Source organism: Danio aesculapii, chromosome 21 (assembly GCF_903798145.1).
Source record: "Danio aesculapii chromosome 21, fDanAes4.1, whole genome shotgun sequence".
NCBI classification, from domain to species: Eukaryota; Metazoa; Chordata; class Actinopteri; order Cypriniformes; family Danionidae; genus Danio; species Danio aesculapii.
In genome coordinates, this window is record NC_079455.1 from 10,477,882 (window position 1) to 10,549,970 (window position 72,089).

The following is a 72,089-nucleotide window of genomic DNA, read 5'->3' on the forward strand; positions in this document are numbered from 1 at the left end:
AAGCACATGTGGTCAGAACACAAACGAGTCGCAGGTAATAAAGTATCAAGCGTTTCTCCCAAAGTAAAGTGTGTCTGCCAGGTCTAAGCAAAGTGCCAGCAGGTGTCTGTAGCTCCGCTCACTCTCCGCCTTTTTGCCCTTGTTTGGTATCCCGCCGTGGGTGCGATGACGCGCGAACAAAATGGCGACGGTTGGCCGGGCCTACTTGTAGCTTATTTTGCACTATTCAGAAATCTATGGGTGACGTCACGGATGCTACGTCCATATATTTTACAGTCTATGGTTTACACTGAATAACAACAGAAAAGTGTTCTGTCAGCATCAATATGGTAAGTTTAAACACAGGAGCTTATGAGTAGTTAAGGATGAGTTAATGGTAATGTGCCCTTATACATTAACATATCATATCATGACTTTACTTGGAGGGGCACATCATCATTAACCCATTCTTAACTACTCACAAACTCCTTATGCATGTCTGTCTAGTGCGTTTACACTGAATAACAACAGAAAAGTGTTCTCTCAACTTCAATATGGTAAGTTTAAACACAGGAGCTTATGAGTAGTTAAGGATGAGTTAATGGTGATGTGCCCCTCCAAGTAAAGTCATGACAGAATTATACATTAACAGCTCATGAGTTCATGTTGGTTACATTTAGCTTAAACTTAAATGTTAATTGATACATTAATTAACAACATGTACTAACAACTAATTAAGGTAGTCGTTATTCACACATTAACTTTTGTGGATCATGTTATAGTAAAGTTAGTTCATGATTAGTGCATACCTTAACTTATTAATTCATTATAAAGTAATGTTTAGCTTACATATTAATACATCATTACTCATGTACGGTTATTGTAAAGTGTTACCATAAATATATTTTAGATAAAATGAGAGCTTCCTCGTCTTTAATGCACAACAGTGGTCATGAAAATTTCAAAGTCCAAAAAAGACAACAAAAACGTTATCAAAGCATTCCATGTGAGTACAGTGGTTCTACTGTAATCATAAGAAGCTCCAAGAAAATCTTTGTGCACCAATAAAATAGTTAAAATTACCTCACTTACTTATGTCTTCTGAATCAGTTCAGGATTTACTAGAAGCAGTAGCACACAAGTGTCACATTGCCTGTACTGTATCCTGACCTGACACACGTAACATAGATGAACAGAGTTATTTTTACAATTTTATTGGAGCATAAGGGTTCTTGGAGTTTCATATGATTACAGTTGACTAAAGTCACATGGAATGTTTTGACTATATTTTGGTTCCTTTTCTGGACTTTAAATATCTCTGGACTGTTGTGGTAAAATATTTTAAAGGTGCAGTATGTAAGTCTGACATCCAGTGGTTGAACTAGGTATTGCTCTTCTAGTTCAAAACACGTGCAGATTGCCAGATTGATGACACCAACATGTGCGTGCCTGACTATCGAGCCTAAAGACTGTTTTAAACTGTGTTAAATAAAAGCAGTGGCACATGAGAGAAGGAATATTTTCAATATTAAAAATATTCAAATTTATATTATATAAACGGTTTTTATTTTTTTGCAGCTGCAACAGGATAAACAAACAATGGTCAACTCAGGTACACCTCGTGCTTTATTCATTGTTAAATGTAACAATTTGAGTTTGAATGCCATTTTATGTGGCATTTATTGCCATACTACTGAAAGCAGCAGCAGATAGTTCATTACAATGTTAAAAAGGTTTAATATGTGTCAATTAGATTATAAACCTTACCATTTCATTGGAGTACAGTGAGTGATCTATTCTGTGCTTCTGAATGACTGTATATAAATTTTCGGTAATGTTTTGTCCGGTGCAAACAGCCAAATTGCTTATCACTGCAAATCTCACAAAGCGTGTTGTTAGGACACAGGGTTACAATGTAACCTGTTCACCTAATGTTTACATTTATAATATTTATATTGCTTGCTGTTTAATAACCACCTCATGTTGAACTCTGAATCTGCGACTCATTTCAGAGTCTACTACTGTCCTCCGGAGGTCGCATTTTGATCACTGATGCATACTTTGAGCGCCTTTCTTACTGAATGAATGAATTACCTGTTTTCCACAAAGGCAACCCGGGGCAGGTTAAAGGTATCAAACCAAAGAAGTTCCTGCACATAATGCGCATTTTCAAAGCAAAATATCTGATTTTACCATTATTTTTCAGATAAACAAGAGTTTCCTTAGCATGGTTCTTAAACATCCGCAAACATATTATGGTATTTTTATGCTTTAGAATAGCCAAAAACTTACATACAGCACCTTTAATTTGTCTTCTGATGAATGAAATGACATGAGGTTAAGTAATTAATAACAGAATTTTTTTATTTTTGGGTGAACTAACTGTTTAAGCGGAGACCGAAATATTGAGCTGACATTGCTCTACAGGTGTGTTGTAACAGTTTCACCTGGTTCCCAGCTTGAGGAGCCCAAACTGTCACAGGGTTCCCAACAGCTGTGGCATATGTAATCACTGGATGCCAAAAGCTGGACACTGGAGGTGGTCAGACTGGAAGCACAGTGCAATGGGGGAAGTGAGTGGCCGGGTCGCTGGTGGAAGAGATTGTCACTGCCGTTTGCTCGATGAGAGATGGCATGCATTGGATTCTGTTCAGTCTCAAGCGCTCCCAATCCCAGAGTGTGCAAGTGTGTCTCACTCCTTGTAACCTTTGAAAGATTTTGGGGGTTGTGCCAAGATGTTTGCGGTACCCTGTCTGAGATGTTATATGCAGACTGCTGAACTCCTTGGGTCTCTGCGTGCGTGTCTGGGACATGTCCATTCATACGCAACATCAGCATTCCCAAACGTTGCAAAGAGTTTTTCTTGGAGTGTGAAAAGTGCTGCAGGCGGCTGCTGGTCCGTACAAATGCAGAGGGGTGGGATACATTCTTCCTCAAGCCATTGCTTTCAGGTTTTTCTCTTGCTGGTCCTGATATAGACTTGAAGAGAGCTGATATGCTGAACTGGGACTCTCTGTTTCTCCTGTAACACTGGGAGAAGGATGTAGATGCTTTGTATCTGGATGGTTCTCCCTCATCTACACATGAATGTCCTCCAAGCCTGTGGTTTTTCTCCTCATTTTCTTCCTCTGGTTCAGCTGTTTCATCCTGCTGAGTGGCCTCGCTGCTGGAAGAGTATGTGCGGCGTGGTGGTTTACGGTTGCCCAGCAGGTCAAGAACCTCATAGCGGAAACTGGAGATGTCCTGCTTCAGTTCCTAAATGCAGGGAAATAAAATTAGCAAGGAGTAAATCACCACCTAATTATAGAAAACATTCCAGTCCTGTGACATTAATTAATAGCTTCTAATACTATACTGTACCTGACAAAAGTCTTGTTGCCAAATTTTAGGAACAACAAATAATAACTTGACTTCTAGTAGATCCAGTGGATCATTTGCGATCAGAAGTGGCTAATATAAAAGGCAAACGACTTCATCCATACATCTCTGCAATGACTCAAATAACTTAATAATAAAGTCATCTGGAATGGCAAAGAAAGCCTTCTTGCAGGACTCCCAGAGTTTATCATGATCCTTTGGATTCATCTTCAATGCCTCCTCCTTCATCTTGCCCCAGACATGCTCAATAATGTTCATGTCTAGTGACTGGACTGGCCAATCCTGGAGCACCTTGACCTTCTTTGCTTTCAGGAACTTTGATGTGGAGGCCGAAGTATGTGAAGAAGTACCATCCCGTTGAAGAATTTGCCCTTTCCTGTGGTTTGTAATGTAATGGGCAGCACAAATGTCTTGATACCTCAGGCTGTTTATGTTGCTATGCACTCTGCAGAACTCTCGCACGCCTCTATACTGAATGTAACCTCAAACCAGGATTTTTCCTTCACCAAACTGGACTGATTTCTTGGGTCCATGCTGGTTCCAATAGGACTTCTGCAGTATTTGTGATGATTGGGATGCAGTTCAACAGATGAATCATCTGAAAAAATCTACCTTCTGCCACTTTTCTAAGTGATTAACTTGAAGTCAAGTTATTATTTGTTGCTCTTTTATGAGGTAGTGTACTTCAGTATTATTCTCATGATTTTTCTTGTGGATTAATAAATGTTTAATGTTTATGCATGTTAAATAAATAAGGAACATAAGAAACTCATTAAAGTTTAAAACCACATGAGGAAGAGTAAATGTTGAGGTAAGTTTCATTTTTGGGTGATCTCTTTAAAATATTTTTATACTCAACTTTGGCTCAATCCCAATTCTTTTTTTGTACCCCTTCCCCTTCACATTCTGGTTCAAGGGGGAAGGGGAAGGGGAAGCTTCAAAATTTACCTCTAAGAAATGGGACATCACTACAGCACCTGCGCACATCATATGTCATCGCAAGCTTTTGCTTCATATGAGATCAGAACATCGCAACTGCTGTAGTTATTCCAGTTATTTTTTGGTATGTATCTTCAGGAAATCACTGAAGGCGTATATTATGTTATCATAACGATCTAATGTGGCAATAAGATTGTCACTTAACTGTGCATTTACACAGTGACCATATTCATCTAGGTAAACACACAAAAAAACTACATTAACATTATACCAGAAACTGTAAAAAAAGCTTATTTCCAGCCTTTAGACATTACTGACAGGGTATTCAAGTGTCAGAATCTTGTGGGACTGCTTTACAAGAGTTATTATTATGGATTATAGATAGCGAAATTTAGAAGTTTTTATTTTATCGGTTTTTTAAAGCATGACAGTAAAACATGAACGCTGTTATGATTATATTAAAACATATGCTTGTTTGTTGTAAAAAGTTGTAATAATGACAAAAATACTAATTTGTGGATCTCCTTACTTCTGGGTGCAGCTATGATGCCGTTGTGGCTGGTGTATTCTTCGAAATTTTCTTGAGTGTGGTCCTATAAAATCTCAGTTCGAAGGGGTATCTACCCCTTCCCCTTAGCCCTACACCTTCAAGCTAAAAAGAATTGGGACAAGGGGGAAGGGGAAGGGCTAAGGGGTAGAATTGGGATTGGGCCTTACTCAACTCAGCAATTTGTCAATGTAATTAGTATTTATATGTAAAGTGTAGTTCTTACGACTATAGTCATATGAGTGACTGCATTAACATTACACATTTTATTAGTTATCAACCCTGAAGAGCTTTTACAGAATAAACCACATTATGTAAAGTGCATATAAATAAACATTAATTGTGTTTCTAAAAATGCATCACCATATGCGTTTATAAAACTCATAAAATTCTCACACCTTGAAGTTTTCTTCTGTTAGGCCTTCATCTGTTTTGGCACTGCGGATCATGGCTGCAACATATCGCTTTACCAAGTTTCTGATCACCTCCTGAAAACAGCCATAAGCAGGATGAACTTCCCACACACACAGACAATTATTTTGACATATATGCTCAGCTACAGAAAACTGTTTCCCTCTTCCTCTCCACTTAAGAGGTAACAAAATCATTTTGAACTGAATAAGATGAGGAATTTGATTGGCATGTGCATATTTTGCAATTCTAGTTTAATAAGGGGTGAAAATCGGTTTGAGGCATATTTATGCAAATCTTGATGCACATTCATTTGCATTTATTTGCAAATCCAATAATGTAAGATTTACCAGTGACTCTCAAAACAAGTTAATGCATGATGCCAAAGCAACAGCTATGGTAATAACAACTACTGAAGGATGGAGCCAAATCAGTCTCAATAATAATACATTTACAAAATGTTAATTCATAAATTCCAAATGCAATTTGCAAATACACAAATCTAATTTGTAAGTTAAAAACACATTTCATGAATACAAAAAACAGGATTCGTAAATTCAAAACACAATTCATAAATATGCAAATCAAATTTCTAAATTCAAAATACATTTTACAAACACAAAACACGTTTCATAAATTCAAAACATAATTCATATTGTCGCAAATGTAATTCATAAATTCAAAACACAATTAAATTCAAAGAACAATTCGTAAATTCAAAAGACATTTCATAAACACAAAACACGATTCATAAATTCAAAGAACAATTCGTACATTTGAAACACATTTCATAAACACAAACCAGGATTTGTAAATTCGAAACATAATTCACAAATTCGTAAATCCAATTTATAAATTTATAGTACAATTCATAAATATACACATTCAACTCATTTGGGGAATTATTTGTGTTTTGTTACTTGTGAATTCACAAATTGTGTTCACAAATTGGACTTGTGTATTAATGAATCGTGTTTTAAATTTACCAACTGTGTTTTGTAAATATCAATTGTGCTGGGCATGTATGAGTTTTATTTTTCCAAATGTATTTTTTTTTTTTAGACTGATCTGGCTCCATACTGAAGCTCCTGCTCGTTAAGGAGCAGCTTTCGTTTGTAGCAATTCCTTAAAAGAATAACTTACTGAAAAAAAGTCGTCTTTGTTTTGTCAAACGTACGAAATGCTGTTATTTTTCCACAGAACTTAGAAGAGATTTTCAACAATTATAACACAGCTCTTGCAATGTAACATTATTTTGAGCACAGCTGTCAAACTCAAAAATCCAAAAAAGAAAAGAACAAATAAACAAAAACAATAATTATGGTGGCTTAAGAAAGCCACCAAAACCACCAAACTAACACCAGATCTCCAAACTGAAATCTTTTCCAACTGACACGACTTATGGTTTTCCGAAAACTGACCTGGAATAGTCCCATTGACTTAACATTGGACCAAACTTTATAACTTTCCCCCAGACTGTCAAACAGACTTAAGTTTGACTTAAGTTCTCATTGAACACAGACTACCAATCTACCAATCACTGATGACCTTTAAAATTACTAGCCACACCCTAGCAACCACTTATGGCACCTTAGCAACTGTCTCATAGACTTTAATTGTAAAAAACTGCCATTGACTTTACATTGGACATACTAACATTATACTAATCCATACCCTACTGAAAAATCCAGCTTAAACCAGCCTAGGCTGGTTGGCTGGTTTTAGCTCGTCGACCAGCCTGGTTTTAGAGGGGTTTTGGCCATTTCCAGGCTGGTTTCCAGTCATTTCCAGCCTGGTCTTAGCTGGTCAGGCTGGAAAATGACCAGCTAAATCCAGCTAAAACCAGCCAACCAGCCTAGGCTGGTTTAAGCTGGATTTTTCAGCAGGGTACTAGAAACATACTAATGAACATACTAATCATAATAATCATACTAGAAACATTTTCACAATATACTAATCCATACTAAAAACATCCTAACAAACAAACTAATCAGAGTAGCAACATGCTAATTTATACTAAATTCATGCTAATAACATGCTAGTTTATACTAGAAAATGCTAGCGGCATGCTAAGTCATACTAGAACCATGCTAACAACATGCAAATTCATGCTAGAAACATGCTAATCCATACTAGAAGCAAGGTAATTTATGTTAGCAACTGCCAAGCAACCACTCAGAACACCTTTGCAACTGCCTAGCAACCACCTAAAACACACTAGCAACCACTCAAAACATCTTAGCAACGCCTTAGTAACCACCTAGAACACTCTAGCAACGTCTTAGTAACCACTCAGAACACCCTAGCAACTGCCTAACAACCACTCAGCACACCTTAGCAACCACCTAGCAATCACTCAGAACACCATAGCAACTGCTTAGCAACACCTTTGCAACCACTCATAAGACCCTTGCAACCGCCTAGCAACACCTACGTAACCACCTAGAACACCCTAGCAACGCCTAAGCAGCCTCTCAAAATGCATAGCAACCACTAGGCCACATCTTAGCAATCACCTAGCAAGGCCTTGGCAACCGCCTAGCAACCACTCAGAACACGCTTGCAACATCTTAGCAACCACCTACCAATGCCTTAGCAACCACCTAGCAACCACTCAGAACACCCTAGCAACACCTTAGCAATGACCTAGAACACCTTAGCAACTGCCTAGCAACACCTTAGCAATCACTCAGAACACCTTAGCAACCGCCTAGCAACCAGTGTTGGGAGTAATGCGTTACAAAAGTAATGTATTACAGTAATGTATTACTTTTTCCTGTAAGGCAGTAGTGTAAGGCATTACTAACACATTTTCAGTAATATTTTACTTGGTACATGTTCAGTAACGCTTGCATTACAACAAAAATTTTCGCCTGCAAGACAACAAATAAAAAATACCTTAACATGGAATGATTTCAGCCTCTGAGCTCGAGGTCCAAGGCTATTGGCTTAGCCCGGTTCGCAGTAACGTTAAGCCCTAACATGCAGTAGAAAAGCGGCAAATAGATGAAAATGGCAGAAGACTGTACATTCGCGAGATGGACGTACGTGCATGTGGCGTTATTTTACTGACAAATGTCATAAACGCAGTATTACAAGTCCAGAGCACAGCACATTCATGTAATACAAGCGAGCGAATCTCTTTGCTCACGCGCTGGTTTCCTCTGTGGACAAAACTTCTCGCACGCACTCAAAACACTGGTTGCTCATATGCGAATTATCTGCTCTCGCTCCGTCAGATGATGTGGACTCACAATTTGTGCCTTGTGTTTCCTCTTCCTTTTGTGGTTTTGCTCTCCAGAGATCCTCCAGTTATATTGGTTATCCCAAGAATGTTCAATTCAATTCAATTCACAATGTAGATTGTACAATGTTTATACAATGTAGATTATGTCAAAGCAGCTTCACATAAAAGGTCATAGTAAATAGGAACAGTGTAGTTCAGTTTGTAGTGTTTAAGTTCAGTTCAGTTTAGCTCAGTTCAGTGTGGTTAATAATCACTACTGAGAGTCCAAATACTGAAGAGCAAATCCAACGATGCGCAGTTCTATAGATCCCGAACCATGCAAGCTAGTGGCGACAGCGGAGAGGGGAAAAAAAAACTTCACTAAATGGCGAAAGTGAAGAAAAAAAACTAACATGTTGATATGGTTTCTTTAATGCTACACTATTTATTAACAATACACGAAACACTAAAAGGTTAAGGTAAATTCTATAATAAATTCTAGTGTTTTTGAGCGTTAGGTAGGCTATACTGCCTTGTTTTAGGCTAGTATTATTTACAACATGTTAATGAATGCTTCAGCATACTGTAGTATTAAGAATAGTGAACTGATAAAATGAAATACAAAGTGTAGTTTTACTACAGTAAAGTGTGGTGAATTGTAGTATAATATACCTTATATTGTAAAAAAAAAAAAAAAAACACTGGGTAATTTGTTTAAATCACACTTGTTGTGTTACCATAGCAACTATTGTATTACTGGATGTAAAATGCTCTGCAGTACATTTTGTCATTTTAGAATGTTAAGTTCTAATTCTGTAGTTATTTTGGTGAAAGTAACTAAAAAGTAATATAAGAGATACATATTACAATTCTGAGACAGTAATATTGTAAGGTAAGAGATTACTTTTAAATAACAGTAACAGGTAATCTGTAATGTATTACAGTTTAGAAGTAACTTGCACAACACTGCTAGCAACCTCTTAACAAAGAGTCAAAACACCCTAGCAACACCCTAGCAACCGCCTAGCAACCACTCACCTAAGCAACGACTCAGAACACCCTAGCAACATCTTAGGAACCACTCAGAACACCCTAGCAACCACCTAGCAAGAAACATGCCAATCCATACTAGAAACATGCTAACATATATGTACTTTTCTATCTATGCCAACTGTTTCAAACTTTATAAAACTACTTCAATGATTTAAACTTTAAAACTACTTCAAACTTTCAGACGAGGCTTTCTCAAGACATCATAAAGTTTGTCGACAAACTTTACTTTTCTAGTTGTATCATATAATAGTAGCCCATATAATTCCATATCCCAGGTCTTGTAATCATATAGTTCTTTTTGTTGACTTTTGAACTTAGCAGACCCTTTTTACAATGAATCCCCATTTTATACTACAGAACTACATTTAAATTTGGCTTTTGTTTTCCACAGGTAAAAAAAAAAAAAAAAAAATCGAAGTATTATTCTACGCTCCTTCTTCATTTAGCCAAGCACAGCTGTTTTCTTTTAGAACAGATATTCATTACAGTGTCAAAACCTGCATCAGAAGTTGCTGGAGACTGTCTGGCTGTATATCAGTACATTAGCAATCAGCGGGCATCAAGTGATTTTAATTCAAAACAGAACAGGATGTAATGCAATTAGAACAAGCACTAAATATCCACTGATTAACTAATTAATGTTGTTTTTCCATAGTATCAAAGATATATTCTCCCAGTGATTATGCACTATTTATTAACAACACATTTTTTTTCTGTACAGTGTTTCAAATATACTAATTATACACATTCCAACTTTCTAATAAGTAATTAAAATGCATGATTCCCATAGGCTAACATTTATTTTCTCATTTAAATAAATGATTATCATTTGTTCATATATTAACATCAAATTGTTAATACAACAACATGCTGGGAAACAGATGAACACATATGCCAGAATGTAATAGTTACAGCCAAATGTCATCACCTGGTAATGCTGATTCTGAATGAGGTTATCAGCATGCCTTTCCTGAAACAGACAGAACAATAACATATTTCCAACAAATAAATGTGTGTAGCATTCAATACTTCAAATCATATTAGTTCTAGTGTTATTTTATTACCATTGGTTTTCTGTTCATATTTTCAATATGATTTTGGTATTAATTTTTTTTTCATTACTTTGATTTTAGTTAGTGTTTACATTTTTTCTTTTTATTTAATTTAAATTATTTTCTGTAATTTAGTCCCTGAGAAATGTTGCCTTGCTGTGTTACCTAAAATAAATAAGTTTGGATAATATATTTTTAATAACAATTATTTATTTTATTGTTATTATTATTTATTTTTTATAATTTTATAACAATAACCCTGAATAGATCACAAAATGAAAATTGTGTGTATTCACTTTAATCAGATCTGCTTGCCCTCTTTGTACACTTCCTGACAAAAGTCTTGTTGTCGATCTCAGTTGTAAGAGCAACAAATAATAACTTGATTTCTAGTTGATAATTTGGAAAAGTGGCAGAAGGTAGATTTTTCAGAAGAATCATCTGTTGAACTGCATCCCAAATATCACAAATACTGCGGAAGACCTAGTGAAACCCGCATGGAGCCAAGATTCTCACAGAAATCAGTCACATTTTGTGAAAGAAAAATCATGGTTTGGGGTTACATTCAGTATGGGGGTGTGCGAGAGATCTGCAGAGTGGATGGCAACATCAACAGCCTGAGGTATCAAGACATTTGTGCTGCCCATTACATTACGAACCACAGGAGAGGGCAAATTCTTCAGCAGGATAGTGCTCCTTCCCATACTTCAGCCTCCACATCAAAGTTCCTGAAAGTAAAGAAGTTCAAGGTGCTCCAGGAATGGCCAGCCCAGTCACCAGACATGAATATTATTGACCATGTCTGGAGTAACATGAAGGAGGAGGCATTGAAGGTGAATCAAAATAATCTTGATGAACTCTGGAAAGAGTCCTGCAAGAAGGCTTTCTTTGCCATCCCAGATGACTTTATTAATAAGTTATTTAAGTCACTGTAGAGATGTATGGATGCACTCCTCCAAGCTCATGGGAGTCACACACAATATTAATTCTTTTTCCACTGCACCTTGACTTTATATTCTATATCTACGTTTTTTCTGTTAAGTGATAAGACTTTTGTCTAAGCAAAGATAGACCTTACTGTTCTAAATAAATAATTAAAAATCAAGGCATGATCATATTTTATTTTGGTAAAATAAGCATAATCTAGAGGCCTCTGCCTTTCATATTAGCCACTTTTGATACCAAATGATCAAGTAGAAGTCAATTTAATATTTGTTGTTCCTAAAAACTTGGATAGGCAACAAGACTTTTGTCAGGTAGTGTAAAGTCCTAAACATGATCCAAGCAACTTTTTTCAAAGTGCCCTGAAAGAAAGGCAGTTTTATTTTCATTGTTTATGAAATGTATAATGTTTTTTTGTCTGTTTGCTTTGTTGCAACATAGGCTCATTCTGAAACATAGCCCTCTATACATTTCTGGAGAGCACAAATTATGTAGCCAGAGCTACTTATGGCTGCATTTCATCTTTAAAACGAATGCTAGAGGGTGGTATGATGCCATTCCTTTTCTTGCTTACCGGCTGACCGCTTACCTCCATGTGGAAGGCTTTTCTGCTGTTTGTCCGGTAACTTGACATGTACGTTGGCGGACTTTTGAGACACATTGCAGAGTTGACCGCGACAACGGGGTTCAAGGGCAGAACGGTTACAGAAAGCAGGAAAAACAAAAACAAAAGCTAAAATATAAAAAAAACAAGTAAATAAGAGAGCAAGAATTCAGTAAAATCTGAAAACACTGCGGTTGGGTTTAGGGAAGGGGTAGGCAGGTCAATCGGTGCTTTTAAAACACTTTTGGTTGATTTCTCACAAATGGCACTCACGAGAGAAATTTGAGATCTGAAAAAGCGTACACAGCGGCCTCTGATGGATTTATGTGAGAACAGCAGGAGAAAAATTTGAGATCTGAAGAGAATCAAGAGAAATATGAGATCTGAAAGGCGTACACAGCAGCCTCTAGTGGATTTATGTGAGAACAGCAGGCGGGAATGGCATTTGCGTGAAAATATTGAGATCTGAAAAAGCATACACAGCGGCCTCTGGTGGATTTACGTAAGAACAGCAGGCATGAATGAGAAACAGGTAAAAAAACACAAAAAACTTCAGTTTCGTCAACTTAGTAACTTTAATAACTTTTTAATTAACTAAAAGTACTTCAAACATTTAAATACAAATAAATATAAATAAAACAATACACAATATAAAAGTAAACTTGAGCAATTATATCAAAGTGAATGTGCAAAGGGAAACCGTCTTCGATCAGCAATCCCTCTGCATTTTTTTGGAACCCAAAATATTTCCAAACCTCTGACTTTTTTTTTGAAGGGGGATAAATTGTCGGCAGCGTTCCTCCTTCCGCCATGCTTCTTCTTCGTGTGAGGATTAGAGAGCGGTGGCAGCAGTGGCAGCGGCGGCGCGCACTGTGTGCACACAGTGCTTCTACATGCGGGGATTGTTTACATCAGAGTGCGCATCAGTTCTGCGCAGCATATACGCAGTGTTTCTTCAAGCGGTTGATGGAAAATAAGCTGAAGGGGGATAAATTGTTGGCAGCGTTCCTCCTTCCGCCATGCTTCTTCTTCGTGTGAGGATTATAGTGCGGTGGCAGCGGCGGCGCGCACTGCGTGCACACAGTGCTCCTACATGTGGGGATTGTTTACATCAGAGTGCGCATCAGTTCTGCGCAGCATATACGCAGTGTTTCTTCAAGCGGTTGATGGAAAATAAGCTAAGGCGCGTTCTAAGAATATAAATTCGGATCTATTATTTTTCACGGTATTTTGAAGTGCCCGCGATAACAATATCGTGCATATTCATTACCATGATTTATCGCATTACCGAATACCGGCACAAGCCTACTCACGAGAAAATATTGAGATCTGAAAAAGTGTACTCCTTGACCTCTTGTGGATTTACGTGAGAACAGCAGGCATGAATGGCACTCGAGAGAAAAATTTGAGATCTGAAAATGCGTACACAGCAGCCTCTGGTGGATTTACATGAAAACAACAGAAAACCATCAGAAAACTGGTTTGTTATTATTATTATTTTTTTTTTTAACACGTATGCCTTTAATTTTGTAGCTTAAGGATTTTTTGAAATATTATTGATTTGATTGACGAGATCACTTTTGCATGTACTCGCATGAGTAAAATGTCCAAGAGCATTATGATTATGGCCACTTTGTGAAGTGTCGTGTTGATTACTGATTACGATAAGTCTGTTTGTCTAGAAAATGAATAGCAGGACTTTCCTCAGTGCACAGCATATTATAATATCTGCCACACAAACAAACTGTAATACTTAATGTGAAAAGTTAAAGCATGGGCAGTGATGATAGCAATGAATGCTTCCAGCATTATTTATAATTCTTCAAAACTGCTGTTTTTCTTTCTTATGACAAGGACTCTTTCACACATATTGAGTGAAAGCTACAATGTTTCACCCATGCTGCATGCAGAATGAAAGCACACAGTAAATTACCGTGAACTCTTTGAGGTTTTTGTGTTTACACTTGTCCTCGTGCCTAGGCTCTCCATGTCCACACAGTCGGCAGTGCAGCCACACACACAGGTACCACACAGACTTTGGGCTAGGTATGATGTTGAAGGGTGGTGGTAATGTCCCTCCCTCATCAAAGTAGCTCATCCAGAGCTTAGTACGAGCAAATTTCCACTCGATGTCTGCATGATCCTACAGTAGAAAAACAGGCAGTCAGTTAGATGCAGGATGGTGCTGAAAGTGCCAATTGGGATGGTGTCCCAGGCTGGCTTTGTTTCCGGACCATTTGTCCTGTGATTGCATGATGCGCCTTAAGAATTGTTTACTTGAATAACAGTTCACATTGTGAGACACACGTACTAAATGTAGCTTATATAAGCACAGAACAGAACATGAAAGTGAACCCAACCGATCACAAAACTGTAATTGTCTTTAGAAACATTTTTGCTGTGATGGTTGAAAGTCTCTTCGAATTCCAATAGTAATGATTAAAGTAAATGATCTGAATGTATTTATATGTATTTTTATATTCTAGTTGAGGCATAAGACTAAAAAATGTTCGTCCAATTAAAATTTGTCTGGCCGATAATTTCCTGGGTCTGGGTCTGGGTCTGGGTTCGTTCTAAGTGAGTTTATGACCCCTGGTGCCAGCAAGTCTGTCAGTGAAAGTTATCCCGTCTCTAAAGACATTTCAAAGACACCCCCCCTCCATCCTGACACACACACACACACACACACACACACACACACACATACACTCAAAGACACACACACTTTATACTCAGAAATCTCACAATTCAGCGCAAAGTACATGTAATGTATTTGTAAACTTTTGTATTTTCTTCTTTTTTTCCCTATCCCTATCCCCCTATACCCTACGCTTTCAAGACATTAGACAAACTAAAATGCATGAATTATATTTTATGTACTTCTAAAATAGTCATGTTTGGTGTCATTCTTCTCCATACATAATTCTACAACTCATGATCTAGGACATAGGATGAGACTTGTATGCTTGGTGTAGTTTCAAACCATGAGTTAAAGTTGTGTCAGTCTATCTTGGGATGGTTCAGACCAGCGAAAAGAACAAAGGAAGTTTCCCACGTGACATTTCCTCTCACACCATTGGTCAGTCAGGAGAGAGTGAGTTACTTGAGTTATCTGACCAATGCCTTTAAATACCTGTTACCTGTTTCTGTACCCATGTGACTCACCTGAGTCCACGTTTCGTATTTTCCGCCAAATTAGAAGTTTGTGTCTAGTGTATCCTCCGATCTGCATCACAAACTCCATGCCAACGAAAGGACTTCTTGAAAGACTTTATCTTCCAAGCATCAGAGAAACTCGCACAACAAGAGAGAGGCAGACCCACTAAATTTAGGTATTTAGTCGAGCGTTATGTTTATCAGAAAAGTGTTTTTATAGTCTTGGTGGTTCTTAATAGTTGAGTTAGATTTACCATGCTTTTATCTAAATTCTTTATTTCCTCGCTTTCTTTCTTTTCCATGTTTTTGTTGTTATGTTTTGTACGTTTGTTTGTTATTTGTTAGATTAGCTAAAGCTAACACCACACCGGCTCTCTTTACCCAGCATCTTTCTCGCCAATATACAGTCACTGAACAAAATGGATGAGATTCTATTGCGCATCAACCACAGCAATAGATTATTGCCAGAGGCGAAGCATTATGCATTTATATTAACACATCTTGGTGCACAAACTCTGTCATTGTTGAGAGACATTACTCTGTTAACCTGGAATTTCTAATGGTGAAATGTAGACCGTTTTATCTGCAACGGGAGTTCACCTCCAACATTATAACTGCTGTTTATATTCCTCCCGATGCTGATGCCAAGTTTGCTATGAATGAACTTCATGCAGCCATCAGCAAACAACAGACTGCTCACCCAGAGGCTGCTTTTATTGTAGCGGGGGATTTTAATCACTCAAACTTAAACACAGTGCTCCCCAAATTCCATCAAAACATTTTCTGCCACACAAGGGGAAACAAAACCTTTGACCATGTTTACACAAACATGGCTGAAGGATATGCTGTGACCCCCCTTCCCCACTTGGGTCAATCAGATCACCTTTCTTTGTTCCTCACACCCAAGTACTCACCCCTCATCAACCATGTGAGGCCATCAGTAAAGACCATCAAAGTGTGGCCAGCAGGGGTAGACTCCACACTCCAGGACAGGTTTCAACACACAGACTAGAGTATGTTTGCTTCCCAGGCCACCTGTGGCTCTCACACAGACATTGACAGTTACACTTCCTCTGTTCTGGAATACATCAACACCACCAGAGACAGTGTTACAACCCAGAAGCAGATCACCACATACCCAAATCAGAAGCAATTGATGAACAAGGAGGTGCGCCTACTGCTGAAGGCATGCAACACTGCCTTCAGATCAGGGGATGCACAGGCCTACAGCACTTCCAGGGCTAAACTGAAGAGGGGCATCAAAAAGGCCAAGCACTGTTACAAGCTAAAAATAGAGGAGCACTTTTCTAACTCTGATCCTCGGCGCATGTGGCAGGGCATCCAGGCCATAAGCAAATACAAACCCAGCCAGTCCACACCCACAGCCACAAATGTCTCCTTCATGAACGAGCTAAATTACTTTTATAGCAGGGGAGGGACTGTTTTCAAAGCTAACGTTAGCATTTTGGCAGACCACCTACTGCACTTGTAAACAATGGGGAATGTGGAAAAACATTTTTTAAAAAAAGGTGAATTAGATAATTTGACCAATTTATGACATGACATTTGCACAGAATAAAAACAACTGACACTTCCCTAAAACTGAATTATTATTTTTTTACTATTTTAGAACATGTAGTTTACTAATTAAATCTGCATTGTTAACGGTTGGTGAGTTTTCATGCTTAAAATTTAAGTGCAAAATTGGATCGGTTTTAAGTTCACCCTATAAGTGCACAATTACAGCTGACCGGACGTTTTAAAAAAATGCTACAAATTTCTTAACGCTACATCCACTCACAAACAACTGAGGTGAAACATTCTGAAAAATAATCAGTAGTATTTAAAGCACTCACAGCGATAAGCTGGTAGGAGTTGTTCATCATAGCAATGAGCATGTTCAGTAGTACAACCAGAGAGATGACGTTGTAAGTGCCGAACATGGTGGCTCCTACAAACTCTGTGAATTCGTGACGAGCCTTCACATTGGTAACATACAGATTCAACAGCCCGAACACAGACCAGAAGAGAGACTGAAGAGTTTCGAACAGCCTGTGAAGTCAAAGAGAGAATGAATTAATGAAAGGTGCAAAAGCAAAAAACTGCTATACTGTATTTCCTGATTCTTACTATAAGAAATGGTAGGAGTTGTTATCTTCAATACACCTATTCCTGCAGGCACAGGACATCAACATGACGTCATATTGATGTTGTACCCCAATGTACTCCAACATCATGGGGACATTGGATTTCAATCAAACCAAACCAAAAATCAACCTACAATCGACCAAATATCAATGTCTAATCATGTTACAACTTGACGTTGCGTGGACATTAGCACTATGGCATCTATCAAACGTTGGATTTTGGTTACTCCAACACAACCTAAAATCAACCAAACATTGATTGAACAATGACAACGCTATTGGATGTCAAAATAACGTTTTGTGTGGGTGTTGCGGTTAGAAGGGCATCTGCTGGTAAAACATATGCCAAAGTAATTGTCGACCCCTAATAAATCTGTTATAGTGCTGCTTTGGCACTCTCATATAAAATACATTTTATTATATTAATTACATACATATATAATTATAGTCTTTATATAATACTATTACACTGTAATATCTAATATCTAAAACAAAAAATTAGGTCAAGAATCTTGGTATTATTCTGGAGTCAGATATGAGTTTCAGTAGTCATGTCAAAGCAGTAAATAAATCAGCATGCTATCATCACAAAAACATTGCAAGAATTAGATGCTTCGTTTCCAGTGAGCACTTAGATAAACTTGTTCATGCTTTTATCACCAGCAGGGTGGATTACTGTAATGGACTCCTCACTGGCCTTCCCAAAAAGACAGTCAGACAGTTGCAGCTGATCCAGAACGCTGCTGCCAGGATCCTGACCAGAAGCAGAAAACCAGATCACATCACACCTGACCTCAGGTCATTACATTGGCTCCCAGTTACGATCAGAATAGATTTTAAAGAATTATTACTTTAATCACTAAATGGCCTAGGACCTCGATATATTACAGATATGCTCACTGCATACAAACGACTCAGATCTTTAGGATCAAGTAAATTAGAAGTTCCAAGAGTTCAGTAAAATCATGGGGAATCCCTTTTTAGCATATTGTTTTCATTGAAATCTTTTTCCATCCAAATCTCTGATCACATTATTGCTGCACAGCCTTGAGAACTAGATTCTGCTCATTAAACCTCTGTTGATGGATGATGTGCCACTCGATAATTTTGTCTTCATCCTCTGAGATCAAATGACTCTGCAAGCTCATGCTATGATGCAAAATATCAGGAAGATATTTCCTTACTCATTTCTTTCTCATTTTGACCTCTGCAGGATGTCAGAATTACACTGCTTGTGGCATCTTGGCCACATTACTTTCATTGATCAAGTCACCCGAAGTGTTGGCGTGGGTTTTTATTACATGCATTACAGTTCATTTATTTAAATTATTAAGCAAAGCTATATTACAAAGCCAGCTAGGAAGCTCAACTTTTGAGCTCTGTCATTATCATCTCATGTTTATTGTGCTCAACTTGAACGATGTTACTATTTGCTCTATGAGAACTGAAATGATTTCCAAAAATGAACATGATGTCTAATAATACTGATGACAAAATATTACCGTTTAATATATAATATGTTTTGGAGTAATATTTTCCTTTTGCAGAAAGAAGTGTAGATGGTGACATCAATGGTTACATTGTCATGCGTTAAAATGATGCTAAGAGACGGTCTTTATGTCTGAAAACACCAAAGACACTTACTAAAAGAGATTATTGTATATAAGGGTGGAACCAACAACAACACTAATAATTATAATAATAATTCATTACATTTATATAGCGCTTTTCTAGACACTCAAAGCGCTTTACACAATTTTGGGGGGAATCTCCTCATCCACCACCAGTGTGCATTATCTACCTGGATGACACAATGGCAGCCATATTGTGCCAGACTGCACACCACACACCAACTGATTGGTGGAGAGGAGACAGAGTGATTCAATTCAATTCACCTTTATTTGTATAGCGCTTTTACAATGTGGATTGTGTCAAAGCAGCTTCACATAAAAGGTCATAGTAAATTGGAACAGTGTAATTCAGTTTGTAGTGTTTAAGTTCAGTTTAGTTTAGCTCAGTTCAGGGGTTTAAAAATCACTACTGAGGGTCCAACCACTGAAGAGCAAATCCAACGATGCGCAGTGATAAAGCCAATTCCTGGTTAGGAGGCCATGATGGACAGAGGCCAGTGGGCAAATTTGGCCAGGATGCCAGGGTTATACCCCTATTCTTTTTCAAAGGACATCTTGGGAGTCAGGACCTCGGTTTAACATCTCATCCAAAAGATGGCACTCACTGAGCAATATAGTGTCCCTATCAATATACTGGGGCATTAGGACCCGCACAGACTTCAGGTGGAGTGCCCCCCTGCTGGCTTCACTAACACCATTGCCAGCAGCAACTAAGCATTCCCATGTGGCCTCCGATCCAAGTCTCCTTTCCATAGTGAACAATCAATCATTTGTTCGTTATTAATATGATCTGAAGAATTAACACATGTACAGTAGAGGTGTCAAAATTAATTGTTTCTTAGGTGCTCTGCAATGCAGGCGTGGATAATTCGGTATCAGTTCAGTAATAATCATAACTGGTTATTATGTACTGATGTCACTTATCGCATATGCGTTATGTCACCGTAGATTACTATGGCAATGGAGGCGAGCGTGAGTATTTACAACGTTCCAACTACTTAAAAACACAGAAACGTTGCACGATTTCACTGCGTGTGTGTTTGCTGTACAGTCTTTCCCTGACACTTACAGAAGAAGCCCCTATTTCACTGTGATTGAAAAAATTAAAGTAAACTCTATTTCTCTCTCTCATCCATTCGATCTGCTGGCATGACTTTTCCTGTCCTCTCGGCTGTTACAGCGATACTTCTGGATACAGACACAAGCTTGTCTGCAGAGCGACATTTTCGATGCATTTTCTCCTTTGCGTCTATCATGGATCAGCTATGATCGCAGCTGCCGTTTATCAGTGTCACTTGTCAGCGAATAGCGCCAGAGCGTTAGAGCCAATCACAGCCCTTTCTGTTGAGTGCGTGACCAATTAAAGGGGTGTTGGAAAAAAACTCACTAGACAAGGCTCAGAAATCGAGCGGGATATTTATATTTGTTTATTTGCTATAAATGCTCATGTTGTTTTGTGCATGTACTTGAGTTTTTAAAGGTAAAGTTTATATATCTGACTGATTGTATTAAAGGACAAAATTGTATTACAAATAGTATATAAATATAAATATATTTATACATTTTAGTAGAATTGCTGTGCTGTCAAGAAAATATCAATTTGTATATGGAAAGCATTGTCAATGCACCGTGAGGCACCGAGATATCGAACTGAACCGAATTGATGGCATGATAATCATAACCGAACTGAACCGTGAGACCAGTGTAGGTTCACAGCTCTAATGTACAGGTAATCAGACTCTTTCTCTCTCTTACACACACACACACATGCACACAGATAATACAGTCACACTTTACAATGGCTTACTTGTCTAACCTGCAATTAACATGAACTGTTAACAACCAATAATTGTACAGCATTTATTAATCTGTTTAACAAATTATGGGGATCAGACACACAATTTTTTTTACCATATTTGACAGATAATACAAAATGTTTCCCCCACCGTTAGACTAAAAATCGAATCTGTTGGAGATGTCCAATAGATTAATAGGTACTGAAAAAGTCCACATGGGGGGGGATTAATTTAATCAAAATTAATCTGATTGGGCAGTTAAAAGATTTAACTTGGGCCATCACCATATTGGTAGATCTGTCTCTGTGGGATAGCAGCATAATTAATATAAGTGAGATCCGAGGTGATGACTCGCCACAGATGATTTGTTGCGGGGGGGTTAAAGTCCCCCTGGCATCTGACTGAGATCAAGATGTTTTATTACATTTGGCTAACTAAAGCGATAGTAGTACTCCCAGGAGGGAGGGGTGGCCCGGATGGGAGTGAGGTTTAGGGGGTAACAGAGGCCAGCTAGTGAAGTTCTGTGGAAGTAAACCTCATTCCTCTGACATCTAAAGGTGCTCTAGCGACAGACGCTAGAGGCCATGGTCTTTAGCCTCCTTGTTAGAGCAACTGACCTCCATGCAAAGAATCATAGTTTCAATCCCAGCTCGCAGTGGATTAGGTGATATAGGACCAGCAGGTTACACAAGCGCCTAGGCATTTCTGAGGTAAAGAAACGCATACATTCACTTGGGAACTGGCATAAACTCTATCCTACAAAGCCCATAGTAAAACTAAGCTCTCTTTACATAATCCATTAAGATTAATACAAACATGTATCTAATCTTTCTGTGTAATAAAATCTTTGTTTATCTGTTACTTGTTTATCTGTATTAAAGAGTCCCTATTATACATTACAAAGAGTCATATGCAGTTAAACACTAGCATTTTTCTCTATTCTTAACAGTGACACATATTCAGTATTAATGCACACAGTGGCAAAAACTGAACTATTTCGAAACATCAGCTGTTCTTGCACGTGTGTAAGAACAGCTGATGGTGGCCAGAGCAATGACAAATGGCAGTGGATTTTGAGCTCACAAATGGATTTAAATCCATAAACAAAGCAGCATGCATCACGTTTTTAATGTGGCTTTAGACGCGATATGAGAATATAAAGAGTTAACCAGATACATTACAAGCGATTAAATGTAAGAAAACACAAATAAATACATAGTTTGCAAGCTAAAGAAAACAAGGAGGCAACCATTTTAATCACACGTACTAACACTTGTAAAATGGAGGAAGAAACTGGTTCATGAACTGTGTACTGTAAAGTTCCTGTCAAGCTCTGACAAAGTCCCATAGATCAATAGTCTTTCCTGATCTTTCCTTTAACAAACGGCCCACAAATCCCTGTTGTAAGCGTGTAGATTGCTGAAGCACTCGTCAGAAAAATGAACACAGCACAAGGCTGGGGCTATAATGATTTTGCAAAAATAAACCTCAACCACTAACTCTTCCCAGTTTCATTCTTGGGTAGGGAAAATAACACTTATTTTCCCTCATACTTCCAATAATATCCAGCTGAGCACAGCGTCTTTGTGGGATGATTCAACTGGCGTCTGCTACAGTGTTCTTCTTCTAATTTTTCTTGCTACTGTGTTTGTGGGCGGGGCCAGGGGGGTTCAATTTTCCTGGGTTTGTGCAGGCAACAAATAGGCAGGGCTTAACTTCTATAACAACGTCACTTCGGCACGGCTAAAGACTCGTTATCAAGACGATTCATTTGAAGCATTATGAGTCGACTCTTTTATAGATGAATTTTATAGATGTTTTAAACACAGTGCACTTTCAGATTTAAGCCTTAGCTGGATATTTTACTTCACGTAGAGCTGTGTTGGGTACTACATGGAAGGTCATTTTCAAAAACCCATAATAGGGGCTCTTTAAACTTTTGTTTATTTATGTTTTAGAACAAATTAGGTTTTAATATTACAACGAAACAAGATAGCATGTAGACCATGCTTGGTTACCCATGTGCTGCTAATTTGGTTTATTGAATGATCATTTACATTATATGTTGATACTTCTGCAACATATTAGCATTGTCAGAAACTTTAATAGTTTCTTCATCAACTTCCAAACAGAATGCACACCCAAAATACCATGCTGGAAATATAGGACATCCCTCAGAAAGTTTCTCATAGGTTATCTCAGCTCCTATGACATTATCATCCATGTAAAAGCTGTAGGCCAAGGCCCCGTCCTTCTGCTGGACGTCACAGGAGAAGATGCTGATCTAACAGTCTTCTCCAGCCACAACCTAAGCTTGTGCCAGGCTTGGCCTTGTCTTTCCATACCTCCAAACCCCCTGGATCTCTTTAACTAACTTCAGCAAAGATCAACTGAAGCCTCAAACTGCATCAGAACTCGTTTAAATGCAAGTTTATTTCTTGCTGGAAATTAACATTCTCTGAAGGAATGAACACTGTACTCAGGGGAGTAAAAGCAAAAAAAGTAAAAGCATCTAGTAAAATCATTTAGTAAAATCTAAAAATTACAGCTAATTAGGATTAATTGTTAATATTTTTCCTTGAGCTAATTTGCACGAGTGTGAAAATCTACTTATTGAATTATTGAATGGCCACTTGTGTAAGATTGCTCAGATGCAATGTATATTATTTCCATAATAGGCACTTAAAACTGTAATTTTTTTTTTCTCAGTAGCCTAAATATTCTAGTAAATAACTAAATGCTTTTTCACTCACGTGGAGAAGGCATTATTCTGCTTCTCACAACGAATCCCTTTGCAGTTGTTAGGCTCTTCAGATGCCTTTGTCTCATAGTAGAAATAGAGTTGGTTGAGGCCATTGGCAAAGGCCAGAAGCACCAGACAGTAGATGAAAAGAAACTTGAGAATGTCCAGCAACATGCGACCGAGAGAGATTTGCAGTGGGCCCAAGTGAGAGTTGGCAGTGAACAAAGAGATGAGACGCAGGGAGCTGAAGATGTTGGCAATAGCAAATAGAGCCTCAGCGATGAGTGTTGGGTGCCACATTTCCCACTCCACACGAGGACGAGAGCTGTTATACTAATGGATAAAAATGAAATAATTCAGTACTGTTAAAACCTTATTTCTACAACACATTTGCAATACTGGCTAAATTATATACTGTTGAAGTCAGGATTAAATCCCCCCCCTGATTTATTAGCCTACAGGTTAGAGTAATTAGGCAAGTCATTGTATACTGATTGTTTGTTCTGTAGACTATCGAAAAATATATATAGCTTAAAAGGGCTAATAATTTTGACCTTAAAATGTTTTATAAAAAATTTAAAACTACTTTTATTCTATCTGAAATAAAATAAGACTTTCTCCAGAAGAAAAAAATATTATCAGACATACTGTGAAAATTTCCTTGCTCTGTTAAACATAATTTAGGAAATATTTAAAAAAAGAAAAAAATCAAAGGGGGGGGGGGGGGGGGCGGCTAATAATACTGATTCTACTCTATTGTGGAAAGGTGAATGAAAAGCAATGCTAAGCACCTTAAAGTAAGCCACCATTTTAAGAGATATAGTGGCCAGGTAGAGTGAGTTCATTGCAAAATCCATCAGGTTCCACCAGTCATGGATGTACTCTGTGAAACCTCCATCCCACATCTCTTTAATCTCTGCCCAGATGAAGCCTGCAATGTAAAAAGAACAACAACAAAAATACACCAACAGCAAAACCATACAATTTTACACTTTTTATTTTTAGCACAGAATTCACTAAATTAAAGTTATTTCTTCTGCATTATTGCAGTGTGCATAACAAACATTTCTATTCTTTTCTTTCTTAGTTTTTATAACCTCAATTCGTTAACACAACATAGAATAAAGAAACTTAGGTTTCAGAAAAAGATGACTTATATGCAGAATGAAGTCACATGCATTGCTCAGATGTGATGTTTTTCACAGACTTCAACAGAGTGTAAAAATCTTGATGGTTCTGTGGGTTTCGTCTATCAAATTTCATCTTTATTTGGTATTTTCTATTGAATTCAAGTTAGGGTATTGACTGGGCCATTCTATAGCTTGATTTTCTTTTTTGAAACCATTTAAGAGTTTCCTTGGCTGTGTTTTGGATCATTGTCTTGTTGAAATGTCCACTCTGGTTTAATCTTTATCATCCTGCTAATGTAGATGTTGAAATGAAGCAGCTGATATCAATTTACACTGACGAAGGGCAGAGGGTTGCTGAATAATTTCTGAGAGATTTCAGCTGCTGTCTGGGCTTTCACTGCCTTTCTACATCCCCCTTTCTTCATGTGTTCAATACATCTTTTCTGTGTCATTTCATTTTATTACACATAACTTAATTGTAAGCTAATTAGATTTGTTTTCTTTTCATATATGGATTTCTTTGGTTGTTTTCAACATCTGTTAAAAATTTCAGCAGCAGCATTAGAAGCATGTTTTGCTGAGAAAAATAGTGACATGTTGAATACTTATTCCCTATACATATAGTGCATCCGGAAAGTATTTATAGCGCTTCACTTTTTCCACATTTTTTATGTTACAACCTTATTCCAAAATGGATTTCCTCAAAACTCTACACACAACTCCCCATAATGAAAATGTGAAAAAAATTACTTTTTTAATTGTTGCAAATTTATTAAAAATAAAAAACCTGAATAATCACATTTACATAAGTATTCACAGCCTTTGCCATGATGCTCTAAATTGAGCTCAGGTACATTCTTTTTCCACTGATCATTCTTGAGATGTTTCAGCAGCTTAATTGGAGTTCATCTGTGGTAAAGTCAGTTGATTGGGCATGATTTGAAATGGCATACACCTGTCTATATAAGGTCCAAAGGTTGAAAGTGCATGTCAAAGAACAAACCAAGCATGAAGATAAAGAAATTGTTTGTAGACCTCCGAGACAGTATTAAGGCTAGGGAAGGTTACAGAAAAATGTCTGCTGCTCTGATAGCTCCAATGAGCACAGTGGCCTCCATCATCCGTAAGTTGGAGATAATTGGAACCACCAGGACTCTTCCTAGAGCTGGCCGGCCATCTAAGCTGAGTGATTGGGGGGAAGGGCCTTAGTCAGGGAGGTGATCAATAACCCGATGGTCACTCTGTCTACGCTTCAACGTTCTTCTGTGGAGAGAGGAGAACCTTACAAAAGGACAACCATCTGAGCAGCAATTCACCAATCAGGCCTGTATGGTGTATGGAAGCCCCTCCTTGCCTGGAATTTGTCAAAATGGCCCAAAGCACACCACCAAAATATCAATGGAGTGGCTTCACAACAACTTGGTGAACGTCATTGAGTGGCCCAGCCAGAGCCCAGACCTAAATCCTATTGAACATTTCTGGAGAGATCTGAAAATGGCTGTTCACCGTCGCTTCCCATCCAACCGGATAGAGCTTGGGAGATACTGCAAAGAGGAATGGGCAAAAATACCCAAAGACAATTGTGCCAAGCTTGTGGCATCATATTCAAAAAGACTTGAGGCTGTAATTGTTGCCAAAGTCATTGAAAATAGATATTTTCATTGTTTCAATACATTCTGCTCGGCTTCATATTCACTGTAATAAAGGAAACTCAATTTCCTCAGATTGCACCTGGCGCCTGTTATCCAGACTACAGATAATTTGTTTCAAGCCTCCACTTGAAACATTCTGGGCTTGCGTGTTTTCAGAAAAAAACCTCAAGCCATTGTAATAACTGAGGCAGTGTGTGATCAGTTCTGAACTGAGGCTTAAGGTGTGATTTTCTCTGCTTTTGTCTTGAAGTCCTTCAATTATTATATCAATAATGCATGAGCATTCAATTACTTGATCAGGTTGATACAACCATAGCTGGATCTATTTCTGGTAACACTTTACTTTAAAAAGGTGTTCATCAGACATCGATAATCATGACATGTCAAGAAAATGAATAATATTTTATGCATACTTATGACATTGGATATCATTTGCTCATAAGTCATTCGCTCGTATGTCATATAGGCCATTGTTTGTGATGTCCTCGTTATGGCAACTTGACATAAACAAATACATCATAACCTGTCTTTGAATTTTTCATGACAACTTGACACTGCCAAGACAATAAAACCTGTTGTCCTAACAAAGACATCTCAAAAATATCAGCTTTGCATTTAAATTGTGTAGTCTTACTTACACTCACCGGCCACTTTATTAGGTACACCTTACAAGTACAAGGTTGGTCCCTCTTTTGCCTTCAGAACTGCCCTAATCCTCCTTTTTTCCCCATTCTAATGCTCAGTTTGAACTACAGCAGATCATCTTGACCACGTCTACATACCTAAATGCATTGAGTTGCTGCCATGTGATTTTCTGATTAGTAATTTGCATTAACAAGCAGTTGGACAGGTGTACCTAATAAAGTGACCGGCCCCTCAAAGTGGGGCCGACTACTCTAAAGCTGCGGTCACATTGGGCTTTTCCTCCCATAGACTTCCATTCATACGCACGTGAATACGTCAGACCGGAAACGCGGGGTCATGCGTCAAGTTTCGCATGTTGCTGCGGTGCAAAGTTCAATCTTGGTGAACTCTGACCTGCGAAATCGCATCACTTGACTGCGTGAGACCAATCGAGGATGAAAACATGACCTCTCTGGACAGATATTTAAAGCATGGAGCAATCGCTAGCTTTTTTAAATGTCTAATCATCTTGTTTAATCCCGCCCCTTTTCGCAGCGCCGCACGACAGAATTTCGCACACACAAAGCCCGGTGTGACCGTAGCTTTACTGCTTCAGGAATGAGCCAGCTAATTATTGTTTCTTCATTAGTTGGGCTAAATGCATATTTGAGACTACATGTTTCACACTTTGTATCCCAGCTTAACAGTGTCCGCCCGCTTAATTCTGCTTTATTGTCTGAGTAAAAAAAGAAAAGAAAAAAAAACTATTTGAAAAGAAGTTTACAGAAGCATTTTTGTTCAAAACACTAACAATACTCTAGTACTTAATACTCTAATAATTAAATAATTGGAATGACTCATGCAATTTAGTCATTTAAAGTAATCAAAGTAAGCTATTTAAGCAAGCAAGCATGTTAAACAGCTTGAAATTATTTGTCTTCTGAGAAAATCTCAGAAAATAAAATCAATAAAATCAAAAAATAGCTTCCATTCCGCTAACATTGATTTTCTGATGACATCAGTTTGACGGCTTAGATAGATTACCACTTCCTTACATTAGTTTGTGGCTAGTAATAGACGGTAAGGAGAAGCAGTGATAAAACCATGGCCTTTATGCAATATTTACCTGCATTTGGAAAAACATCACAATATCTATCTATCCATCCATCCATCTATCCATCCATCCATCCATCCATCCATCCATCCATCTATTGTACTCAATGTCCCAAAAAGTCTTACCTAGAACCCAAGGTAAGATCATCCACTCAACAAATGTTGGAGGAGGTCCCTGTACATGCAGATCAGTCTGAACAATATGCTGTGAAGCGAGGAGAAGGAGGAAGAGGAAGGTCAGGTAGGAGGCTGTGTGGCAGATGAACTTGATGAATGGTTTCTTAATGAAGGTTCCCAGTGTGCTCTTTGGAGCCAGAAGGTATATGATGGAGAATACAGGGAAGAGCAGACCAATGATGAAGCATGTGACAAGTTTCACTGCCCAATGACGTCGCCTCCAACCCGGAAATCCATCATACCACAGTGTTGCCAGGAGTTGTTGGCAGTTGGGCTGAGCAACAAACTGAAATAATATAATAGTTTTGTATTAATGAGCGAGTGAAAATTCTTGACAAATACATATACAGTGCATCCGGAAAATATTCATAGCACTTTTTCCACATTTTTTCCACAATTTATCATGTTACAGCCTTATTCCAAAATGGATTAAATTCATTTATTTCCTCAAAATATTACACAACATTCTATATTATTATAATATTCTATAATATAATATATTATATAATATTCTATTTAAAATTCTATACCTCATAATGACAATGTGAAAAAAAGATTTTTTTGAAATTGTTGCAAATTTATTAAAAAAAAAACCTGAAAAATCGCATGAACATAAGTATTCACAGCCTTTGCTCAATGCTTTGTTGATGCACCTTTGGCAGCAATTGCAGCCTCAAGTCTTTATGAATATGATGCAACAAGCTTGGTGCACCTGTCTTTGAGAATTTTTGCCCATTCCTCTTTGCAGTACCTCTCAAGCTTCATCAGGTTGGGTGGGAAGCCATGGTGGACAGCCATTTTCAGATCTCTCCAGAGATGATAAATTGGATTGGCCACTCTACCATACAGGCCTGATTGGTGGATTACTGCACAGAGGGTTGTCCTTCTGTAAGGTTCTCCTCTCTCCACAGAAGAACGCTGGAGCTCAGACAAAGTGACCATCGGGTTATTGATCACCTCCCTGACTAAGGCACTTCTCCCCCGATCACTCAGTTTAGATGGCCGGCCAGCTCTAGGAAGAGTCCTGTGGGTTCCAAACATCTTTAACTTATGGATTGAAAGCTTTTTTCATTGGAACCTTTAGAGCAGCAGAAATTTTTCTGTAACCTTCCCCAGCCTTGTGCCTTGAGACAATCCTGTCTCGGAGGTCTACAATACCTTTGTCTTCATGCTTGGTTTGTGCTTTGACGTGCATTGTCAACCCTGGGACCTTATATAGACATGTGCATGCCTTTTCAAATCATTTCCAATCAGCTGAATTTACCACAGGTGAACTGCAATTAAGCTGCTGAAACATCTCAAGAATGATCAGGGGAAACAGAATGTACCTGAGCTCAATTTAGAGCTTCATGGCAAAGGATGTGAATACTTATGTACATGTGATTTTTCAGGTTTTTTATTTTGAATAAATTTGCAACAATTTCAATCAGCACACAGGTATTTTGCAAAAAAATATATATATATATATATACTTTGCTACTTAGTATATATGATTAATTAAAAGCATATGAAAATATTTTTGATTTGCATTCTGTTTTGTTTTATTTAATTGACTCAAAGTATTTGTGTTCCACTATTGTAATTTGCTGTTATGTTTTTTTTAATTGTTGATTTTACGATTTGATCGTTTCGAACAGAAATTTCATACATAAAATTTCTTTAACAAAAAATACATTTCAACATGGTCAAAAATGGAGTAGGATGAAGCATAAGCTTCCACCCCATTATCACACACATCATTCGTCTATTACTCAAACAAATTTCTTCTTTTACTTATCTCTTCTTTTTACATGAAACATATGAGCTTTGCATGATATATATTTCATCCTTTTGGCATCTTTGACATATCATATGTTTGATTCCATTTGTACACAAAATATTGCAAACAGCCATTAACTGAAATTTCATCATACCTTTCTCATTTTATTCTTTTTTTAATCACCTCTATTCATCATTATATTCCTTCAAAATATATATATATTATGCAACTTTTTAAATTGATTAATATCCTGACATTGTTTGAGAATCTGTTCTATACTATTTCATAATTTCACACCACATACAGACATGCACAAACTTTTCAAAGTTGTCCTTGTTTTCAACCTAAAATTTTGTTCTTCTCTCAGATTATATCCCCATTGTCTTTCTTTAAAAAACTTTTGTATGCATTTTGAAAGTAATTTATTCCTAGCTTTAAACATAAATTGTGCTGTTTTAAATTTAACCAAATCATTAAACTTAAGTATCTTCAATTTAAAAAATAAAGGATTTGTATGCTCCAAATACCCAACTTTTTCTGCATTGTAGATAAGGATCGTGAGTTAGATGCATGTGTTCCCCCGAATTTCAACACAATAACTCATATATGGCAACATAAGTGTGTTTTATAATACATACATTGATTTATTGTCCAGGATAAATCTTGCTTTATACACTAATACAACAGTTTTTACTAATGTTGATATCACATTATTTATCTGCGGCTTCCAACTAATTTTGTCCAATACAACACCAAGAAACTGCTCATACTCTTTCTATAACTTCATTATCAATTTTTAAATCTATATTATGACTACTTTTTAATTTTTCAAATAGCATAACCTTTGTTTTACTTATATTTAATGATAATTTGTTTACGTCAAACCACAATTTCAATGTATTAATTTCTGTTTTAATCAACTCTATAAGTTTTGGTAAATTACCCCAGAACAAAAGATACTTGTTTCATCTGCAAATAAAATAAACTTAAACAACTCTGATATCTTACACATATCATTAAAGTAAATTATAAACAGTATTGGACCTAAAACTGATCCTTGTGGTATGCCACAATTTACATTTAGGTATGAAGATTTATGGTTGCCAATTTTCACGAACTGTTGCCTATTTTTAAATAACTGCTTATCCAATCTAAGGCTACTCCTCAAATACCATACTTTTCTAATTTATTTATCAATATATTATGATTTATTGTATAAAATGCCTTCTTTAAATCTATTCCAACCACCAAATTCCAACCACCTTCTCCTTTTAATCTTATTAGTAATTTCCTCAATATGTTCCTCGGTTGAATGTTGCTTTGAATAAAAATATCTGCTAAAAGAATAAATGTGAATGTTTCGTGTTAAAATATGACTGGGGCATGTATATGTTATGTTAAAATGTTTATTTTATTTGTTTATTGTTAACTATCGATTAAGAAAACCTAAATACACTGATTTACACTCAAAAAATTATGTTTGCTGCTTGTTCAAATTACTTATTTAAAAGGAGTTGAAACAACACAATTATTCTGTTTTTTTGGGAGTTAAAACTTAATTGTTGTACGTTCAATCCACATAAATCTGTAAAAATGATTAACTTAAATTAATCAATTTGTGTTGGGACAACATGAAGGAACTGTGTGGAACCCAGCATTTTTTACAGTGTACATAAGCATAACACTTATTAAAAAGTTTTATAGTGGATAAGTATCATGAAACACATGGTCACACTTTATTTTGATCATCTGATTGTTGAATTAATTTACACTGCATCTACATGCCAACTAATTCTTATTAGATTATAAGAAGACTGTTAGGTTGGGGTTAGGGTTACAGTAAGTAGACATGTACTTGCAAAATTTCTTATAGTCAGTTAAATGTCTGTTGAAGGAGCACTATCAACAGATATTAAGCAGACAGTCTACTAAAATGGACCATCAAAATAAAATGTTACCAAACTAATTAATATTAAAATAATAATATTGAAATGGTTAAGGCATTTCAGATTGACCAAAACAACATTTCAGATGTTTTAGAATGTGGTTGGCCGCAGGTTAGTCCATTATTGCGTCTCATCACACACATTTTGCACAAATGCACATACTGGAATTTATTCAGTAAAAGTATTTCCATCATAGTTAATGCGCATCTTTTCATATCGAATAAAAAGTTTATCCTACCCAGTTATACGCATACGTTTAAATGCATTTTCAAAATGTATGTGTTTCTTTGCGTTTCCATCAAGCATTTTTATGCAGAAATCCAAAATGTGCATAGAAATAGGTGGATGAAAACATAGCTAATGTTAGAGCTAATCTGAGATTTATTTTTGCATTTAAAAAAGAAAGTTTAAAAAAGTTTCAAAGATTTCCTTTTACTATCTGACCTACATTGCTCTGCAGTATTATCATGAAAGCAATCAGTTCTGCTGTGAGATGCTACACAGACAACTGACTGAAAGCACTTGAACTGTTAACAACTTGAATTGTTACCTCTTATACAAGCATTTCACAATAACTCCATTAGCATTAGAAAGTAACTGTTATGAAAACGCCCCAGTTACAATAACATTTGTTTTCTAAGATAAGGGAGTGAGTGTTGCATTTATGTACTGTATAAATGCATTGGGAAAACACTTTTTTAGTCAAATACTAAAGTATTGGACAAATTTGTGGAAACTGCACAAAACAATGGCATTTTAGCATCCAATGGCATTTTAACAATGGCAAGTTTTACATCCAAGCTGTAAAATCTGGGAAAAAATAGGACTGCGATGACACAGATGTCCTGAATAGGGATTTTATGATACCAGGCACAGGAGAAGGCCATCCTCTGAGAGGACTGGGCATTAACTACAATTAGGCATTGCACATCTTCAGAGGTGTAAGCTAATTCAATAGCATTTACTATCCGATTTTGTTTACATATACTTTAATGCCCTGAAGTTTTTCACACTTTGTTATTTAATGTTTTAAATTTTTATTATTACTTTTTCAATTAGCATATTACTGTTTTTCTCAGTGGCTTTGGTGCATTTCTCAAAACACTATTTACATCAACACAATGTGGCCATCAACACCACATCAACACAGCCCGGACCATCTCCCTACACAGCCATCAACACCACATCAACACAGCCCGGACCGTCTCCCTACACGGCCATCAATACCACATCAACACAGCCCGGACCATCGCCCTACACAGCCATCAACACCTCCAGCCATCTTCCTCTCCCCCCCTGCTCTTCAGATCAGTGAGGATCATGTACGTCAGATCTTCAGTAAACAGAAGAGAAGGAAAGCACCAGGGCCAGATGGTGTCTCACCAGCCTGTCTGAGAACCTGCGCTGACCAGCTGGCTCCCATTTTCTCACATATCTTCAATAGATCACTGGAACAGCGCAAAGTTCCATCCTGCTTTAAGCGCTCCACCATCATCCCAATCCCGAAGAAGCCAAAGATCACAGGACTCAATGACTACAGACCTGTGGCTTTAACATCTGTGGCCATGAAGTCATTCGAAAGACTGGTGCTAACATATCTGAAGGACATCACTGGACCCCTGCTGGACCCCCTGCAGTTCGCCTATAGAGCAAACCGGTCTGTGGATGATGCAGTCAACTTGGGACTGCATTATACCCTACAACATCTGGACAAACCAGGGAACTACGCAAGGATTCTGTTTGTGGACTTCAGTTCTGCCTTTAACACCATTGTCCCATCACTGCTTGAGTACAAACTGGCCCAGCTCTCTGTTCCTAGCTCTGTCTGTCAATGGATCACCAGCTTTCTGACAGATAGACAACAGCTAGTCAGAATGGGCAAAATCACATCCGACAGCCGCACCATCAGCACTGGTGCCCCCCAGGGATGTGTTCTTTCTCCACTGCTCTTCTCCCTGTACACCAACAACTGCACTGCAAAAGACCCCTCCATCAAACTCATTAAGTTTGCAGACGACACTACTGTTATCGACCTCATCCAGAACGGTGACGAGTCTGCATACAGACAGGAGGTGGAGCGGCTGGCGTTATGGTGCAGATACAACAACCTGGAGCTGAACACGCTCAAAACAGTGGAGATGATAGTGGACTTCAGGAGAAACCCCCCTGCACTCCCCCCACTCACCATCATGAACAGCACTGTGGCTGCAGTAGAGTCATTCAGGTTCCTGGGCACCACCATCTCTCAGGATCTGAAGTGGGACATTCATATAGACTCTATTGTGAAGAAAGCCCAGCAGAGACTGTACTTCCTTCGTCAGCTGAGGAAGTTTAACCTGCCACAGGAGCTACTCGTACAGTTCTACTCAGCTGTCATCCAATCCATCCTCTGCACTTCAATCACCGTCTGGTTCGTCTCAGCTGCCAAAACCGACCTCCGTAGACTACAGCGAATAGTCCGGACTGCTGAACGAATCACTGGCACAACCCTTCCTACACTTCAAGAACTGTACTCTTCCAGAGTGAGTAAAAGGGCTCGCAAAATCATTCTGGACGCCTCACACCCAGCACACTACCTGTTCGAACTGTTACCGTCTGGTCGGCGCTTCAGAGCACCAAGCACAAAAACAGCCAGACACAGGAAAAGTTTCTTTCCTCAGGCTGTCTACCTTATGAACAGTTAAATATTCCCCTACTGTGCAATAAATATGTGCAATACTTTCTCATACGCACTTGTACACAGCACCTTATATCAATATACAATGCAATACTCTCTACATTCGCACTTGTACACAGCACCTTATAACCTGTATATTTATAACAATCTGTACATACAACTCAACATCCAGGTTTCTTCACTAACCGCATCTGTTTAATGTTCATCATTTTTTATTATTATTTTATTTTATTTTTTTGTTTTTGTTATTATTTTGTGTTGTCACTTGTCACTTTATGTACACTGGAAGCTTCTGTAGCCAAAACAAATTCCTTGTGTGTGTGAAGCACACTTGGCAATAAAACTGATTCTGATTCTGATACATTTGCACAACAGTTAATACATTTCTCAAAACAATTAGTCATTTGTGCACATCATAGTAGCATTTTCTCATTCCTTCCAACAAACTGCAAATGCTTTTGGACATGCATCAATTGCTTTCACACAACTCTGCTGTTCCCCTTCGGATGGGGAACTCCAATGCTATGTGGAAACTTCCACTATGGGGATTTCGTCAGAATCCAATCATCTGAAAGAGTATAAAAACGGGCCAATGAAATGCCAATGAGTTGGCAGCGTGAGCGTGCACAGCTGGCGTCAATGACGATCAGTCATGCTATAAAGACGCAGCCAGTGCCATGCTTGACATCCTTTCGCTTTCAGAGCCTTTCACGAAGCTTCTGAGAGAGTCTTTGAGGGTATCTCCAACCTGTGTCTACAGAAAGAGATCGAGAAGCAGCTTCTCCCGGTCCAGAGCGCGTATACGCAGTGGCAGATGGTCGAGCTGGGTATTTCTCCCTTGCCTGGCGTCCTTTGGGTCCGGTCCTCCAAGAGCGGTTTGTATATAGGAAAAAAGCTTTCCTAAAAGAGCAACACGGTCGTGCAGCGCGTCTTTTTCAAGACGTCACTCCGACCGTGCGTTTCTGGATGCGGTGGTTTCCTATCCCCGGATGATGGGCACGAGCACAGCGTTTCATGTCTGGGGGTCCAGCATGTTAATGCGGTGCTCGCGGGCAGTGCATGCCATCACTGATGTCATGTCTGTTGCGCAGTTAAGATCGCGGCTCGCTCTTGCAAAAGAGCCACCCACCCCAGTTGTCCCCCGCACTGCGGTTGGCACTCGGGCAGATCTGAGGGTTTCAGTGGGAGTAAATCCGCCGCCCCCGGGCCGCGGACCTCTCGCTCCTCCACGCGCTCCATCCAAGCTTCAGGTGAAGAGAAGCGCTCCGTCCTTGGATGGTCGCTCTCTCACCTGATGACACCGGGGGTCAGATGTCCATCGCTGCATCGGAGGATGGGCTGTCATTGTCTGATGAGGATGCGAGCCCGCTCGCTCCCTCCCTCCGGGGTGCAGAGCGCGGCGTTAGCATCTAAAAAGCAGATGTGATGGCCGTGCTTTCTCGGGCTGCTTCGGCCGTGGGTCTGGTGATGGTTTATCCCCCAGCCCCGCGGCCGGACCGACTAGATGGGTGTGATGTGGAGGATATAAGGAGGCAAGACCTTCAAAGCCTCCCGTCCCCTTCTTCCCGGAAGTGCACAGTAAACTCACGCTGTCCTGAGGGCACTTTTTTCTGCCCGATCTGCGTGTGCTTCCATCCTCACCATCCTTGGAGGTTGGGCTGTCAAGGTCTGACGAGGATTCGAACCCGCTCGCTCCCTCCGGGACTTTGAGCGCGGCGTCGAATCCAGAAGCACTTTGCGGCTGTGCTTCCCCAGGCTGCTTCGGCCGTGGCTCTGGAGATGGTTTATCCCCCAGCCCCGCGGCCGTACCGATTAGAGGGGTGTGGAGGATGAAGGCGAGACCTTCTAAGCCTCCCCATCCCCTTCTTCCTGGATGGGCACAGTAGGCTCACGCAGTGTGCTGCGTGCGCCTTCCCCCTCACCATGCACGCTATGGCCACCTACCAGCGCTACCAAGCGCAGGCGCTGGCCCGGCTGCGAGAGGATGGTTCTGACCCAGGACTGAGCATGCGCTCCGCACCGCAACCGACTATGCTCTTACAAAAAAAAAAAAAAAAGTCGGCTGTGTGTGCCCTGGGAAGGACGATGATCACATCCGTGATCCAGGAATGCCACCTCAGGCTAAACCTGATGATGTGCGTGACCTTGACAAAGTTCGCTTTCTTAACTCACCCATATCCCAGGCTGGCCTGTTCGGCGACACTGGCGGTGAATTCGCCCAGGAATTCACGCTGGTGATAGAGCAGTCGGAGGCGATGGGCGAGTCCCCGCCGAGCCATCCACATCCACTGCTTTTTCGCCGAGGACGCCCGCCTGCATCTTTGCTTCGCTGCACCCGCCTGCGCCTCCGGCTACGCGGCTGCGCCGAGCATCGTGCAGGCAACCAGCGTCCCCCGCCCAGGGAGCCGCTAAGTTCGGTAAAACGGACCGCTAAGCGTCCCTGAGACGGGCCATCTGGGGAAGAGGGAATTTGCTCTTTCCCCGCTGGAGCGCGGGGCCCTTTATTTAACGGCGTAAAAAAATTAAATAAAAAAAAATGCCATAAAATCCTCAGTGAAAGAGCATTTTTCCCCTTCTCCGGATGTGACAGCCCGAACACTGCCAGTCTGGGACGCTATGCCTTCCAGCTCGCAGGATCGGTGCATTTCGCCAATGGCTCATGGAGCACGAGAGAACGGTCTCCTTTCTCTCCACTCCCAGCCCCTCTTCTGGAGTTTGAGTGCAAGACGAGAACATCTCCTCCTCTCCTGCCCTCCCTTGGGACCCCAGCGCTCTCCGGATGAGCCCACTCACTCCACGCTGCCCCGCCGCTGGCACGTCAGCGATCGTGCGGGTGGAACCATTTGCGGGGGCTCTGCCTGCCTGGTTAGCGTGGGCCAGCCCAACGCAATGGCTCATCCATACGATCAGACTCGGCTATGCGATGCAGTTCGCGAAACGGCCTCCCAGGTTCACGGGCGTGTATTTCACCAGGGTCAGTCCTGCGTCCGCCCCTGTCTTGCGAGAGGAGATTGCTGTCCTCCTGGCGAAGGATGCAATCAAGCCGGCCCTCCAGCCGAGATGGAGCGCGGGTTTTACAGCCCGTACTTCATCGTGCCCAAAAAGAGCGGTGGGCTATGGCCAATCCTATATCTGCACGTTTTGAACCGCTGCCTTCACAGGCTGCGCTTCGGAATGCTTACGCAGATGCGCATCACGCGATGCATTCGTCCTCGGGATTGGTTTGCAGCAATAGATCTGAAGGATGCGTATTTTCATATCTCCATACTTCTGCGGTTTGCGTTCGAAGGTCGAGCATGGCAATAAAAGGTCCTCCCCTTCGGACTCTCTCTGTCTCCGCGGGTTTTCACCAAGCTCGCGGTGGGTGCCCTCGCGCCCCTTCGGCACGCGGGCATCCGCACGCTCATTTATCTCGATGACTGGCTGAATTTTAGCCCACTCTCTGGAGCAATTGATTATGCTCAGAGACAAGGTGCTCTGGCACCTCCGCCCGTTGGGGTTTCAGGTCAACCGAGAAAAGAGCAAGCTCGCCCCCGTGTAGAGCATCTCCTTTCTCGTGTTGGAGCTGGACTCGATCACCATGAAGGCGCGCCTCTCACGAGAACGCGCCGAGCTAATGCTGAACTGTCTGAGAGAGTTCGACAGAAAAAAGGTGGTCCCCCTGAAATCATTTCAGAGGCTCCTGGGGCATATGGCATCCATAGCCGCGGCCTCGCTGCTCGGATTGCTCCATATGAGACCACTACAGCATTGGCTTCAAGATCGGGTTCCCAGATGCGCATGGCACGCGGGCACACACCGAGTGACTGTCACTGCGCTGTGTCGCCGCACCCTCACCCCCGGGAAGGACTCCTCCTTCCTACGGGCCAGTGTGCCCCTAGGTCAGGCGTCCAGGCATGCTGTTGTTTCGGCAGATGCCTCCAGTACGGGTTGCGGAGCCGTGTGTAGCGGGCATGCTGCTGCGGACCTGTGGAGGGGAACCCAGCTGCATTGGCATATCAACTGCCTAGAGCTGTTGGCAGTGTTTCTCGCTCTGCGCCACTTTTTACCGGTGCTGAGGGGGCAACACATGCTGGTCAGGACGAACAGCACGGCTGCGGTAGCGTATTTCATCCGGATGGGGGGTATACGCTCGCGCTGCATGTCTCGGCTCGCTCGCCGTCTGCTCCTCTGGAGTACTCTCCCTCCTCGCGACGCCCCAGGTTATCAGCTAGGTTTTGCAGTTTGTACTAATTGTTTTGAGAATTGTTGTGCAAATAGTGTTGTGAGAAATGCATCAAAGTGACTGAGAAAAAACTGTATTTGCACAATGCTGTGAATAAATTAGAATTGCAAAGAGCATATGCAGTAAAAATGTGCAACATACATATTGTGTCTTGTACTCAGTGAGTTTAGTGATGTCTAACTTTACTCTAGTTTTCAAATGGCTGTGCAAAAGTGTCACCAAAATTTGACATTGTTTTGAGAAATGCATTAACTGTTATGATAGTGTTGTGAGAAATGCACCAAAGCGACTGAGAAAAACTGTAATAAAATATTTTCAGCAATATGTATTGTTTATCATTAAGAAGTAAATTAATAATACAAGTTCAAAAAGTACTTCAAGAATATCCCCAAGATTATTACTATAAAGTAAGTAAGATTAGTATTCACCAGAGGCATTGATAAGATTAGTATTCACCAGAGGCATTGATCTTTTGCAGAGGTCATTTTTACTGAGACATTATATAAATCAAATCATGTTGGCTACTTTGTTTCAATAAAAAAATAGAGTTTTGAAAAAGGGGTGTACACACAGCTAATGTTTGTCAGTCAACAATAAACTTCCAATTTTATAGGGTTCCGTTTACAGCATAGATGTTTTAATATAATTACAATACAATCAGTTAAATATACTTAAGCCTACATTTAGTCTTTCAAGCGTAAAATGAGATGAAAACCATGTTGTGCCTTCAGTATCAGCAGGTTTGCGCAGAAATGCAATTAAAAATACTGGGGTAAAATAATTTTTTTACATTTTAAAGACATGAAAAATGAAATTTAATGCAGTGCTTGTTGTCCGGTCTGACACTCACTTAATATTGTATATTTATCAGGCAGGGATTTGTACTGCAAGACAGTTCAGCAGAAGCGCTTAGGCTGGCTGATGGAAAATTAAAAGTCTGTGTGCATACACCCCATTACAGGCCATAATACAATAGCCGCATTTTCACTGTTGGGCCAGTGCAAGCCTGGGCTTTAATTGGGCAGCGCTATGCCAATAGCCCGGGAGCATAAGCAGTGAGGCCGAAATCATGTAGCGTTTCCACTGTCAGGAAAGTAGCAGCACGTCACGTAAACCCTGCCCGCAGAACGTCCCCTGAATCAAACGTCACACAACCAACCCGCCCAGTTTGGCGGGAATCAGGCAGATAAAGTACACCATCGCATCATCACGAAACGATTAAAATGAAGACAACCGAAACAAACAAATGACTCGTCACTGTACAGCATTACATTATGTCTCTACGCTCATTCATTATATTTGTTTACTCGCCGACCGACTGTTGACATAGTACATCCAGTGCTCTCGCCACTAATGGATGGATAACCCAGCGCACCATCCATAATATGAAACCACAGAAATTCTACGGTAATAACTCGATATAAAATGTATTTTATAGCATCCTCGTTTTAATAAACATCGGCAAACATTCAGCCCAAATGCTCCGGTGAGACCTAAAACACATTAATATTTCCCTAGGCTATATGACACTTAATAGGTTATTCCCGCTTATTATTCGGTTATCTTAAGTAAAGGAAACCATTAAGTGTTTCAGGACGAAAAGAGCAAGTAATACAATTTAGTCTAAAGCTTATATTTCATTGTGCTCAGCAGCAATCCACTAATAAAGCTCTACATTTAAAATTTCATTTTTAAATTTTCCATGTCATATAAAAACATAGAACACATTTTTTACTTGCAGTTTTTCCCAAACCGTTTATAAAGCAGCGCTGTGCAGGACTGGATGACAGAAAAGAAGGTAGTTGTGGTTTCACTCACCTGGAAAATGCTCTGTTTGCACGATTTGATTAATATCATCGTATCCAAATACTTTATAAATAATATTTCAAAACTCCTCTGTTGTTTATTGTTTAATGAAATATAATGTTTAAAGGAAATATCACTTATTAAATTAAAACTACTTAATTTTTTTATGCAACAGCTTCACATTTAAAAGGGAAACATAAGGGCGATCATAAGCAAAAAGACCCCTAGCCTATAAGGTGTTTTATGGAATAGCCTATCATAAACTGACCAGCTATATGTTTTTCTTTCCCTTATTTATTTATTTTTTGGTGCATACAGGATCAAAAAACTAGTGTAAGGGTAGCATGCCATCTTTATTAGACTTGGGCAAACTCCACCTCTCTTTCCACTCCACCCCGAAGCCCCAGCTGGCCTTCTTTGGCCCAAGGTATTCAGCGGGCCGAAAAAGGCCGGCGGCTGACCATGAGGAAGCCCTGCTTTGGCTCAATCAGGCCCCAGAAGTGACAGTGGAACCGCGACTGGCCCTGGCTCGACCTGGCATGCTCGCTTTAGGCAATGTAATCGCTTTAATCGATTCAAACTTTTATATCAAACTTGAATTTTAGCCTTTCTTCTATTTCTTTTATTACAACATTCAATCATTTGAAAAATTCAAAAATTTGAAAACGCAGCACTCAGGTGTGCTATAAAAGGCAGCAGGTGAGTTCACGTGTATTCATCAAAAATGGAAGAAGCTAGAAGAAGAGTGAGAATGAGAGGGGGAGATCAAAGAGGAGAAGAAGGAGGTAGAGGAAGAGGAGAAGGAGGTAGAGGAGGAGGCCCAGGTAGAGGAAGAGGAGAAGAAGGAGATAGAGGAAGAGGCCTAGGCAGAGGAAGAGGAGAAGGAGGTAGAGGAAAAGGAGGCAGAGGAAGAGGCCTAGGTAGAGGAAGAAGTAGAGAAGAACTTGAAGAGTTGATAGAACCTGAACAAAGAAGACGAGGACACTGATGGAAGCTGGACAAAAAGTTCTGCCAAATCTCAGCAGAAATAATGTTGAATCAGTAATTTGGACATTTCATCGAGAAAAGGGTAAGCTAACCACACAGTACATTGAAACTTAAGCTTGCTGTACTTATCAATATTGTTTACTGTGACATTTGACAGTAGGCTGCATGTGTATTTTTATTTTTTTTTTTTATATATATATATACAGTATATTTTTCACATAGGATTAAGGGTCAAGGACACCAAGGTGGAAGGGACCTTATGTTCACCCGTGCACAAGAGGCCACCATTGTAAACATGGTTATGGCCAATATTTGCATCAGGCTTTGAGAAATCCAAGCCAATATCATCAACGATGACCGTATTTTTAATAACATCCAACGAGTCTCTCTGTCAACATTAGCTCGAATCCTCAAGAATCAAGTACACATGAAGCAACTGTATCGGGTACCATTTGACAGAAATTCAGAGTGAGTGAAACATCTGCGCACTGAGTATGTGGAGGTATGTATTGTTCATTTTACTGCTATGGTGTGGTATTGTGCACTGCTCATGATGTTCTGGCACAAAAAAAATGTGCAATAGATATTGAATAGCATCCTATTGTCTTGCTGTGTTTCAGAGAGTCTGCAACTGTATGCAGAACAAATTGAGCATGAATTTATATATGGGGATGAGACTGGATTTAACCTTGCAAAAGCACGAAGATGAGGGAGTATGTAATTGTAATTGTAATTGGACATAGGGCAATCACCAATGTGCCAGGGCAGCAAGGGGATAGCATCACCCTCTGCGCTGCAATCACACAAAATGGGGTCCTCCACCACCATGCAATTCTGGGACCTTATAATGCAAATCTAATACTTGCATTTCTTGACAGATTGTATGAGATTGTCAAAGCATTAAACCAAGTGGATCAGATGCAGTACATTGTCGTTTGGGACAATGTCTCATTCCATCGGGCTGCTCTGGTCCAGAATTGGTTCCATGATCACCCGGAATTTGAAGTCTTATACCTTCCCCCATACTCCTCCTTGCTGAATCCAATCGAAGAGTTTTTTCAGCATGGCAGTGGAAGGTATACGACCTGCGGCCCTATGACGGTTGGTCCCTCATTCAAAATGCCATGATCAAATGCAGCCACTGTGCAGATTCGAAGCAGCTCTGTGGATTCATCACTCAAGGTGATTCTTCCAACGGTGCCTTGCCAATGAAGACATAGCCTGTGATGTGGATGAAATCTTATGGCCTGATCCAGCCAGACGGAGAGATGAGGAATAGTTACAGTATTTGTGTTTTGGTTTTTTTTGTATGTACTTCATGCAGTAATTTTTATTTGTCTGTCAGATTTTATTTGTTTCATTGATTTCATTGTTGGTTGATTACTGTAACTGATTATGGTAAGAACTACTGTATTTCTTGAATTGAAATAATTACTTGAAATATTCAGTCTGCAGCATCAGTGTTGTGCAGTGCTTGATAAGTTTATAGTAGGCCTTTTTGTGTACATTCTTCCTATATCTCAAACTAATCATGAAGAATGTTGTGGGTTTGTCACTATTTTGTTTTGTCATCGAAATGATTTCTTACATAAAAATGTCTGCCCAAAAATCTAGCACATGCTATTTCCTAAAATTAGTTTTTTTACAAATGTGTTTTTTATTTATCACAGCAGTGTGCAACTGTCTGCAATAGTGTCTGATCATTGAGGACTGTGTTGGTTAAATAAAAACTAATAGCATTTTCAAAAATATGTGTATGTGTTTTGACTGAAGTGTGTCATTTTGCAAACAATGTAGGAATTCTGCAAATTGAGTGTGGTGTTTGAATAATTGTAATTTATATTTTGAAAAAAGATCCCGGTTTTCAAAATTGTGTGTAAACAATTAAAACACAAAACTTTAGAATGGATACTCACCTCCTTCTGGTGGTACTTGATGGCTAGTTTAAGTTTGGCCAGGTCTCTGCACTCACCGGGGTCCAGCTCCTCACTGTGGTCATCCCGATGGTTGAGGATTGTCTCCAGCTCACGGGAACTACGGGCCTGATCAAGAAGGTCTTTTGCGAAAAGCTTACACTGCTGTGAAAGCTCATCATACTCCTGTCGGAATTCATTCTCCACCTTACTTAGCTCTTTTAGCTCCCAGCCCAGCCTGAACGCTGTAAGGATGGGATCTTCACTTGACAGAGCTATGAGAGAGGGGCTGGCAAGAGCTTTGTAGATGTTTAGGCGTGAACGGGAGTGCCTCAGGCTGTCCACCTCAGAGCTGGATACACATTCCACGCAGTCACAGCGGATTTGGTGTGGTCGAGGGATAGTGACTTTTCGTTGAACTAGGAGCTTGATTATCTCATAGTTATTAGTGTGGGCAGCCAACATGATAGGTGTGATATCAGGCGTAAACTCAGAAAACTGTGTGTCCATCATGAGAGAGGGAACCTTAAAGAGTGAAAACGAAGAAAGCGTTAAATAATTATAATGATCTATTATCCATAAAAGTGAATTTTCACCCAGTAATGACGATTTGCTCACTATTTACTCACCCTCAAGTTGTTCCAAACATATATGAGTTTCTTTCCTCTGTAGAACACTAAAGAAGATTGAAAAATGCTAAAAAGATTTATACAACAGCTCTGTCTGGCTCTCGAATCTGATTGGCTGAAAGCTGTTTAATATTCTGCAATATCAGAACTGGTTCAGCCTCTTTACTCTTGTGTATTACTCCGCCCACGTGACAGCAGATCAATAAACTCACTAGAGTTTGACAAATATTGAAGCTGTTGGACAACATAATGTGCTCTTTAGGCGAGAATGTAGTTGTTTAGATTGCAAACTTAGTTTATTAAGGATAGTGCTTATTTTAATTATATATAATTTCATTTCGACATCCATCCAAAGACTTGAAGTTGTCTATCCACAAAATGGCAACAGAGACCACATAATAAGTCCTTACAGGTGAAAAACCTTCTACACTCTCTGAAATAAAGGTACCTGTATTGCTCATGTACCTTTATTTCTGAGAGTGTACAGCTGATCAAACCATTATTAAACTGGTAAGTAACATTCTGTCGATCTCTCTCTTTTGTGTGTTATAGTGTAATGTTTATACCATATAATTGTAATGTATTAAGTATGTGATGGGACTCACATATCAGGAATGTATGTATTTAGTGTTGGCCACTCTTTTTATTACCCTGAGGTACTTTTTGGTTGGTGATCTGATTCGTTACCGCAGACAAGTTCAGTAAACAGAAAGAAAAAAGAAATGCACAACAGTAATCTGGTAGTATTTGTGCTGCCTTGGCTTTTTAAATTATAATTACAACAGAAAATAAATACTGGGAAATCTCCGTAGACTGATGGCATTTCATGCCGTTCAGCCTTATAATCTTAAAATGTCAGCAAAGTCATCTGTTTTGGCATCACTTTAGACATTATGCTAGAGAATCATTCAAATACTAGCTCTAAAGTGACGTTTGTGAATGAGCAATGGTTTCTACTGTTTTGACGTCAGCTGCAGATGTGAAAGAATAGTGGAAGAAAGTAGTTCCTCATACAAAAGGATTTTTAGTCTCTCTGTGTTTGATTTTCTTTTTTCTATACACAATCATGATATTGGAAAATGAAGTTTTGTGAGTTTTCACGGTCCACTATTTGCACACTTTAAAGTCATCATTTTTACCTACCGGACCTGAGCATTCTTACATCATCGATGATGCGACTGTTTAGTTTAACAGGAAAAGAAGTGCTCTCGCTCAGCACAGTGGAGATTGCTTTAGTTACATCGTTTTGTATAATTTTTAGTCATTTGGAATGCAGTGACACGTAATCAAATACTTTGCCGAACAGATCCACCCTTTTTGACGCTCATAAATTACCATAAATTTCCTCATGCTGCACATATTAGGAGGTTTGCTGAAGGTGCAGCTGACGTGCAGCGAGGGGTTTGCGTCTTTAATAAACTACGACAGTTTGCGTTCATTGAAAAGTAAGAATGATTAATAAATTCATATGACAGTCCCCTAAAAGTGACATAGCGTCTTCAGTTTTGGGCTCGGGTGCGCTTTGCACTCACTACAAGCGTACCGTGCCAAAGTCCAAGTGAACCGTGCTCTGGCACACCTCTTCCAACCGGGCCAGGGCTGGCCAACTGAACCATGCCTGAGCCTGATTCAGAGCACTGACACTTCTCAAACGAATGAGGAAACGCGCTTGGGCATGGTTCGGATTGCATAGTGTGAGTGCGCCCTCAGTTTGACAACCTGCTCTACTTGAAGGGTAATGCTGTGTAATTACTTTATTTGATGACCTCCTTTGAGGCAAGAACAATAAAACACACATGAACCAGCTCTTTGTAGGCATCTTGTGTTGGATCTGGTTGGAGAAAACTTTGCTGGCTAACTATCCCAGGCAGGATTGGAAACCCATGCAGTGGGGGCATTAGGGCTTGACAGCGAGACTGCATAAAATTAAAGAAAATTTTGGGGTAAATTATGTTATGTTTGGTAATAAAGTCATGAGGTCTTTTTGTAGTGATGCTTCACCACACCCCTAAGGGTGTGTACAGTATTTATACTAAGGTACCATTTAATTTTGGAGACTTATTACTGAAGCATGGATCTAGAAACATTCCATATGTTATTACTGTATACTGCCATCAAAGTATTTATCTGTGATAAGCACTGTACATAAGGGCTTCATAGAGGTACTACTGTAACAAAAACCCAATTTTGGGTGTTTTATACTGTACCTTTTTATGGACCCTTAAATGTGGCATAGTTGGTTAAACAGCAACAGTAAATTTCCTAAATACTTAGATGTGCATTTTTAATGATAAAGCAATGCAGAGCAACAAGTGCTACACTCAAAGCTTTCCTTTTTAATTTCTGTTGTGGTAAGAATTAAAGACAGGGTCTGGAAAGATTCTGTATGGAAAAATACTTTCTAATAATTTTTCAGGTTTCATCCAATCACATCAGGTATTAGGAACATTAAGATTTTTTAAAAAGTAAGCAAAAAGTATTGAATAAAATTGTGCCTATAATTGGAACCAACATGTATAGGAGAAAAAGGAGTTTTCTTATTTCTATGAATGATGTAATTTAGTAACCTTACGTTTAACAAAAAAATCATCAGTTAAAATGTTTTACCAGTATTTTATTGCACATTATGTACATTTTAATTTCTTTAAATAAACATTCTAATACACCTTTATCCATCTATTACATCTATTTTCACCAAACTCAGTCAAGCCTTGTTTTTGATCATCCATTATGTATAATTTACATGTAAATATGTACCTTTGAGGTGATGAATTTATTTTTGTAATGTCAAAAATTTGAAGGCTGAGTCATCTGTTTCAATAGGAACAAGATAGGAAATATCCCCCAAAAAAGTTTTGGAAGTTACATCACGTTTTCAAAGTACATTTTAAAATCTTTTCATGTTTTTAAATCTCAAATGTGAAATGTGATTCCTCTGAGACATTTTATGAGATGAGTCTATACCTTTCATTTCAGATGGTATAAAAAGGCCTGTGACAGAATTTATATAAGTTTCCTAAAATCAGCAGTCTCAGCACACATTTATTGGTATGAAAAGCAGTGAAAAAGTAAATGTAAAATAGTTCCATCTTCCTTTTTACAGATCTTCTATCCAAGATTGAAAAATTTAGTAGTACAAATTTCCACAGCAAAACATTCAGGAAAAGGTGTTGTTGGGTATAGACATGGATTTAAGAAATGCATTTGGTTCTGATTTATTACTATTTGATTCCATTAAATTCCAATTTTGCTAATTTATTTGGATATACTTTATTATGAGATTTTACGATTTGTAAAATGTTGTACTGTACAAATGTAGATGTACAATTTTAGTACATCTTAGTTGACACTAAAAAGTGCCATCATTAAGTCATACAAGTTGTTCCAAATGACTACATAAGAAATTGTATTTATAGCATTGGTCTCAAACACGATTCCTGGAGGGCCACAGTTCTGCACAGTTTTCACCAACCCTAATAAAACTAATTAAGGTGTTCAAGACTACTAGAGACTATTAAGCAGTTGTGAGTTGGAGGTGGTTGAAGCTAAGCTGTGCAGAGCTGTGGCCCTCCAGGAACTGAGTTTGAGACCCTTGATTTATAGCTTTTATTTTGGTTATGTAATCTTAAGCATTACAAATGTTTTTGAAGAATTAGAGTAGACAATCAATGGAGAGACAGAAATCTATTATATTACATTAATAATGCCTTCATTTATGCTTTTATAAAAATTAACAAACGTTTTTAAAAGGGTTTGGAAAGACCCCAGCAGGCACATGACATCATAATTTTAGGTTAGATTTAGGTTGTGACGTCAGGTGACCAAAATTTAATGGACAATGTTATTTTGAAGACCAATAACGACATTGAATTACGATGATATTTGCTCCATGGTTGTGACTGCTCGCCAGTAAACCAAAACCGCTCAGATCCTGCCCCCACATACAAATTTCTTTGTAAATTTCTCTAGTAGGCAAACTCTAATTTTTTTTGTAACTAAAAATTATTAAATAACTGTCTAAAATTAAAACACTTCAATAAATTAAGTTTCTCTTTCAAAGCAGCATTCTTTCTTGTGCTTTTTTTCTTTCAGTACAGTTTTTTAATAATATTTTAATAGGTCAACTGTGTATTTTTAGCCTATTTATTTAGGCAGCTGTGTGTGTTATCTTATACTATAGTTTGACTGTTAGCCTATCTTAAACTAGGAGCTCTGAACATAATTCGGATTAAAAATTTGCTTCTATGACCATGCCTTATTAATGCATATTCTTGTTTTAATTAAAGTTATACTTAAATAATTGATTATAATTGATTATAAAATGGAATAATTCATTCCTGGCATAGTCCTACTAAATCTATGAAACTAAAGAATTAACGTAGAAATTAATTCATGGCATTTAAGCCTGTATGAACAACAGAACACATACAGGTATGAAATTCAAATCGAATAGATTCTGAAAATAACTTTTAATTGAAGTTATAATATGTAGGCTAGCTTAAAGAGAACTATTCTAAACACGTACCGTGAATTTGTCTGCATGTCATCAGGGCTCCGTAGCCCGTAGCTTAACAAGTGCATGTGTAGCCTAAGGCTGGGGAATGCGGCATTTTAAAAAAAGCATATAGCATAAACAACCAACAAACCAACTTTTTTTCCATTTGAAAAATTAAAGTTATAAATAATAGTTCTTATAAAAGATAAATTTGTAAAATAGCCTACAAGCAAATCCAATGATTTACTTAATTTTTGAGGTGTTCATTTTATAAACTATAAAACATCTATGCAAATTAATCCAACACTATATGTAAAAAAACGAAATTATTATATACTATAGTAGCCTATAGCCTATAATAAGTCAACATATTGCCTTGTTGTTTCTTCACGTGCAGCGCGCGCATTGAACCGCGAGTGATCGAGACAGAGAAAAAGAAAGCACAGAAGTTCTAAGTTAAAATAAAATGCTTAAGTCATAATCTTTAAATAATGACTTCTATTAAAATGTTAACAGAGATTTGTGATTATTAACAATCACAGCAGAGCAATTATATGCATATTTTTTGTGGAGCGATCGGCCTACTGTTTTTATATGACAGAAGAAAAAAGACATGTTTGGAAAAAATAGCCTATGCTGGTTCTTTAAAAGGATTCCGTCAGTGTTTTCGTTTTAATCAAAATTTCTAATTTAAGTCAAAAATATCTAGGGCAGGCCTATTGGGTATATGCCGAAGTATCCTAAAGGTCTTTTAATTTGCCAGTTACCTGGGTTAAGCGCTTCCGGTGAACTGTATGCCATTGCAAAATCAACGCGTTTAAGGTCTGTTTTCTTTAAAAATCAGCGATCTCCACTGGCTGAGTGATATCCGATATAAAGTGGGTCTCAGATTGTACAAGAAGCACTACATTAAATAAATTTTTCCCCGTCATGTCTTTAAAATGTGAACATTTATTTTACCCCAGGATATTCAATGGAGCTTCTGTGCTAGCCTGCCGATTCTGACTGCCACGTGCGAGTAAACGGCTTTTTGTCTCATTTTACGCTTAAGCAGCTAAATGAATGACAAAGTCTATTTAACTGACTGTATTTTAATTACATTACAACATCGATGCTGTAAAAGGAACCGCATAAAATGGAAAAAAGTAACATTAACCGTTCACCAGGAGTTTATCAGTATGGGAAGAAACACTAGCTCCACATATACCCTATTTGTGTTATTATTTATTTTTTCTACGCCGTTGGAAACGCAGGTGCGTGAAGATGTTCTGTTAATATGTTCTGTATGCTGTTGTTAGCATGTTAAAATAAATCAGTATATTAAAATGCAATACTTAATGTGTCAGACACTAAATAAAAAAAAAAAAAAAAAAAAAAATATATATATATATATATATATATATATATATATATATATATATATATATATATATATATATATATATATATATATATATATATATATATATCAGATAAATCTGATTAAAATGCAGAGAGTTCCCATGGGGACAAAAGTAACATGGTTATTTATGTCCCACTGTTAATAGCCATACATTATTTTTCACTTCCACATTAGAGTTTTTAGTGTTTTGATTAATATGTTTTATCTAATTAATGCATATTGTCAAAAATTGCCAACTTTTTGCATTGGTGCAATGCTTATGAAACTTTTGATGCAACTGAATTTTAAAATGAAAATGCAGTTTAATATTTATTTTGCAAAAATAAAGACAAAACATGTTTGCAGTTAACATTAACAAGATCAGATATTATTAAAATAAACAAGATTAAGCCAGTAATTAAAGAACTGTATATTTTTGTGTTACTTTTTTTGACCCATCTGTGTGTTACTTTAATCCCTGCCTATAGGGTCAAATTTAACAATGTGCAACTTTTGTTTAAAGTGAAGTTATTCAGACACTTTTCACATTTCCAGGTTTAGCAGAAGGCGTCATAGCTGGGTTAACTTAGAGCACAGTGAATCGAAGAATACAACAAATAATTTTTTACAATCCTATTTGCTGAAATAATAAAAGAAAAACTCCACAATGGTGTTATTGAGACTTTCAGAGAAAGGAAAAAAAATGTGTGAGACTGATGACGGCAGCCAGCGGAGATAATAACGTCAAATTTACTCTCAGCCCCATAGATACTGCATTAGAAACACCTCGCATAAGCGGTAATTAGTTTTTGGGTTTTTTTTGTAATTTGCCGCAAAGATGATATAATACATTCATAAATGCATATAAATGTTCTTTTAAAAAATCTAAATATTAAAAACTTTGGTAACACTTTATTTTGATGGTCCAATTGAGTATTAGTAGACTGTCAGCTTAATATCTGTTGACATGCTCATTCAAAAGACATTTAACTGACTATAAGAATCTTTGCAAGTACATGTCAACTTACACTAACCCTAACCCCAAGAGTCTACTTATAATCTAATAAGAATTGTATGGCAAATGGACCATCAAAATAAAATGTGACCAAAACGTTTAAGGATTTAAAATTATGATGACCATTAAACATGCTATAACAGTCTTGTGAAAAGGGTCCATTAATGTTGTTCTACAGGGTGAGTAATTTATGTGGATACACCTTACTAAAATGGGAATGGTTGGTGATATTAACATCTAGATACATCAAGATAAAAGTCTAAGGGGGTCAGATCGGGAGACCTTGGGGGCCATTCAACTGACCCAAGACGGCCAATCCAGTTTTTAGGAAACTGTTCATCTAGGAATGCTCGGACCTGACACCCATAATGTGATGGTACACCATCTTTCTGGAAAAACTCGTGCCAGCCTCAGTGCATAATGAGGGAAACACATCATCATGTAGCAATTTCAAATATCCAGTGGCCTTGAGGTTTCCATTGATGAAGAATGGCCCTACTATCTTTGTTGTCTATGGTGTGAAGATACAAGATGTGCGGTGTTGCTATCAGTGTGTGAAGAATGGGAGAGGAGGGTTGCATTGACAATCCAACACAATGGGCAGCACATTAAACACATTTTATAAGTGGTCAGAAACTTGTAAATAACTCATGAAAGAATAAAGTTACATTAAAACCAAGCATACCATTGCTTTTCTTGTAAAATTCACAATAAGTTTAATGTGTCAAATGACCCTCTTCCTATTGAAAAAACAAAAGTTTGATACAAGATGGGCGACTTCAAAATGGCCACCATGGTCACCACCCATCTTGAATAGTTTGCCCCCTCACATATATACTAATATGCCACAAACAGGACGTTAATATCACCAACCATTCCCATTTTATTAAGGTGTATCCATATAAATGGCTCACCCTGTACATTGATACAAAATGACACCTGATTTTGATAGACCTCTATAGACCTTTTTCAGAGCGGAATTGAAAACAGGAAGCACCCTCCAAAGCAATGTTTCGCTTTTTCCGGTTTCGCTAACAGTCAGAGAAACATGACAGCCTCAGGACATTGGATGACATTTTCACTGTCAACTTTGCCGTAATTTGGACAAGAACACGTTGTTCGCTTGGTTAATGTGTAAAACTGACGTAGCCTAAATAAATCAGCATTTAAAAGGAATTTGTGAAGAAAATGTGTCTTACACGAAGCGTTTGCAACGTTACAGTAAGGTGCGCAGCCAACACCATAAGATCTGCTAACTCAAGCCATTCGTTAGCAAAAATAACTATTTAACATCCAGCAGGATTAGTTTTATGTTAGTAGTTGTCCGTAAGCTGTGCTAACCCCCTCCTTCCTTTGTATTCAGGGTCAGATACGGGTGAGTTGCGGTCAATGCGAAAGAACGAGGAGCCCCATAACAACAGGTTGCTTAATGCTCGTAAGGTTTGCTCGTAAAGTCTGGAAACATAATTTAGCTCCAACTCGCTGGAAAAAATAAAGGTATTTGTTGTTGTGTTCAGTGTTTGAATACGATTCTATTAAAGCACTTCAGTTTTCCACTAATTACTATATATTTTTAATAATTTTAAAGCAAATATATTCAGAACTGTCCGTCTGTAGCATATAGGGTGTGTTTCTGAATCTTCAGGTTAAAGTTAGTTCATGTTCAGTTCATTTTGTTCATCTGCTTTGAATGTTTTTATTATTTATTTAAAGAACAGCAAATAACATTTTACAACACAAAAAATAAACATGCCAGGGGGTAATTATAAATAAAATACAAACATACAAAATGTACATATGTAATAATTAAATAAATACATTATAGAGTTCACAATTTTTTAAAGTGGGTAGGCTTCCTTGTTTAAAGAGTCTCTGATGCTGGTAATATACAAGCATATTTCAGTGATCAATACCTTAAAATTTGGTTGCTTATTAGTAAATTAGACAGTAAAGCCAAAAAGTAAATTTTCCCACAATGATAAAAGAGGTTTTAAACACTGAAAATTATTAATAATCTTTTGCACCTCTTCCTTTTGACTGAGTATGTACAATGCCAAAATAAGTGTAAAACCGTCTCTTCGTATTCATTACAAAAATACAATTTACATCAATTCCACTTTTAAATTTTTGTAAATAATGTTTTGCTGCATAAAATCTGTGGGGAAGATTATAGGATATTTCTTTAATTTTGTTTCTAACCTGATATTTCTGTGGTAACAGCCACACTTTTTTTCAGCAAATCAAGTCACCCTTTAAAAAAGACATCCAATAAAATTTTATATAAGGAACAGTAGTGATTTCTTTTTGGAAAAGAGTTCGAACAGCTCTATTATCAGTCTTGGTGTTTACTGTAAAACAAGTTTTGATAACATAAGCTTTAGTAAAATCAAAAGACGATGGTCTTGATTAATACCACTAAATAACATATGGGTCTCTAAAAAAATTGAACCAATACCAGTTGAAAACTTGCAGGGTTATTGAGATACTGTAATGAGAAAGGAATTCATTGTAAGAAAAGTATACCAGCTTTATTATAAAACTGACTAACCAAATTAATTTTGTTGTAAAAAAAAATTGCATTTGTATTAGTTGTCTATTATTCCAATGTGGGGGAAAATTATGCTTATATATTAAAGACCTTGATAGGAGCACTTGTTTGTGGAAGGCAGATAACTTAACTGGAATTTTGTCAATATTATAATTTCACATGAAAATAAAACTAAGACCACCAATATTTGATAAAACATAATGATCTCCGCTTTATAGTGCATACTGCACATAAGCGTACTCTGGCATATAACTTGAAATGAAGGACATTCATTCCGTCTAATTAATTTCACCCATGATTTCCTCTGTCCTTTGTCTTTTCGTGGAAATTGAGGTAAGGATGTTGGTTTTTTTTTAAGCTGGAGCAGCCGGGAACGCTGCAATAACAGCGACGAGACGACTCTGCCATTCTATTATACTCCGTTGCAATGGAACCGGATGTTGTGATACGCTGTTTCGCTTACCGGAACCAGGAAGTGTGAAAAAGGCCTATTGTGAGTTAGTAACCACAGCAAAAATATACTTCTGCTAAAAACTTTGAGGTTTTTAGGAAAAATGTTACTTTCGTCCCCACTCTCTCCTACTTTCCTTTAAGGGGAACAGTTTCTCAACTGATAATGTCAACTTTACAGGGAACCCTGTCAGTCGATATGTTTTAAATTATATAATTGTATTTATATTCCAACTTGTTTTAATACGAACAATAAAATTGTGTCTGTCATAAATATGCAAATCAAGTAAAACATAAAATCTAAAGGACAAAATACTTCTCTCTGGAGGCATTTTTAGTTGAATAACGAGATTAAATGGCTTTGCTGAGGTACAGTAGGCTACATGTTTTTTGGCATTGTTGTTTTGGTGATGTACTCAATGAGCAAACAAATGAGACTTGAATCAATTCAGTAATGTTTTCTTCCAACATAACTTAAGGTTTCTCATTTAAGTTTATGATTTGCTTAAACAGTTCATATTTGCTCAACTGTACTACTTGAGCTTAGGTGGCTTCAGAATCATGGGTCATGTAACTCACATTAAAGAGTGGCAAAATGGTACTTATCATATCTAGCAGTTCAGTTATATACTATTCAATCCTTTTAATATCACACACACTGTCCTTTTAGAGGAAGCTACAGCTTCACTCACCTGTTTCTCGCCACAGGGCTTCCTGTAGGATAGCAGTAACTCAACAGCTCCCACTACTTCCTTGCGGATAGCATAGAGGAGCGCATCGCCAGTATGCACGCCATGACTCAACAGCAGTTCCATCACCTCCAGGTTCTCATTCTCAATAGCAATGAGGAGCGCACTGCGGCCTAACGGGTCTAGGCAGTTCACATTAATGTTGTAATATATATCTGCCTCCTCAAGGGCCTGTTTAACTCCAGCATAATCACCCTTCTCCACTGCCGTCAGGTATGCTCGCTCTTTGGCAGACAGCTCAACTTCTGCCCTCACGATCTGCAGAGGGATACGGTCGAGGTACGGAGAGTTACTGGCCTTGTTGTAGTACAGCTGCGCCATGAGGTTCATGTGGACTTGTTGAAATGAGACGACAAGTACAGAGAATGCTGCAAGACAACAAATCACATTTACTCTATATTTCTTGTATGTTTCTTGAATGTTAAATAAAACTAATACAAAAGTTGCTAAACTCTAAACACGTTCTATTAGTGTGAATGTTTACTTTATTGTCTGCACAGTGATTGTAATGCAGAAATTCATATTTCACATGAACATACAAAATACAATACACTCTCAGAAAAAATGGTACAATGTTGTACCAAAGAAGGTACAAACCCTTGTCACTGGGGCAGTACCTTTTTATGGAGCAGAATTGTAGCTTAAGACAAAGAAACAAATTTAGACCATTGCAGTTTGTTTAAGGACATGATTTGTACCATGAGAAACCAAAATGTACCTTTGGTTTTTAAAATCTGCAGATACAATATTGTACCTTCATCAAAGGTACAAATCTGATCCATGAAGGTACCACTACATTGACAAGACACTTTGTACCTTTAAGAACTATTTAAAGATATTTTGCTACTGTATATCCAAAATGTGTCAATTTATTTTCAGTAAATATAAAACATCAAATACATAATAAACAATGTTTTTAAAGAAAAGTTTATTTTTGTGTAAATGCACCTTTTCCATTTACAATAAAGAATAAAAATTACTTTAATTTAATAGATAAATTTTTTCTAAACATTTCCCAACACTTTTCACAAAAATGTTACAGAAATACAATTTTCACACAATACCTGTGTATTACTATTTGTATTGTAACGAGATATGCACAATGTTTGATTAGCTTTACAATACTAAAATGTCTGAATGAACACTTTGCATATGCAAGACTTTTTGCCAGCTCACGTGCGTAGTGGAAAGCAAACGCCAAAAGGTGCAATGAAAATGTATTTATCAGAAAATGCTTACGAAATGTTTATTAAAAATGCCTTAAACGTTTAGTTTACAATACCTTTAGTTTTTTTTTACCAGTTGTTTTGTATTATAGAACTTTCTTTAAACATATGCTTTTAAATGATGATTCGTGTTTTAATATGGAAATTACTCATAAAATCACTTTGCCTTACCATTCATTTTTTTTCATAGATATTGTTATAAAGTAGGAGTTGTCCAACACTTTTGCACCTTTTTATGAGAACAATTGTGTACTTTCATTTCAATTGTACCATAAAAGGTACAGAACAGTATCATTAGAGGTCTTTTCTGTACCATATAAGGTACAACTTTTACAAAGGTACAAAACTGTTCCTTAAAGGTTTGAGTTTGAACAGAAATATACTGCAAATGTGAACTACAGGAGTGGACTGTAAAAACACAGTATATGGCTGACAACCCAGCTGCCAGTATTATTCTTTAAATTTACAACGAAAAGTTTTACAGTGTATATTACTACCCATATCTGCCATGTCAAAGAGCAATGGTTTTACCCCTATAATTATCACCTTTTTTATGACCCCTTACTGTTCCCAATATTCTGCAAAATTAGTCCGCATATGTTTTAAGATAACTGGGCCACATTTGCCATATCTTCTCTGGGTCACTATAGGCTCAAATCCACATTGGCAAGAGCTCACTGTGCCAAATATTTGCCAAAAGTGGCCCACATATGTTTTAAGATAACTGGGCCACATTTGCACATTTGCATTTTTCACATGGGCCACATTAGGCTCACATTCAGATTACATTTTGCCATAAGTGGCCCATGGCCCATATATGAATTGGAATCTTTGGCCCCCTTTTGCCATTGTGCAGGTGGGCCACTTCAGGCTCACATTCATTTTGTCTGGGCCAAAGGAAGACCAACAGTGCCACATAACTGCCTAAACTGGCCCACATTCAAATGTTATCTGGGTCAGCTTTACTTTGACATTTCCTCGAGCGAGAATGACGTAGACTAAAACTTTCTACACCATTTTAACACCATGTCTATGTGTACCTGGGCTACCTTACTGATTGGTTTAGCACTAATACCACACATTGGGCCCTATCATACATCCGGCGCAATAAGGCGCAAGACGTGTTTGCCCCGACGTGTTGCTATTTTCAGACCAACGCAACAGTAATTTTCATGTTTTCCGCCACGTTGTTTAAATAGCAAATCCATTTGCCCCACTTTGTGGACTCATGGGTGTTTTGGTCTAGAAAAGAGGTGGGTTAAGGCGCATTGTTTGCACGTTGCTATTTTAAGGAACTAAAATAGATTGAGCAATAGACCAGCTGAAAGCAGGTCAAAAAGTCCAGCGTAGAGCGCATTAGTTATGTATTAGTTACATTGCTTAAAACACACAGGATGTACAGCAATACACAAATATATTTACAAATGAAAAAGAATTAAAGAATTAAAATGTTACAAAAATGATTATTTTCTACATAAATATAAAAACCATACCTTCATGCCTTTTTCATCTCGGTTTTTTGTTTATTCATGACAACTTGCTTTTGTTTAATGTTATTATTATTATTAGAAGTATTTATTATACGCATATTTATATTTGTTTAATTTAAAACAAGCTTAGATTTGTTGATCAGTCAAGTTTTGGACCATATGGGGCATAGCATGTGTATCTGGATATAGATACAGTGATATAACAGTCTGGATATATCTTTTTGACCACACTTTATTATTAATGTTCATTTATTCGTTTGCTGGAAATAAGAACTGAATTTAGAAATAGTTTTGAAACAAATCTTTGCGCTTAACTAAATAAATAAATTATGTAGGCTAATGGATGTCTGTGCATAGGCTACAACACATTTCCACAAAAGACAAAAACCGAAAGTGAAAGTAAAGGCCGATTTTCTTTTTGAAGAGGCTCATTCTTTATCCTCTTGCTGCAGATACTGTTTAATTGTTTTCCCTACTAGTGAAGCGATCAATCAGTTTTTCCACTGCAAAGTCTGCCATGTAAATAGCAAATGCGCCATGGCATGACACAACTGACTCTTAAAGGGAATGGGAGATGAGACTCTGATTTTGTAATCACAAAACAAACCCATAACTCATTAAGAGAATATGCTCAACCCTCTAAGACCATGCGCCACGGCACTGAGCACATTTTTCCATCCTTAAAATAGCAAAAGTGGATTCGGACACACCCTTAATGCTTTTGTGCCCTGCGCTTTAGATTTTGCGTTAAAATGAAGCCCATTGTGTCCATAAAAAAAAATTGTTGCAGGCTGACAGAAAAAAGTGAAATACCAACAAAAAAACAGATCCAAGAGACGAAATGAAATGAAACAAACTGCAACAAAAAGCCTATATTCTCATTAGCGGCTCGTTCAACATGTTCATTGTAACTGACCCAGATAGCATACAAATGTGGGTCACTTTAAGCAGTTATGTGTCACTGGTGGTCTTCCTTTGTGGCCCACCTGTACAATGGCAAAAGGGGGCCAAAGATTCCAATTCATATATGGGCCATTTAAGGCAAAGATTTGGCACTTATGACAAAATGTAATCTGAATGTAAGCCTAATATGGCCCATGTGGAAAATGGTAAATTTGGCCTAAATGACAGAGGACAAATGTGGGCCACAGTTGGCAAAAATGTGGCGTAGTCATTTAAGGTTAATCTGGGTCTAAACCCAAAGTGGCTCACATGTGTAGGTGCAAATGTGGCCCAGTTATCTTAAGATATATGTGGGCCACTTTTGACAAATATTCGGCACATTAATCTCTGGCGATTGTGGCTGTGAGCCTAAAGTGGCCCAGAGGAAAAATGGCAAATGTGGCCCAGTTATTTTAAAACATATGTGGGCCACTTTTGGCAAATATTCAGCACAGTAAACTCTGGCTAATGTGGCTGTTAGCCTATAGAGGCCCAGAGAAGATATGACAAATGTGGCCCAGTTACCTTAAAACATATGTGGACCACTTTTGGCGAATGTTCGGCACAGTAAGCTTTGGCTAATGTGACTGTTAGCCTAAAGTGGCCCAGAGAAGACATTACAAATGTGGCCCAATTACCTTAAAACATATGTGGACCACTTTTGGTGAATATTTGGCACAGTAGGCTTTGGCTAATGTGAATGTTAGCCTAAAGTGGCCCAGAGAAGATATAGCAAATGTGGCCCAGTTATTTTAAAACATATGTGGACCGCTTTTGGCAAATATTCAGCACAGTAAGCTCTGGCTAATATGGCTGTGAGCCTATAGTGACCCAGATGAGATATGACAAATATGGGCGAGTATCTCTGGCTAAAGATGGTGTGAACTCAAAGCAGCTGAAGTAAGATGTGACAAGTATGGTACTGTTATCCTAAAACATATATGTCAATTTTGGTAAAAAATAAAGTACCGTGATCATTTGATAATTATAGGGGTCAAGCCATAGCTTTTTGACATGGCAGATATGGGTAGTAATATAGCTAATTTGTGGCTCAGATCTGGCAAACAGGAGGGACCACCCTAAAGCCATCATTCCATTCAGTATGTGGTCCACATGTAAGAGTCTGGTGTAGGCCAGACCTGGGCCAGAACAAAAGCAAACTGTGGCCCGGAATAGGGTCAGTTCTGGTTCATTTGTTTGAATTCTGGCCGATATGTGGTATTGCTTTGGCGTATTTGTGGCCCAGATCTGACAAACGGGAATGGACCACCCTAGAGCCATCATTCCATTCAGTATGTGGTCCGGATGTAAGTGTCTGGTGTGGGCCAGATCTGGGCCAGAATAAAAGCCAACTGTGGCCCAGAATAGGGTCAGTTCTGGTTCATTTGGTTTAAATGTGATATTGCTTTGATGTATTTGTGGCCCAGATCAGACAAACAGGAACAGACCACCCAAGTGCCATCATTCCACGCAGTATGTGGGCCGATATAAGTGTCTGAAGTGGGCCGGATTTGAGCTGCACAAATTTTGATAGCTGGGAGATGGGTCGAATAACAGATTCTGAATCCTGCCTCACTTTACAAACACACAGCACTCAGCCTCCTCTGCTCAGTGAGAACACATATACAAAACTGAGAAAAACCCAAAACACCAACCACAGCCTTAAACAGCTTCCACTCTTAAGTGTGCAATGTATGAGGAAGTGTTTTAAGTTTCCATGATATAAAAACAGGCTCAAAGATCATGCCCTGGCCATTTACAGGATATATAGTGAGACAAGATGGCAGCGCGTTCGGTTCGCGAGGCTTAGTGTCTCTCCAGTATCTGCAATTTTGCAGTATTATTCCTGCTCATTTCGGGTCTGTTCGTGCAGAACAGCAGTGCCTTTACATCGTACACCCGACAGGACATCTTGGATATTGGATTGTGCATTCCGGACAGTTTTATTAACAATCTTCGACTCATCCCTGAGATCGCCAGAACACCCGGGCCTGAGAGTCCTACCCGGCCGGGCGGAAGTGCTTGGAGGCGGCGCAGAGAACGTAAACAAAGACGGGGGAAGCGCGGCGGGCTAAGAGCTAAGCTAAAGCTAACACCACACCGGCTCTCTTTACCCAGCATCTTTCTCGCCAATGTACGGTCACTGGTGAACAGAATGGATGAGATTCGACTGAGCATCAACCACAGCAAAAGATTATGGAACTGTAATGTCATGATTTTCACAGAAACATGGCTAAACAGCGGGATACCAGACAACGTTATCAACAATATCGCTAACGGAGCATCAAACATTCCGAGCAGACAGAACAGCGGATGACTCCGGTAAGACCAGAGGCGGAGCATTATGCATTTATATTAACAAAGCTTGGTGCACAAACTCTGTCATCGTTGGGAGACATTGCTCTGTTAACCTGGAATTTCTAATGGTTAAATGTAGACCGTTTTATCTGCCACGGGAGTTCACCTCCACCATAATAACTGCTGCTTATATCCCTCCCGACGCTGATGCCAAGCTCGCTATGAATGAACTTCATGCAGCCATCAGCAAACAACAGACTGCTCACCCGGAGGCTGCTTTTATTGTTGCGGGGGATTTTAATCACTCAAACTTAAAGACAGTGCTCCCCAAATTCCATCAAAACATTTTCTGCCACACAAGGGGAAACAAAACTTTAGACCAAGTTTACACAAGCATAGCTGTGACCCCCCTCCCCCACTTGGGTCAATCAGATCACCTTTCATTGTTTCTCACCCCCAAGTACTCACCCATCGTCAACCGTGTGAAGCCATCAGTAAGGACCATCAAAGTGTGGCCAACGGGGGTGGACTCCACACTCCAGGACAGGTTTGAACACACAGACTGGAGTATGTTTGCTTCCCAGGCCACATGTGGCTCTCACACAGACATTGACAGTTACACTTCCTCTGTTCTGGAATATATCAACACCACCATAGACAGTGTTACAACCCAGAAACAGATCACCACATACCCAAATCAAAAGCCATGGATGAACAAGGAGGTGCACCTCCTGCTGAAGGCACGCAACACTGCATTCAGATCAGGGGATACACAGGCCTACAGCACTTCCAGGGCTAATCTGAAGAGGGGCATCAAAAAGGCCAAGCACTGCTACAAGCTAAAGCTAGAGGAACACTTTTCCAACTCTGATCCTCGGCGCATGTGGCAGGGCATCCAGGCCATCAGCAACTACAAACCCAGCCAGTCCACACCCACAGCCACAAATGTCTTCTTCCTGAACAAGCTAAATGACTTTTATGCCCGCTTTGAAAGAGACAATACAGAACCCTACACCAGGAACACTACCTCAACCGACCACTCACCTATCACACTCACCTCCTCAGAAGTCTACACCGCACTGAGTCGGATCAATGTGCGTAAGGCTGCTGGACCAGACGGTATCCCTGGGCGCGTCCTCAAAGCATGTGCAGAACAGCTCACTGGGGTATTCACAGACATTTTCAACCTGTCGCTTAACCTAGCAACTGTGCCAACATGCTTTAAAACCACCTCTATTGTGCCAGTGCCGAAACACTCCAGCCTAACATGCCTGAATGACTACCGCCCTGTAGCACTCACACCCATCATCATGAAGTGCTTCGAGCAGTTGGTCCTGGCACATCTGAAAGACTCTCTCCCATCCACACTGGACCCACATCAGTTTGCCTACCGTGGCAACAGGAGCACAGAAGATGCCGTCTCCATAGCATTGCACTCTGTACTCACTCACCTGGACAATAAAAACACTTATGCACGAATGCTGTTTGTTGACTTCAGCTCAGCATTCAACACTGTCATACCCTCTAAGTTACTGATCAAACTCAGAGACCTGGATATCGACAAGTCTCTCTGCAACTGGGTTATGGACTTTCTGACTAACAGACCTCAGAATGTTAGATCAGGCCACATCTGCTCCACCACCATCACACTCAACACTGGTGTACCACAGGGCTGCGTGCTGAGGCCCTTCCTCTACTCCCTTTTTACCATCGACTGTAGGCCTGTAAACAGATCCAACACCATCATCAAATTTGCAGATGACACCACAGTGATTGGTCTAATCAGCAATAATGATGAGACTGCCTACAGGGAGGAGATACAGCATCTGGCCACTTGGTGCACCGACAATAATCTGCTCCTTAACACCAGCTAGACCAAGGAGCTCATTGTGGACTTCAGGAAGGGACGAACAGGCTCGCATGATCCCATCCACATTAATGGGATGGCCGTTGAGCCTGTCTCATCCTTCAAGTTCCTGGGGACCCACATCTCTAAGGATCTTTCCTGGACCACCAACAGCTCCAGCCTGGTCAAGAAGGCTCACCAGCGCCTATTCTTCTTGAGGCAACTAAAGAAAAACCAGCTTTCATCAGCCGTCTTGGTGAACTTCTACCGATGCACAATAGAAAGCATCCTGACCAACTGCGTTACAGTCTGGTATGGAAGCTGCTCTGTTGCTGAGCGTAAGGCACTGCAGCGGGTGGTGAAAATTGCCCAACGCATCACAGGGACTACACTGCCAGCCATAGAGGACATCCAGAAGAAACACTGTCTGCGCCGAGCACGCAGTATTCTTAAGGACACCTCTCACCCTGCTCACAGACTGTTTTCTCTCCTGCCTTCCGGCAGGCGCTTCAGGCTCCCCCGGACAAAAACCAGCAGACTGAGGAACAGCTTTTTCCCCAGAGCTGTCTTCCTTTTGAACTCTGCCCCTCACTGACTCTTTTGCCCCCCCAAAACACCCCCCACACTCCTCTAACTTATACTCCTCACAATCACTGCACTATTTAACATTTGCACATTTAAAGTTTGCACATATTCATTGCACTGATTCATTTACTTGAACTGTACATACCCACAGCACATGGACATTTGTAATTATGTTTATCTATCTGCACACTTCTGCTATTAATAGTATCCTGTACATATATTCATTTATTGTAAATCTGTTCATAGCTAATACAACCTGTATATAATGTTGATAGTACATCCATCTGTAAATATCACCATAGTTTTTCTATAACTGCACTTTGTAACTTATACCTGTATCCTGCACTTGCTGCTATTGCACTGCTGGTTAGACCTAAACTGCATTTCGTTGCCTTGTACTTGTACATGTGTAATGACAATAAAGTTGAATCTAATCTAATCTAATCTACATACACAAGCAGAAATTATTGTACAACAGAATTTATTGGAAATTTCATGTGTTATTTGTCACTCATGCAGCATGCAGTTGGACTCAGCCCAATACATTTAGCATAGCTAATGGAAACATATCACCTTAGAAACAGCTGAATGAGTCAAAGCCTATGTCTAAGCAGCCATAAATGATATTCCACAAATAACCTCATTTAAGCACAAAGTTATGTGGTCCTTCTGAACACAGCTTTTATCTTCAATTATCTTAGGTGTGGTTTTTGAATTAAAATCCATAGCACAAACAACACTGGGGAATTTAAATGGGGAGGAGCAAGCTCACTGGCGGCTGAGATGACAGCAACCAATCAGCTGTGCCATGTGGTAGGACCTATCAGCCTGCACACCCACAGATTTTCATGACAGATCTTTGCATTTACTCTTAGTGGTGAGATTATTGATAGTAGTGATGCTCCGATTGATCGGCCACCGATCATGATCGGTCGATATTGGCTAAAAATAGCTTGATCTGCAAACCAAAAAAGCGCCGATCAAAAAAGCCGATCACTTGACGTAAATTACTCGTGCGACTTTTTCACACGTGCATGCACGGCGCGCAGGTAAACAACAGCAGCGCAAAGCTTACCAGTGGCAACATGAGTTCTTCTGTCTGGAAGTTTTTCAAAGTGTCTGATAAAGACGTAAAGTTAGCCGTTTGCAATGTATGTCATGATGAAATCCCTCGAGGTGGAAGCAAACAGCGGCATTTTAACACCACTAACATGATTAGGCATCTTAGAACACGCCACACGACTGAATATGACAAATTTGAGAAGCTTAACCAACTGAAGCCAACATCCTCATCCCTCAACCAGCCGACGGTGAGTGATGCATTTAAACGACGTGAACCATACAGCAGGGATAGTACGAGGTGGAAAGACATCACGTTCAGAATTATGGAATTCATTTGCCTCGATGAACAACCTCTATCAGTTGTGGAGGATAAAGGGTTCCGTCGCCTGCTAAACTGCCTTGATCCACGATACAACCCCCCAGGCAGGAAATACCTAACTGATGTGTGTCTCCCCACGCTGTACAAAACGGTGAACACAAACATTGACAAGCTTCTGCAGGACAGTGTTTATATTAGCTTCACTAGCGATATATGGAGTGCAGACGCATGTCCAATGTCTCTGCTAAGCTTAACAGCACACTTTATTGACTCAAACTTCGAAAGACACAACATCGTGCTACACTGTCAGGATTTCACAGGGTCACATTCTGCGGAGGCTTTGGTGAACGCATTTAGCTGCATGTTTCAGTCACGGGGGATCCAAAGAGAAAAAATCCACGCAATATTAACAGATAACGCCAAAAACATGCAGAAAGCAATGAGAGACGCAGGTTTCCCTGGCCTGCCGTGTGTTGCTCACACACTCCAGCTTGCTGTACATGAGGGAATATTATCCCAGCGAAGTATTTTGGATATCACAGCCTCAGGGAGACGCATCGTTGGGCACTTTAAGCATTCTCCGTTGGCGTATACACGGCTGGAAAATGCTCAAAAGCAGCTCGGCCAGCCGATTAAAAAACTCCGCCAGGATGTGACCACCCGATGGAACAGTACATTGTACATGTTTCAAAGTCTGTTAGAACAGAAACTGGCGCTTGCAGCATATGCTGCGGAACACGAATTGCCATGCACGTTCACTATTCACCAGTGGAAATTAATCGAAAATATGGTCTCCATCCTCGCCCCGTTTGAAGAGCTCACACAACAGATCAGCTCATCAACTGCGTCTGCTGCAGATGTGATTCCCTGTATAAGAGCTCTCATCCGACTCTTGGAGAAGACGGTGGATTCTGACCATGGTGTGAAAACATCAAAAACAGTACTACTGGAAGCTGTCAGAAGACGATTCGCTGACATTGATACACAGAAGCTATATGCAATTGCGACAATGCTAGATCCAAGGTAAGAGAAACTTATTATAATTACTTTTTCCCTGTCTTTTTAATCTTTGGCCAACTATCTTGTTTTAAAGCAGAAAATTAATTTTTTTAAAGTCTTTATTTGGGCCCTTTAACAAAAATGTAAAAACATAACAGAAAATATTGTATTCAACAGGGTTTTAAGCAAGGTTTATATAGTAGGTGGGTGATTTGGCCTAAATCTAAATCTCAATTAATTGAACGACTATTTTATTTATTAATTTTATTTTTTGCCCTCATAGTTCACTGAGTTTTGTACAGTAAACATGCTCACATATTAAAAGTGAGAGATTTTTGAATGAAGGGTGCATTACTTGATTTTAAAATAATTGAAAGAAACACACACTATCTACTATGATTATTAATTGAACATCAGTGTTGAACAACTGATATTAACACACATTGTCTAAAAAGAAAATTCAAAAACGAACTAGGAAAAGCTATAGAAAAAAATTGACCTGAAAAAATCTGATCGATTATAGGTTCTGAATGTCGATTTCGATTACTTTTTTCAAATAATCGGCCAGCTCTAGTTTATAGCTTGTGGTGACACAATGGATTTACAATATGTATTAAATATGATAGGTACAACATTAAAGGGTTATTTATTTAGACTATGTAATCTGACACAAATGTATGTGTGTGGCCTGCATGACGTCACAATTGATTTCACATATTTTTCATTTTTATATCTATTTCAGATACAAAGACAGATACTTTCCAGAGGATCTCAAACCAACTGTGCGTGATCTGTTTCGAAACATCATTACAGCCCATTGCCCCACTGAACTGCCAAGTGCAAGCAGCGTGGAGGTGCCCAGTTCCAGCAGGTCGACAGGCAAAAGCACACCAGCTTGCTCTTTACAGGCAATGTTTGCTGAACTGGTGGAGGAGTATACAGGACAAACTGATGAGGAAATCACAATCATCTCACAGATCAACCAATATCTATCAGAGGCCGTAATGCCACGCAGTGGACAGCCACTTGCTTATTGGCAAGTGAATAAAGGCCGCTTCCCTGCAATTGCACAGGCAGCAAGAGCATATCTTTGTTCACCGTGCACAAGTGTTGATAGTGAGCGACTGTTTAGCACAGCTGCAAACGTTATTGATGACAAAAGAAACCGGCTGACATCAAAAAATGCAGAGATGCTCATAGTCATCAAGCGAAACTTGCCTTTCATGATTGAGACCTGATGGATTTTGTACTCTGTGTTATAGGCCGAGGCATGTTTTGATTTGAAACATTTTGTGGCCAATTGTTTAATTTAAATATATTTAAAAAGGTTACATTTTACAAGTAGCCTCGGCCTATGTAACCCCATCCTATCCCAAGTTCATCTGGTTGGTAACGATCTGCTTGGCCTCCTTGTTTCTCTGCCTTGTTCTTTAGGAAAGGCGGCATTGGTTTACAGTAGCTTACTACATTATTTCATTTTATGGATATTTTTTGGACGTTCATAATAATAATAGAAAAAAAACACTTGCCATAGTTTTGTACTTTGTGGCAATAGCCAGTTTTGGTGTAACAAGTTTTACATTGTGCTGCCAATTATAAAATGTAATCAGTGTGTTAAGAGGCTACATCCCATTAAGCTGATCTGATGTGTGTTGGTCTGCCTGACCCCTCTTTGTTTGGAATAATTTTAAGTTACTCTGCTTTATTTGGGAAAGATGGCCTACAGTAGCCTAAAGTTCTAATTTTCTAAAATAAACACTTGATGGTTCTTGACTTTAGATCTTGACTGTAGCCTATTTTTTTACAGTTTTATTTAAATATAGTTTCATTTCTACAAATGGTGCAAATTCTGCTAGATTATAGATTAAAGATTCCCATTCCGTGATCGGCAGTGATCGGCAATCGGCAGATCATGATTTTGGTGATCGGTAATCGGTGATTGGCCCCAAAAATGCTGATCGGAGCATCACTAATTGATAGATAACAAAGAAACCTGTCATTCCTGTTTAAAAGATTTTTTTTATTCAGGCTAGATCTGTGCTCTTGGACAGTGGCATTTTTTGTATACAGAGAACTTATGCAAATTTTTGTTCCTTCCCTGTATAATCTGACTGTTAAATATCCTTAGGGAGTTTGTTAGGGAAATTTCTATTCTTATTTTATCTTACTGTATAGGTCTGCCATATTGGCATATTTGGATTCTTGGTGTATTCAAATAGCCTGCAAGCGATCTTAATAAACTTTGACCCTGACCTTGATACTAGTAAAGTCATGGAGACCAACTCAAAGTACATAGAGTTCAATGACAATGTTAATATAAGGTTCTAATGAAATATAAATTAACTACTAAAACACTGAGTGACATCAATAGGTATAATGTAAGCAAAAATGGACAATTTACCTCTGAAACTTAAACAAGAGCAATACAAATCAAGTATGTCATCAAACACATTGGTAGAATCCCACTTACTGGCATTGGCTATAGTTACTATCCCATCAGAGGAAGCCTGGTCATGAGTTATTAAAGAGCCCCTATTACGAGTTTTTGAAAATGACCTTTCATGTAGTGTGTAACACAGCTCTAAGTAAAGTAAAACATCCAGCTAAGGCTTAAATCTTAAAAGTGCACAGTGTTTAAAACTATTGATTAATTTATAAAAGAGTCGACTCATTGTGCTTCAAAGGAATCGTCTTGATAATGAGTCTTTAGCTGCTTCAGCATGATGTCGATACAAAACTTAAGCCCCGCCCAATTGTTGCGCATTTAAACTTGTGGCCTTGCCCACAAACAGTAGCAAAGAAAAAGAGGAAGACAAACACTAGCAGATCCCGGTTGAATCAAGTCATGAAGACACTGTGCTCAGCTGGATATTATTGGAAGTGTGAGGGGAAAGTGTTATTTTTTCTCATAATTTTCTCATAAAAGGCTGACAGAGCTTTCTCTGTGAAACAGTGGCGAGACAGCATTTCAAATTGAGGTTTTGATTTAGTTTTTGAGATGTCTTGTCAGGTTTGTTTGGTTAAATACAGCCTTTTCCTATCCGCCTCTTGCAATGCGAAGTTTACATATCTCACAATGTTGGCAGTGTCAATGTTGTCGTCATCAATTTTATAATACCTCCAGACCGCAGACATACTCATGCTTTCCGCTTCAAGCTTCTCCTGTTTTCTACTTTTCCGGCATTTAACCAATAGCATCTTTGCAACAAAGTGATGTCATGCCGTACGCGTTGCTGTTTCTGTGTGGCATGACTTCGCTGCGCATTGTGTGGTCCTTCGCCTCCACATCGTGCATTAAAATCCTTTAACGCACGGCAAGCCGTTGATTATCCCTTACATATATAGTCCTGATAGGAAGGTAACGTCTGATTCTGATTGAGTCTGAAACCAAGTGATCGGGCCCGATTTCCAATCACGTGATCGGATCTGGACATCCCTAATGAATGTTCGAGATTAACTAAATTCTGGATTCTTAAGGCATACAAGGTTCACTTAATCACTTGTTGACAACTTGTTGTATTGTTAAAAACAGCAATGGTTTTCAGACTTTCTACCCTTTCAGGTTGTCTACATGAGAGAAACAGCCAATTCTCACCTATTAGATGTGCATAATAAGCATAAAAACATAAAAACATGCAACAGATGAGAACCATGAACATGACATGAGCACTTGGGCAATGAAACATAAGCCAAGTGGTCAAGAAAACTCATCAGAAAAGGGTGACATTTAGGCCCAATCCCATTTCTATTTTTGTACGTCTTGTCTTTCCCGTTCCCCCTTGGCCCTTGAAACAGAGTGTGAAGGAGAAGGGCTTCAAAATTTACCCCTAAGAAAAGGGACAGCACTATAACAGCTGCACACAAATTAATCATATGTCATTGCGATCTCTTGCTTCATATGAGATATTATTTTAGGTATTTATCTTCATGGAATTACCAAAGGCAATGATATCATGTTATCATAATGATATAATGTGATGATAAGCTTGTAACTATACTGTGCATTTACACCGTGGCCATATTCATATATGTAAATAAAGGAAAACAACATTAACATTATAGCAGACACTGTAAAAAGGTCATTCCCTGCCACTAGACTTTTCTGACAGGGTATTCGAGTGTCATCGAGTGTCAGTCAGAATGTTGTTGGACTGCTATACAGGATTTAGTATTAGGGATTATATATAGCTAAATTTAGCGGTTTTTATTTTAGCGTTTTTTTAAAAGCATGATGATAAAACATGAACGCGGTAATTATTGTATTAAAACATTTGCTTGTTTGTTGTAAAAATGTGTAATAATGACAAAAAAATACTAATTTGTGCATCTCCTTACTTTTGTGAGCAGCCATGTTGCTGTTGTACCTGGTGTATTCTGGGAAAATTTTGTACCCTTTGGTTTCAAGTGTGGTCCTAAAAAATTTCAGTTTCAAGAGGTATCTAGCCCTTCCCCTTAGCCTTACGCCTTCAAGCTAAAGAGAATTGGGGCACCCCTACCCCTTCACATGAACGCACTAAACAGGGGATAAGGGGTAGAATTGGGATTGGGCCTTAGTCTGCACTCACAAAGAAAAAACAAGGAGCATGAATATCCAGATCAAACCAAAACCAAACAAGACAAAAAGTGCAGGGGGCCAAACAATATAAAGAACTTCACACACTAGCTATGTTTCCATCCAAAGATGCAAATTAAATGTATGCGCAAAACTGGAATATCAAATAAAAGAAGTGCGAATAAACAGCGTTTCCATGCAATGCGTTAAAAAGAACAAAATCGCCACTTCCTGATTAACTGCCGCCAAATATCAACAGTAAAAACGAAATTTGCTGTGGTAGGAGAAGCTGCATGAATCTTTTTTTTTATTTAATATGACTTTTTTTAAATTACTTTTTTTAATGTGCATACTGGAATTTGTTCAGTAAAAATGTTTCCATTGTAGTTTATGCTCATCTGTTTTTTAGCCGCATTTTAAACATTTTCCATCATACCCAAAATGCGCATAAAAATAGGTGGATAGAAACATAGCTACTAACATGCACAAAGCTGCACAATCCTACAAAGACAAAAAGATAAGAAATCACTTGCTCTTTAAAGTAAATATTGAAAAGAGTTCTGTCAACAAATAAAGAATAAATCAGACCAAAATGACAAGACTCTGGCAACAACTCTCTTAAATGAATATTTAACCCTTAAGGTGCACCCTTTGAAAACAATTTTTTTGTTTTAATAATAATGATTTACGATGCCTTAAACGAAACTATCTGTTATTCTTAGAGATAAGCATTTACATCTAAATATGATGCTAAACAAAACAAACTGTGATTAGTTGCTTTACATGTTGGTCAGACTGCCTACAGGAAGATACTTAGCCGGTGAAATCTATGTTAGAGTCCAGCTTTCATTAGCTGCACACCATTTGCTGTGAGTCATAAGACTCTGTGAGCCTATACACTTGCCTGCACACATACTGTAGCAAGTACTATGCTAATGATTATATTTATGCTGTGCATGCTGCAGGCACTTTAACTCACATTAGTATATTGTGGACTTATACTTCATTTATGACATGAATGCAGCTCTATATTGCTCTTACAATACTCTAGAAGTTTCTAGAAAATTGACAGTGTTGCATAACACAAAAATGGACTGTGAACTGAAAGGTAGAAACAATTACAAAAATAACAATAGGACAGTGTGTATTACGTAAAAGTGTCAGCTGGTCATGGCACTGAATGTGTTCTCAAACTACACATAGGGCAGACATTCAGTTAAAATGACTAATGAGGCACAGCCAGCTATTTACTAGAGCGTGGGTGTGACTAAATGCATTAACAATTCCACAGCAGATTTTTTTCTGATCACAGATAAACCTACAGAGACAATCTGCATCTAAATCGCAGATGAATTATTTTTTAGTTGCAACAGCAGACCATGACAGCAGACAAGAGATTTTTTCTGAACTGTAAATCCTAAAAATCATTTTGTTTAGGTGACTTATGCTGACAAGAGCTCTGTATACAGTTCTCACAATAGTCCAGGGTCGTTACCCAGACTGATCTTGTTCAATTGATTTAAAGTGCAATGAGATGGTGTCAGGTGGTATTTAGAATGTTTTACCTTGAAAAAACACAAACACATGCAATAGAATAATTTCTAGGTAAATATACCTAACAGTTTATTTTCATTCACTCACTTTCCTTTAGCTTAGTACCTGATTTATCTATGTCCGACAGATCAATGAACCACCAATTACTCTGGCATACTTTTTACGCAGTGGATACCCTTTCAGCTGCAATCCAGCAACTCATGAACCCCCCAAGTGATGGAAAACACCCATACGCTCTCGTATTCACACATACACACACACAGACACACACACACATTTGGGGGAAACTGGAACACCTGCAGGAAATCCACACAAGCACAGAGAAAGCAAACTCCA

At 38.8% G+C, this 72,089-nt stretch overlaps 1 protein-coding gene across 1 annotated transcript; it reads right to left on the minus strand.

Moving 5' to 3' along the window:
- Window positions 1–2,400: 2,400 nt before the first annotated feature.
- LOC130215291 (short transient receptor potential channel 5-like) lies at window positions 2,401–55,210 on the minus strand. The gene is made up of 10 exons (XM_056447216.1): window positions 54,824–55,210; window positions 43,617–44,138; window positions 28,250–28,586; window positions 24,396–24,535; window positions 23,615–23,937; window positions 17,144–17,339; window positions 14,065–14,274; window positions 10,462–10,503; window positions 5,242–5,331; window positions 2,401–3,234 (listed from the first exon to the last, which is right to left on the minus strand). The coding sequence occupies exons 1-10, from the start codon at window positions 55,208–55,210 to the stop codon at window positions 2,401–2,403; spliced, it is 3,081 nt and encodes a 1,026-aa protein (XP_056303191.1).
- Between the last annotated feature and the right edge of the window lie 16,879 nt (window positions 55,211–72,089).

Bases quoted from the DNA above. Each gene is read 5' to 3' on its own strand.
- LOC130215291 (XM_056447216.1), bottom strand. From the start codon at position 55,210: ATGAACCTCATGGCGCAGCTGTACTACAACAAGGCCAGTAACTCTCCG. The intron at 23,938-24,395 runs GTGCTTAGCATT...TTTATCCATTAG, and splicing joins AAATGGTGGCTTACTTTAAG to TATAACAGCTCTCGTCCTCG. The intron at 3,235-5,241 runs GTGTGAGAATTT...CCCTGCATTTAG, and splicing joins TAACAGAAGAAAACTTCAAG to GAACTGAAGCAGGACATCTC.